At 33.5% G+C, this 72,089-nt stretch overlaps 3 protein-coding genes and 2 long non-coding RNA genes across 6 annotated transcripts; 3 read left to right on the top strand and 2 right to left on the bottom strand.

Moving 5' to 3' along the window:
* The first annotated feature begins 26,835 nt into the window (after positions 1 to 26,835).
* Positions 26,836 to 30,758, top strand: LOC133187346 (uncharacterized). The gene is made up of 7 exons (XM_061322700.1): positions 26,836 to 27,799; positions 27,964 to 28,068; positions 28,219 to 28,338; positions 29,014 to 29,115; positions 29,715 to 29,924; positions 30,010 to 30,157; positions 30,387 to 30,758. The coding sequence occupies exons 1-7, from the start codon at positions 26,863 to 26,865 to the stop codon at positions 30,541 to 30,543; spliced, it is 1,779 nt and encodes a 592-aa protein (XP_061178684.1). The 5' UTR covers positions 26,836 to 26,862; the 3' UTR covers positions 30,544 to 30,758.
* On the bottom strand, positions 30,686 to 31,739 carry LOC133187347 (uncharacterized). Its single transcript, XM_061322701.1, has one exon. The coding sequence runs from the start codon at positions 31,737 to 31,739 to the stop codon at positions 30,747 to 30,749; it is 993 nt and encodes a 330-aa protein (XP_061178685.1). The 3' UTR covers positions 30,686 to 30,746.
* A 4,150-nt stretch (positions 31,740 to 35,889) lies between these two features.
* On the bottom strand, positions 35,890 to 50,133 carry LOC133186918 (glycerol-3-phosphate dehydrogenase [NAD(+)], cytoplasmic-like). 2 transcript variants are annotated; one of them, XM_061322306.1, is made up of 9 exons: positions 50,060 to 50,133; positions 47,934 to 48,114; positions 47,299 to 47,439; positions 46,780 to 46,921; positions 46,390 to 46,502; positions 44,202 to 44,322; positions 42,863 to 42,972; positions 38,619 to 38,725; positions 35,890 to 37,160 (listed from the first exon to the last, which is right to left on the bottom strand). In XM_061322306.1, exons 1-9 carry the CDS (start codon positions 50,098 to 50,100, stop codon positions 37,064 to 37,066), a joined length of 1,053 nt encoding a protein of 350 aa, XP_061178290.1. In that variant the 5' UTR covers positions 50,101 to 50,133; the 3' UTR covers positions 35,890 to 37,063. The 2 variants fall into 2 exon arrangements, with proteins under 2 accessions (XP_061178290.1, XP_061178291.1); XM_061322307.1 differs by lacking the exons at positions 47,934 to 48,114; positions 50,060 to 50,133 and adding an exon at positions 47,788 to 47,845.
* A 10,496-nt stretch (positions 50,134 to 60,629) lies between these two features.
* LOC133187344 (uncharacterized) lies at positions 60,630 to 62,579 on the top strand. The gene is made up of 3 exons (XR_009721180.1): positions 60,630 to 60,830; positions 61,630 to 61,761; positions 62,533 to 62,579. It is a non-coding gene; the product is annotated as an uncharacterized LOC133187344 (long non-coding RNA).
* An 18-nt stretch (positions 62,580 to 62,597) lies between these two features.
* Positions 62,598 to 66,909, top strand: LOC133187343 (uncharacterized). Its single transcript, XR_009721179.1, has 3 exons — positions 62,598 to 62,661; positions 64,388 to 64,497; positions 66,668 to 66,909. It is a non-coding gene; the product is annotated as an uncharacterized LOC133187343 (long non-coding RNA).
* The last annotated feature ends 5,180 nt before the right edge of the window (positions 66,910 to 72,089 follow it).

Here is a 72,089-nt window from a genome sequence, read left to right as displayed (position 1 = left end):
ATTATTTTATTTAGAATTAATTTATCTTTAGGAAGTAGTGATTGTCAGCTGCATTCATTAGCATTTCGCGTTTTCTTGTATATCTATTACTTGCATATTAATAAACTCATTAAATAATATTTAAAAGTATTAAAACTTCATTTCTTTTATATTTTATTAATTTGTAAATCCTTGGATCCGCTCCTGCAGGTGCGCGAAAGCCTCATCACAACTGTAAACAAATAATTAATCAGGCCGAAAATGTTCATGATTCCGCTAAACTAAGAAAGTTTACACATAGTTTATCATCTCATAAACAACCATCAGCCCTGTCCAATGCAGAAATGCTCGAATTGAAGGGGAAAATTCAGGAATTGTTTTGCGTCAGCCATGTTTTGACGTGAACCTTATACGGCATTCTGTTATATTCTTAATATTATTGTATAGACGAAATTTGGTAAAGGACCTTTGTCCGCTCCATTTCTCCAGAACAGCTTAAGATATGAAAGTTATCTCTGTCAGATATCATAGATAATGACCTGTAGATGTCACCATGGACATTTTCTCCGTCGTCAATACTTCCGGTCGTCACAGAAAGTGGATTAAAAAGTCGATTTTTTCAATTTCTTCGTCTTTCTAACTTCTTTTTTCTGTAATATTCGTAGGGTATGTAAAGGCCCCTCTTTGAAGATTTTACGTATTACCAGTTTCTTGATAGGATTAAGAAGGAATTGAATATCTTTAAATATCTTAGAATTTCCGAAAACGTAGGACCAACGTTTCTTAAACACTACAAAATATTGATTTTTCCCCCGTATATATAGTTTGCGGCGAGTGCTCAGTGCTCATTCACGTAGGAAGTGGTGTAGAGTTAACACCTACCAGTTGATTGGGATAGGCCAGAAAAACCTCCCCGTTGCCATGGAAACGAGTTTATATTAAATAAAAACGGTTGTATATGATATGTGTGTGCATTTTATTCGCCCCTATTTTTTGTCAACTGTAGAAGACATTGCCATCTTTACCCCCCCCTTTTTTTCTCTCTTTCGCTTTTATGTATTGCATTCTTTATAAAATGACCTTGACCTTCATATCACAAGCAACTCTTCTTGACGTTTTCAAAATTATAAGCCTTAATTCTATCTACAAAATAATGCTAATTTACATGTTTATGTTCAAGACCCCCCCCCCCCTTCCTCGAAGCAACCAGGTAGAATACACAGATATAAAATTCACAACTTATAAGGAACTTCTTAAGAGTTTCATTAATAAAATTCGGTTCCCCTGATGTGATTTGATATTTTGCTACCATTCATTCTTCTTCTGTTTTGTCTATAGAATTTATAATTATTTTATTTGGAATTAATTTATCTTTAGGAAGTAGTGATTGTCAGCTGCATTCATTAGCATTTCGCGTTTTCTTCTATATCTATTACTTGCATATTAATAATTTCATTAAATAATATTTAAAAGTATTGAAACTTCATTTCTATTAAATTTTATTAATTTGTAAATCCTTGGATCCGCTCCTGCAGGTGCGCGAAAGCCTCATCACTACTGTAAACAAATTATTCATCACGCCGAAAATGTTCATGATTCCGCTAAACTAAGAAAGTTTACACATAGTTTTTCATCTCAAAAACAACCATCAGCCCTGTCCAATGCAGAAATGCTCGAATTGAAGGGGAAAATTCAGGAATTGTTTTGCGTCAGCCATGGTTTGACGTGAACCTTACACCGCATTCTGTTATTAAGGTCTTCCGTTTCAGACGGAAGACCTTATAGTGATTCTACTGTTTCTTTTTATTATTATTTTTTTTTCCCCTTTTCTTGTCGGAGCGTTTTCTCAGAGATGGCTGGACGGATTTTCTTGAAATTTTCAGGGATGATAGAGAATGAAAATACCCCTAGGCGTTTTTTTCATTTTTTCAAAATTCACTTCCGGTCGTCAGATATGTCCGATTTCCGTTTTTTTCAAAAATATTTTGTCCCAGTCATATCTCAGAAAAGGTAAGAGATTAAGACACCAAACCTATACGGTTAATAGATCTTGAGGAGTAGGCAAAACCATTTGGGTTAAGAGCGTCAGCCGTCACTTCCGGTCGTCACAGGAAGTGATCAAAGAAATCGAAATTTTCAACTTTTCTTTTTTGATTTTTTTCTTTCATTACATTGTTGCATCTTATTTGTAGATTCGAAATATGTTAGTCTTACCGGAACCAAAAACGTCAACTTCCGGCTATAAGTGAAAAACTGCATAATTTGAGTATTTTACTTTCCCATAAATATTTTTTATACATAATGTATTTGAACTGATTTTTGAATATGTTATCAAGACTGCAAATGTCTAGAGTAACGTCAAATATCTTTGTAAAATTCACTTCCGGTCGCGCGTTTAAATGTCCGCAAAATGAGAACTTGTCCGAGTGAGATCTCAGAAACGGTAAGAGATTTAGACACCAAACTGATAAGAGTATTAAACCTTGAGAAGTAGACAAAACAATTTGGCTTAAGAGCGTCAGTCGTCACTTCCGGTCGTCACAGGAAGTGATCAAAGAAATCGAAAATTTCAAATTTTCTCTTTTGAAATAAGACTTGCATCATATAATTGTATCTTTTTCACAGTTACGAGATGTCTTGGTTCCACCGGAAACAAAAAACGACAACTTTCGGTTTTAAGAGAAAAACTACATAATAGGGGTTTTGAATTTCCCCCAACATATCGCTTATAGATAGAGTTCTTTAAATGATTTTTATATATGTTATTGAGACTGCAGTTGTCTAGATTGACATGAAATATCTTAATAAAATTCACTTCCGGTCGCGTGTTTTCTTGTCCACAAAATGAAAAGTTATTTCAGCGAGATCTCGGAAACGGCATGAAAGTAAAACACCAAACTTGTAGGAGTAATAAAACTTGGTGAGAAGGCAAAACACATAGGGTTAAAAGCGTCAGCCGTCATTTCCGGTCATCACAGGAAGTGATCGAAGAAATCGAAAATTTCAACTTTTCTTTTTAAAATTAAAATTTTCATCACTTTATTGCTTCCCTTTCGCTGTTTTAAAATATGTTAAATTCCACCGGAAAAAAACTTTAAACTTCCGGTTTTAAAAGATAAACTACGTTATTTCGTGGTTTAGCTTTCTCATAAATATCACTTATAGATAAGTAATTGAAATGTTTTTTTTTTTTTTTTTTTTTTTTTTTTTTTTACATATGCTGTAGATACTGCAAAAGTCAAGAGAAAATTCAGAGATTTTTATTCAGTTCACTTCCGGTCGTGTGTTTTCTTGTCCTCAAAATTAGAATTTGTTCTCACAATTGTTCGGCAACAGTAAAAGACTGAACTCTAAAACTTTCAGGACTTATAGTCAGTCATCAGTTCATTTGCTTGGTGTAAAAATCGTGTGTCGTCATTACTTCCGGTCGTGAGAGGAAACGAAGCAAAAAAGTATATTTTAAGTTATTTGGTTTCTACATAAGTTTTAGGCTAATACCGACGTTGGAAAAGACATGTTCATGCAAACAGGAAGTCGTATAACGGAAGACCTTCTCATTACTAGTAATGAGTTTCTAGTATTCTTAATATTATTGTATAGACGAAATTTGGTAAAGGACTATGTCCGCTCCATTTCTCCAGAACAGCTTAAGATATGAAAGTTAACTTTGTCAGATATCATAGATAATGACTTGTAGATGTCACCATGAATATTCTTTCCGTCGTCAATACTTCCGGTCGTCACAGAAATTGGATTAAAAAATCGATTTTTTCTATTTCTTCGTCTTTCTAACTTCTTTTTTCTGTAATATTCGTAGGGTATGTAAAGGCCCCTCTTTGAAGATTTTACGTATTACCAGTTTCTTGATAGGATTAAGAAGGAATTGAATATCTTTAAATATCTTAGAATTTCCGAAAACGTAGGACCAACGTTTCTTAAACACTACAAAATATTGATTTTTCCCCCGTATATATAGTTTACGGCGACTGCTCAGTGCTCATTCACGTAGGAAGTGGTGTAGAGTTAACACCTACCAGTTGATTGGGATAGGCCAGAAAAACCTCCCCGTTGCCATGGAAACGAGTTTATATTAAATAAAAACGGTTGTATATGATATGTGTGTGCATTTTATTCGCCCCTATTTTTTGTCAACTGTAGAAGACATTGCCATCTTTACCCCCCCCTTTTTTTCTCTCTTTCGCTTTTATGTATTGCATTCTTTATAAAATGACCTTGACCTTCATATCACAAGCAACTCTTCTTGACGTTTTCAAAATTATAAGCCTTAATTCTATCTACAAAATAATGCTAATTTACATGTTTATGTTCAAGACCCCCCCCCCCTTCCTCGAAGCAACCAGGTAGAATACACAGATATAAAATTCACAACTTATAAGGAACTTCTTAAGAGTTTCATTAATAAAATTCGGTTCCCCTGATGTGATTTGATATTTTGCTACCATTCATTCTTCTTCTGTTTTGTCTATAGAATTTATAATTATTTTATTTGGAATTAATTTATCTTTAGGAAGTAGTGATTGTCAGCTGCATTCATTAGCATTTCGCGTTTTCTTCTATATCTATTACTTGCATATTAATAATTTCATTAAATAATATTTAAAAGTATTGAAACTTCATTTCTATTAAATTTTATTAATTTGTAAATCCTTGGATCCGCTCCTGCAGGTGCGCGAAAGCCTCATCACTACTGTAAACAAATTATTCATCACGCCGAAAATGTTCATGATTCCGCTAAACTAAGAAAGTTTACACATAGTTTTTCATCTCAAAAACAACCATCAGCCCTGTCCAATGCAGAAATGCTCGAATTGAAGGGGAAAATTCAGGAATTGTTTTGCGTCAGCCATGGTTTGACGTGAACCTTACACCGCATTCTGTTATTAAGGTCTTCCGTTTCAGACGGAAGACCTTATAGTGATTGTACGGTTTATTATTATTATTATTTTTTTCCCCTTTTCGTGTCCCCCTCGATTTCTCAGAGATGGCTGGACGGATTTTCTTGATATTTTCAGGGATAATAGAAAATGAAAATACCCCCAGGCGTTTTTTTCATTTTTTCAAAATTCACTTCCGGTCGTCAGATATGTCCGATTTCCGTCTTTTTCAAAAATATTTTGTCCCAGTTATATCTCAGAAACGGTAAGAGATTAAGACACCAAACTCTAATGGTTAAAAGATCTTGAGGAGTAGGCAAAACCATTTGGGTTAAGAGCGTCAGCCGTCACTTCCGGTCGTCACAGGAAGTGATAATAGAAATCGAAAATTTCAACTTTTCTTTTTTGAATCTTTTTTTGCATCACGTCATTGCATTTTATTTGTAGTTTCGAAATATGTCAGTCCCACCGGAAACAAAAACGACAACTTCCGGTTATAAGAGAAAAACTACATAATTTGGGTATTTTTCTTTCCCATAAATATTTTTTATAGATGACGTATTTGAACTGATTTTTACTTATGTTATTAAGACTGCAAATGTCTAGAGTAACCTCAAAAATCTTTGTAAAATTCACTTCCGGTCGCGCGTTTAGGTGTCCGTAAAATGAGAAATTGTCGGAGTGAGATCTCAGAAACGGTAAGAGATTTTGACACCAAACTTTTATGAGTAATAGACCTTGAGGAGTAAACAAAATCATTTGGGTTAAGAGCGTCAGTCGTTACTTCCGGTCGTCACAGGAAGTGATCAAAGAAATCGAAAATTTCAACTATTCTCTTTTGGAATAAGACTTGCATCATATAATTGTATCTTTTTCACAGTTTTGATATGTGTTGGCCCCACCCGAAACAAAAAACAACAACTTCCGGTTATAAAAGAAAAACTACATCATAGGGTTTTTGGATTTTCCCATACATATCGCTTATAGATAGAGTTCTTTAAATGATTTTTATATATGTTATTGAGACTGCAGATGTCTAAATTGACGTCAAACATCTTAGTATAATTCACTTCCGGTTGCGTATTTTCCTGCCCTCAAATTGAGATTTTATTCACCTAATTGCTCAGCACCAGTAAACGACTGAAGTCTAAAACTTTCAGGACTGATAGTCAGTCACCAGTTTTTCTACATCATGTGAAAATCGTACGTTGCCGTCAGTTTCCGTCGTGACAGAAAGCGGTGCAAAAAAAGTGAATTTTCCAAGTTTTGATTTCTTTTTACAGAAATGTTTGGCTAATGCAGATGTTAGATAGACTAAAACCATGCAAATCATTTTCACTGGAAGTGCCGGCCTAAAAACCGGACGTTGTTTCAAACATGAGTAGTTTTTCATGGAAACTTTTAGGCATGATCAGTTGTGAATAATTTAGGTGTAGAATGAACATTTTATTTGTTTGGAGTAATTTCAGTCTTGATGAAGTAAAAAAAAACATAGAAAGTAAATTTATTTCCGGGATTTTCTCATGACCTTGACCTTTGATCTTAACCTTTGACTTTGACCTTGAACTTTGATGACCTTGACCTTTGACCAAAAGGTCAGAATCAATAATTAATTTACTGCTCTTTCTCCCCTCCCCTTCCCCAAAAAAATCAAAAAAAAAAAAAAAAAAAAAAAAAAAAAATCAGAGTAATATCAGCCTAGAATATTTCTCTAGAACTCATACAACTCCTCGGATCGACATAAAATTTCGGGGTTTTGCAGAAGATACCTGAAAGAAAGTTTCCTGAAAATTTGACGGTGAATCTCTGAAGTATATAGAAAATATGAATGTTAACGGCAAACACTACATCTTTTTTCGTATCTGAAATTTAGGTGCCGATGAACATAAAAATTAATTAAAGCTTTTCTCGGTTATTTCTTCAACTGTTATGAATAGCACTCGATTCTTTTGATATGATATGATATTTTAACACCAAGTATTCTTGCTTTCTCTAGTATGTGGAATTTATTTCAATTTTATTTAGAATTAATATTAATCGAATGAATGTCGAAAACAGCGATTTTTTCCTAGCAAATAAATTTTCACGCTCTCATTGACACATTTTTCTTTCTAAAATGCATATCTGAAATTTTGCTTCATGCTACTTACATTTAATTCAGTCCACACAGAGATGCTTATTTTAATCTTACCTATTATTTCAGGATATTCAGTCACATCCGAACCCGATCCGACATTTTCATATATTTGTAAACAAAGTCTCGACACTGCAGTTCTAATGCATCATAGGCTCTGAATGATTAATTCAATGCATTCCAAATATAGACAAACTCAAATAATTTTTTAAACCGACAATCTGCATTTGCATTATACATCAATCGTGTTTCTCAATCTATTAAATTCTGATTACTACATTCCATAACAAACAAAAGAACACGTGCTCTTATTTCTATTTATTCCTAAACAATTAATTTACTACTTCCATTTTCATCGCAATGCGTGGTCTAGTGGTTAGCGCGCCTGTCTTACAAATCTAAGGTTTTGAGTTCGATCCCTGCTGGAAGAACATTTTTATTTTTTCATTTTCAGCTTTTTTTTTAAACCAGTTGACAAAAGAATCAAGAAAACGGAAGACCTGTTATTGCCTAGGCAATAAGTATCTAGTATTCTTAATATTATTGTATAGACGAAATTTTGTATAGGACTTTGTCCGCTCCATTTCTTTAGAACAGCTTAACATATGAAAGTTAACTCTGTCAGATATCATAGATAATGACTTGTAGATGTCACCATGAACATTTTTTCCGTCGTCAATACTTCCGGTCGTCACAGAAAGTGGATTAAAAAATCGATTTTTTCAATTTCTTCGTCTTTCTAACTTCTTTTTTCAGTAATATTCATAGGGTACGTAAAGTCCCCTCTTTGAAGCTTTTACGTATTACCAGTTTCTTGATAGGATTAAGAAGGAATTTAATATCTTTAAATACCTTAGAAATTCCGTAAACGTAGGACCAACGTTTCTTAAACACTACGAAATATTGACTTTTTCCCGGTATATATAATTTGCGGGGACTGCTCAGAGCTCATTCACGTAGGAGAAGGTGTAGAGGTAACACCTACCTGGTGATTGGGATAGGCCAGAAAAACCTTCCTGTTGCCATGGAAACGAGTTTATATTAAATAAAACTGGTTGTATATGATATATATCATGTGTGTGCATTTTATCTGCCCCATTGTCATCTTTACAGACCCCCCCCCCCTTCTCTTTTATTGTAATGAATGCAAATTTCGCTTTTATGTTTTGGATTCTAAATAAAATGACCTTGACCTTCATATCACAAGCAACTCTTCTTGAAGTTTTCAAAATGATAAGGCTTAATTCTTTGTACAAAATAAAGGGCATTTACATGTTTATGTTCAAGACCCCCCCCCCCCTCTCGAAGTAGCCAGGTGGAATAGGCAGATATAAAATATACAACTTATAAGGAACTTCTTAAGAGGTTCATTAATAAAATTCAGTTCCCCTGATGTGGTTTGATATTTTGCTACCATTCATTCTTCTTCTGTTTTGTCTATAGAATTTATAATTATTTTATTTAGAATTAATTTATCTTTAGAAAGTAGTGATTGTCAGCTGCATTCATTAGCCGTCTTCTTGTATATCTATTACTTGCATATTAATAATTTCATTAAATAATATTTAAAAGTATTAAAACTTCATTTCTATTAAATTTTATTAATTTGTAAATCCTTGGATCCGCTCCTGCAGGTGCGCGAAAGCCTCATCACTACTGTAAACAAATTATTCATCACGCCGAAAATGTTCATGATTCCGCTAAACTAAGAAAGTTTACACATAGTTTATCATCTCATAAACAACCATCAGCCCTGTCCAACGCAGAAATGCTCGAATTGAAGGGGAAAATTCAGGAATTGTTTTGCGTCAGCCATGTTTTGACGTGAACCTTATACGGCATTCTGTTATATTCTTAATATTATTGTATAGACGAAATTTTGTATAGGACTTTGTCCGCTCCATTTCTTTAGAACAGCTTAACATATGAAAGTTAACTCTGTCAGATATCATAGATAATGACTTGTAGATGTCACCATGAACATTTTTTCCGTCGTCAATACTTCCGGTCGTCACAGAAAGTGGATTAAAAAATCGATTTTTTCAATTTCTTCGTCTTTCTAACTTCTTTTTTCAGTAATATTCATAGGGTACGTAAAGTCCCCTCTTTGAAGCTTTTACGTATTACCAGTTTCTTGATAGGATTAAGAAGGAATTTAATATCTTTAAATACCTTAGAAATTCCGTAAACGTAGGACCAACGTTTCTTAAACACTACGAAATATTGACTTTTTCCCGGTATATATAATTTGCGGGGACTGCTCAGAGCTCATTCACGTAGGAGAAGGTGTAGAGGTAACACCTACCTGGTGATTGGGATAGGCCAGAAAAACCTTCCTGTTGCCATGGAAACGAGTTTATATTAAATAAAACTGGTTGTATATGATATATATCATGTGTGTGCATTTTATCTGCCCCATTGTCATCTTTACAGACCCCCCCCCCCTTCTCTTTTATTGTAATGAATGCAAATTTCGCTTTTATGTTTTGGATTCTAAATAAAATGACCTTGACCTTCATATCACAAGCAACTCTTCTTGAAGTTTTCAAAATGATAAGGCTTAATTCTTTGTACAAAATAAAGGGCATTTACATGTTTATGTTCAAGACCCCCCCCCCCTCTCGAAGTAGCCAGGTGGAATAGGCAGATATAAAATATACAACTTATAAGGAACTTCTTAAGAGGTTCATTAATAAAATTCAGTTCCCCTGATGTGGTTTGATATTTTGCTACCATTCATTCTTCTTCTGTTTTGTCTATAGAATTTATAATTATTTTATTTAGAATTAATTTATCTTTAGAAAGTAGTGATTGTCAGCTGCATTCATTAGCCGTCTTCTTGTATATCTATTACTTGCATATTAATAATTTCATTAAATAATATTTAAAAGTATTAAAACTTCATTTCTATTAAATTTTATTAATTTGTAAATCCTTGGATCCGCTCCTGCAGGTGCGCGAAAGCCTCATCACTACTGTAAACAAATTATTCATCACGCCGAAAATGTTCATGATTCCGCTAAACTAAGAAAGTTTACACATAGTTTATCATCTCATAAACAACCATCAGCCCTGTCCAACGCAGAAATGCTCGAATTGAAGGGGAAAATTCAGGAATTGTTTTGCGTCAGCCATGTTTTGACGTGAACCTTATACGGCATTCTGTTATATTCTTAATATTATTGTATAGACGAAATTTTGTATAGGACTTTGTCCGCTCCATTTCTTTAGAACAGCTTAACATATGAAAGTTAACTCTGTCAGATATCATAGATAATGACTTGTAGATGTCACCATGAACATTTTTTCCGTCGTCAATACTTCCGGTCGTCACAGAAAGTGGATTAAAAAATCGATTTTTTCAATTTCTTCGTCTTTCTAACTTCTTTTTTCAGTAATATTCATAGGGTACGTAAAGTCCCCTCTTTGAAGCTTTTACGTATTACCAGTTTCTTGATAGGATTAAGAAGGAATTTAATATCTTTAAATACCTTAGAAATTCCGTAAACGTAGGACCAACGTTTCTTAAACACTACGAAATATTGACTTTTTCCCGGTATATATAATTTGCGGGGACTGCTCAGAGCTCATTCACGTAGGAGAAGGTGTAGAGGTAACACCTACCTGGTGATTGGGATAGGCCAGAAAAACCTTCCTGTTGCCATGGAAACGAGTTTATATTAAATAAAACTGGTTGTATATGATATATATCATGTGTGTGCATTTTATCTGCCCCATTGTCATCTTTACAGACCCCCCCCCCTTCTCTTTTATTGTAATGAATGCAAATTTCGCTTTTATGTTTTGGATTCTAAATAAAATGACCTTGACCTTCATATCACAAGCAACTCTTCTTGAAGTTTTCAAAATGATAAGGCTTAATTCTTTGTACAAAATAAAGGGCATTTACATGTTTATGTTCAAGACCCCCCCCCCCCCCTCTCGAAGTAGCCAGGTGGAATAGGCAGATATAAAATATACAACTTATAAGGAACTTCTTAAGAGGTTCATTAATAAAATTCAGTTCCCCTGATGTGGTTTGATATTTTGCTACCATTCATTCTTCTTCTGTTTTGTCTATAGAATTTATAATTATTTTATTTAGAATTAATTTATCTTTAGAAAGTAGTGATTGTCAGCTGCATTCATTAGCCGTCTTCTTGTATATCTATTACTTGCATATTAATAATTTCATTAAATAATATTTAAAAGTATTAAAACTTCATTTCTATTAAATTTTATTAATTTGTAAATCCTTGGATCCGCTCCTGCAGGTGCGCGAAAGCCTCATCACTACTGTAAACAAATTATTCATCACGCCGAAAATGTTCATGATTCCGCTAAACTAAGAAAGTTTACACATAGTTTATCATCTCATAAACAACCATCAGCCCTGTCCAACGCAGAAATGCTCGAATTGAAGGGGAAAATTCAGGAATTGTTTTGCGTCAGCCATGTTTTGACGTGAACCTTATACGGCATTCTGTTATATTCTTAATATTATTGTATAGACGAAATTTTGTATAGGACTTTGTCCGCTCCATTTCTTTAGAACAGCTTAACATATGAAAGTTAACTCTGTCAGATATCATAGATAATGACTTGTAGATGTCACCATGAACATTTTTTCCGTCGTCAATACTTCCGGTCGTCACAGAAAGTGGATTAAAAAATCGATTTTTTCAATTTCTTCGTCTTTCTAACTTCTTTTTTCAGTAATATTCATAGGGTACGTAAAGTCCCCTCTTTGAAGCTTTTACGTATTACCAGTTTCTTGATAGGATTAAGAAGGAATTTAATATCTTTAAATACCTTAGAAATTCCGTAAACGTAGGACCAACGTTTCTTAAACACTACGAAATATTGACTTTTTCCCGGTATATATAATTTGCGGGGACTGCTCAGAGCTCATTCACGTAGGAGAAGGTGTAGAGGTAACACCTACCTGGTGATTGGGATAGGCCAGAAAAACCTTCCTGTTGCCATGGAAACGAGTTTATATTAAATAAAACTGGTTGTATATGATATATATCATGTGTGTGCATTTTATCTGCCCCATTGTCATCTTTACAGACCCCCCCCCCCTTCTCTTTTATTGTAATGAATGCAAATTTCGCTTTTATGTTTTGGATTCTAAATAAAATGACCTTGACCTTCATATCACAAGCAACTCTTCTTGAAGTTTTCAAAATGATAAGGCTTAATTCTTTGTACAAAATAAAGGGCATTTACATGTTTATGTTCAAGACCCCCCCCCCCCTCTCGAAGTAGCCAGGTGGAATAGGCAGATATAAAATATACAACTTATAAGGAACTTCTTAAGAGGTTCATTAATAAAATTCAGTTCCCCTGATGTGGTTTGATATTTTGCTACCATTCATTCTTCTTCTGTTTTGTCTATAGAATTTATAATTATTTTATTTAGAATTAATTTATCTTTAGAAAGTAACGATTGTCAGCTGCATTCATTAGCCGTCTTCTTGTATATCTATTACTTGCATATTAATAATTTCATTAAATAATATTTAAAAGTATTAAAACTTCATTTCTATTAAATTTTATTAATTTGTAAATCCTTGGATCCGCTCCTGCAGGTGCGCGAAAGCCTCATCACTACTGTAAACAAATTATTCATCACGCCGAAAATGTTCATGATTCCGCTAAACTAAGAAAGTTTACACATAGTTTATCATCTCATAAACAACCATCAGCCCTGTCCAACGCAGAAATGCTCGAATTGAAGGGGAAAATTCAGGAATTGTTTTGCGTCAGCCATGTTTTGACGTGAACCTTATACGGCATTCTGTTATTAAGGTCTTCCGTTTCAGACGGAAGACCTTATAGTGATTCTACTGTTTCTTTTTATTATTAAGGTCTTCCGTTTCAGACGGAAGACCTTATAGTGATTCTACTGTTTCTTTTTAGGTCTTCCGTTCACAACGGAAGACCTATAGTGATTGTATTGTTTCTTTTTAAGTCTTCCGTTCACAACGGAAGACTTATAGTGTTTGTATTGTTTCTTTTTATTATTATTAAGTCTTCCGTTCACAACGGAAGACTTATAGTGATTGTATTGTTTCTTTTTAAGTCTTCCGTTCACAACGGAAGACTTATAGTGATTGTATTGTTTCTTTTTATTATTAAGGTCTTCCGTTTCAGTCGGAAGACCTTATAGTGATTCTACTGTTTCTTCTTTATTATTATTTTTTTTTTCCCCTTTTCTTTTCCGGGCGATTTCTCAGAGATGGCTGGTTGGATTTTCTTGAAATTTTCAGGGATGATAGAAAATAAAAATACGCCCAGGCGTTTTTTTCATTTTTTCAAAATTCACTTCCGGTCGTCAGATATGTCCGATTCCCGTTTTTTTAAAAATATTTTGTCCCAGTCATATCTCTGAAACGGTAAGAGATTAAGACACCAAACTTATATGGTTAATAGATCTTGAGGAGTAGGCAAAACCATTTGGGTTAAGAGCGTCAGCCGTCACTTCCGGTTGTCACAGGAAGTGATCAAAGAAATCGAAATTTTCAACTTTTCTTTTTTGATTTTTTTCTTTCATCACATTGTTGCATCTTATTTGTAGATTCGAAATATGTTGGTCCCACCGGAAACAAAAATTTTAACTTCCGGCTATAAGCGAAAAACTGCATAATTTGAGTATCTTACTTTCCCATAAATATTTTTTATAGATAACATATTTGAACTGATTTTTGAATATGTTATCAAGACTGCAAATGTCTAGAGTAACGTCAAATTTCTTTGTAAAATTCACTTCTGGTCGCGCGTTTAAATGTCCGCAAAATGAGAACTTGTCCAAGTGAGATCTCAGAAACTGTAAGAAATTTAGACACCAAACTTATAGGAGTATTAGACCTTGAGGAGTAGACAAAACCATTTGGGTTAAGAGCGTCATTCGTCACTTCCGGTCGTCACAGGAAGTGATCAAAGAAATGAAAAATTTCAACTTTTCTCTTTTGGAATAAGACTTGCATCATATAATTGTATCTTTTTCACAGTTACGATATGTGTTGGTCCCACCGGAAACAAAAAACGACAACTTCCGGTTATAAGAGAAAAACTACATAATAGGGCTTTTGAATTTCCCCAACATATCGCTTATAGATGGAGTTCTTTAAAAGATTTTTATATATGTTATTAAGACTGCAGATGTCTAGAGTGACATGAAATATCTTAGTAAAATTCACTTCTGGTCACGTGTTTTCTTGTCCTCAAAATGAAAAGTTATTTCAGCGAGATCTCGGAAATGGCATGAAAGTAAGACACCAAACTTATAGGAGTAATAAAACTTGGTGAGAAGGCAAAACATATAGGGTTAAAAGCGTCAGCTGTCACTTCCGGTCATCACAGGAAGTGATCGAAGAAATCGAAAATTTCAACTTTTCTTTTTAAAATTAAAACTTTCATCACTTTATTGCTTCCCTTTCGCTGTTTTGAAATATGTTAGATTCCACCAGAAAAAAAAAAATTAAATTTCCGGTTTTAAGAGATAAACTACGTATTTCGTGGTTTAACTTTCTCAAAAATATCACTTATAGATAAGTATTTGAAATGTTTTTTACATATGCTGTAGATACTGCAAAAGTCAAGAGAAAATTCAGAGATTTTTATTCAGTTCACTTCCGGTCGTGTGTTTTCCTGTCCTCAAAATTAGAATTTGTTCTCACAATTGTTCGGCATCAGTAAAAGACTGAAGTCTAAAACTTTCAGGACTGATAGTCAGTCATCAGTTTATCTACATCATGTGAAAATCGTACGTTGCCATCACTTCCGGTCGTGACAGGAAGCGATGCAAAAAAGTGAATTTTTCAAGTTTTTTTTTTCTTTCTATAGAAATGTTTGGGTAATGCGGATGATAGATAGACCATGACATTGCAAATTATTTTCACCGGAAGTGCCGGCAGAAAAACTGGAAGTTGTCTCAAAAATCAGAAGGTTTCACAGAAACTTTTAGGGATGATCAGTTGTGAATAATTTACGTGTAGAATGAACATTTTATTTGTTTGGAGTAATTTCGGTCATGATGAAGTAAAAAAAAAAAACATAGAAAGTAAAAGTTATTTCCTTTTTTTACCTTTGACCTTGAACTTTGATGACCCTGACCTTTGACCAAAAGGTCAGAATCAATAACTAATTTACTCCTCTCTTCAAAAAAAAAAAAAAAAAAAAAAAAAAAAAAAAAATCAAACCAATAGCAACCTAGAATATTTCTCTACAACTTATACAACATCTCTGAACGACATAAAATTTCGGTTAAGTGCAGAAGAAACCTAAAATAAAGTTTCCTGAAAGTTTGACGATGAATCTCTACAGTATATAGAAATTATGAATGTTAACGGCAAACACTACATCTTTTTTTTGTATCTGAAATTTAGATGCCGATGAACATAAAATTAATTAAAGTTTTTCTCGGTTATTTCTTCAGTTGTTATGAATAGCAGTCGATTCTCTTGATATGATGTGATATTTTAACACCAACCATTCTTGCTTTCTTTAGTATGTGGAATTTATTTCAATTTTATTTAGAATTAATATTAATCGAATGAATGTCGAAAACAGCGATTTTTTCCTAGCAAATAAATTTTCACGCTCTCATTGACACATTTTTCTTCCTAAAATGTGTATCTGAAATTCTGATTCATGCTTCTTACATTTAATTCAATCCACACAGAGATGCTTATTTTAATCTTACCTATTATTTCAGGATATTCAGTCACATCTGAACCCGATCCGACATTTTCATATATTTGTAAACAAAGTCTCGACACTGCAGTTCTAATGCATCATAGGCTCTGAATGATTAACTCAATGCATTCCAAATATAGACAAACTCAAATATTTTTTTAAACCGAAAATCTGCATTATACCCCATATACACCAATTGTGTTTCTCAATTTATTCAATACTGATTACTACATTCCATAACAAACAAAAGAACACGTGTTTTTATTCCTATTTATTTCCTATTTATTCATAAACAATTAATTTACTACTTTCATTTTCATCGGAATACGTGGTCTAGTGGTTAGCGCGCCTGCCTTACAAACCAAAGGATTTGAGTTCGATCCCTGCTGGGAGAACAATTTTTTTTTTTTTTTTTTTTTTTTTTTTTTTGCATTTACAGCTCTTTTTTTCAAACCAGTTGACAAAAGAATCAAGAAAACGGAAGACCTGTTATTGCCTAGGCAATAAGTATCTAGTTATTATTATTTTTTTTTTCCCCTTTTCTTGTCGGAGCGTTTTCTCAGAGATGGCTGGACGGATTTTCTTGAAATTTTCAGGGATGATAGAGAATGAAAATACCCCTAGGCGTTTTTTTCATTTTTTCAAAATTCACTTCCGGTCGTCAGATATGTCCGATTTCCGTTTTTTTCAAAAATATTTTGTCCCAGTCATATCTCAGAAAAGGTAAGAGATTAAGACACCAAACCTATACGGTTAATAGATCTTGAGGAGTAGGCAAAACCATTTGGGTTAAGAGCGTCAGCCGTCACTTCCGGTCGTCACAGGAAGTGATCAAAGAAATCGAAATTTTCAACTTTTCTTTTTTGATTTTTTTCTTTCATTACATTGTTGCATCTTATTTGTAGATTCGAAATATGTTAGTCTTACCGGAACCAAAAACGTCAACTTCCGGCTATAAGTGAAAAACTGCATAATTTGAGTATTTTACTTTCCCATAAATATTTTTTATACATAATGTATTTGAACTGATTTTTGAATATGTTATCAAGACTGCAAATGTCTAGAGTAACGTCAAATATCTTTGTAAAATTCACTTCCGGTCGCGCGTTTAAATGTCCGCAAAATGAGAACTTGTCCGAGTGAGATCTCAGAAACGGTAAGAGATTTAGACACCAAACTGATAAGAGTATTAAACCTTGAGAAGTAGACAAAACAATTTGGCTTAAGAGCGTCAGTCGTCACTTCCGGTCGTCACAGGAAGTGATCAAAGAAATCGAAAATTTCAAATTTTCTCTTTTGAAATAAGACTTGCATCATATAATTGTATCTTTTTCACAGTTACGAGATGTCTTGGTTCCACCGGAAACAAAAAACGACAACTTTCGGTTTTAAGAGAAAAACTACATAATAGGGGTTTTGAATTTCCCCCAACATATCGCTTATAGATAGAGTTCTTTAAATGATTTTTATATATGTTATTGAGACTGCAGTTGTCTAGATTGACATGAAATATCTTAATAAAATTCACTTCCGGTCGCGTGTTTTCTTGTCCACAAAATGAAAAGTTATTTCAGCGAGATCTCGGAAACGGCATGAAAGTAAAACACCAAACTTGTAGGAGTAATAAAACTTGGTGAGAAGGCAAAACACATAGGGTTAAAAGCGTCAGCCGTCATTTCCGGTCATCACAGGAAGTGATCGAAGAAATCGAAAATTTCAACTTTTCTTTTTAAAATTAAAATTTTCATCACTTTATTGCTTCCCTTTCGCTGTTTTAAAATATGTTAAATTCCACCGGAAAAAAACTTTAAACTTCCGGTTTTAAAAGATAAACTACGTTATTTCGTGGTTTAGCTTTCTCATAAATATCACTTATAGATAAGTAATTGAAATGTTTTTTTTTTTTTTTTTTTTTTTTTTTTTTACATATGCTGTAGATACTGCAAAAGTCAAGAGAAAATTCAGAGATTTTTATTCAGTTCACTTCCGGTCGTGTGTTTTCTTGTCCTCAAAATTAGAATTTGTTCTCACAATTGTTCGGCAACAGTAAAAGACTGAACTCTAAAACTTTCAGGACTTATAGTCAGTCATCAGTTCATTTGCTTGGTGTAAAAATCGTGTGTCGTCATTACTTCCGGTCGTGAGAGGAAACGAAGCAAAAAAGTATATTTTAAGTTATTTGGTTTCTACATAAGTTTTAGGCTAATACCGACGTTGGAAAAGACATGTTCATGCAAACAGGAAGTCGTATAACGGAAGACCTTCTCATTACTAGTAATGAGTTTCTAGTTATTATTATTATTCTTTTTTTTTTAGACAAAATTTTGTGCACGCGATTTCTCGAAAACTATTCAATGAATTTCTTTGAAATTTTCAGGGATAAAAGGTCTTTATATGAATTTTATATAAAATTCCGTTTTTTGGTAAATTCGGTTCCAGTGCCAAGTTATGGACAATTTCCTGATTTTAAAATGAAATTTTGTCCTCGAAGGATCTAAGAAACGGCTAAAGATATGAACTGGAGACTTGTTAGAGATGATAGACCATAACTTCTACATGTTCGAAATTACCTTGGTTTTCGTCGTCAGTACTTCCGGTCGTCACCGGAAGTGTTCAAAGAAATCGAAAATTTCAACTTTTCTTTTTTTTAATCAAATCTTGCATCACATTATTGCAACTCTTTCACAGTTTCGAAATATGTTGGTCCCACCGGAAACAAAAACGACTACTTCCGGTTATAAGAGAAAAACTGCATAATTTGAGTATTTTACTTTCCCATAAATATCTTTTATAGGCAAAGTATTTGAAATGATTTTTAGATATGTTATTCAGATTGAAAATGTCTATAATAACGTCAAATATCTTTGCAAAATTCACTTCCGGTCGCGTGTTTTTCTGTCCTCAAAGTGAGAAAATATCTGAGTGAGATCTCAGAAACGGTAAGAGATTTAGACACCAAACTTTTATGAGTAATAGACCTTGAGGAGTAGACAAAACCATTTGGGTTAAGAGCGTCAGTCGTCACTTCCGGTCGTCACAGGAAGTGATCAAAGAAATCGAAAATTTCAACTTTTCTCTTTTGGAATAAGACTTGCATCATATAATTGTATCTTTTTCACAGTTTTGATATGTGTTGGTACCACCCGAAACAAAAAAAAAAAAAAACAACTTCCGTTTATAAGAGAAAAACTACACAATTTGAGTATTTTACTTTCCCATAAATATCTTTTATAGGTAAAGTATTTGAAATGATTTTTAGATATGTTATTCAGATTGGAAATGTCTATAATAACGTCAAATATCTTTGCAAAATTCACTTCCGGTCGCGTGTTTTTCTGTCCTCAAAGTGAGAAAATATCTGAGTGAGATCTCAGAAACGGTAAGAGATTAAGACAACAAACTTATATGAATAATAGACCTTGAAGAGTAGGCGAAATCATTTGGGTTAAATGTCAGCCGTCACTTCCGGTCGTCACAGGAAGTGATAAAAAAATCCAAAAATTAAACTTTTCTTGTTTAAATTAAAACTTGCATTACCTTATTGCATCTCTTTCGCTGTTTTGAAATATGTTAGACTCCTCCGGAAACAAAAACGTCAACTTCCGGTTTTAGGAGATAAAATACGATATTCAACTTTCTCATAAATATCGCTTATAGAAAAAGAATTGAAATGTTTTAATACATGTTGTAGATACTGCAATGTCTAGAGACACGTTAGAGATTTTTTTTTTTATAAAATTCACTTCCCGTCGCGTGTTTTCCTGTCCTCAAAATTAGAATTTTTTCTCACAATTGCTTGGCAACAATAAACGACTGAAATCTGAAACTTTCAGGACTTATAGTCTGTCATTAGTTTATTTGCATCGTATGAAAATCATGTGTCGCCGTTACTTCCGGTCGTGACAGGAAGTGATGCAAAAAAGTGAATGGTTAATGGTAAGCACGTTGGATTTTAATGCTGTTGACCAGGGCTAAATCTCCAGAGTGTCTGAATTTCTTTTATCACTCTTTCAGCTTGAATTTTCGTTTTTATTTTCAGAATCGGACGGAAGACCTCTCATTGCTCGCAATGAGTTTCTAGTTATTATTATTATTATTTTTCTTCCTGGGTACTTTTTTGTCCGTGAGTGATCTCGGAAACTATACATCCAATTGATGTGAAACCTTTTTAGGGTTACTAGGCATGTTATGTAGATTTGCGGAACGAAGGTCATTTTGCGCGCACGTGCATGCACGTGCGTGCGCGTGCATTGCATAAAATGACCAATATTCTTGATATAGCTGTAACTTTTATATTTTTTTTATGAAATGCTTTGATACTCAGAATATAAGGATATATTAAAAGTGTTAACAAGATGACATGGTCAGAATGCACATGCATGCACGTGCGCGCACGTGCAAAGCGTAAAATGACCAATATACTCGATATAGTCGTAGCTTTGATACTTTTTGATGAAATGCTTTGATACTCAAAATATTTATATATATTAAAGGTGTAGACAAGACGACATGGTCAGCCTGCACATGCATGCATATGCATGCACGTGCGCGCGCATGCAATGTGTTAAATGACCAATTCACTTCATATAGCCATAATTTTTATATTTTTTGATGAAAAGCTTTGATATTAAGAATATACAGAAATATTAAAAGTGTAGACAAGATGATGTGACCATCATGCACATGCATGCACATGCGCGCGCGTGCAATGTGTTAAATGACCAATACACTTAATATAGCTGTAACTTTTATATCTTTTTTATGAAAAGCTTTGATACTAAGAATAAACAGACATATTGTAAGTGTAGACAAAATGGCATGGTCATTATGAACATGCATGCAGGTGCGCGTGCGTGCAATGCTAAGATGACCAATATGCTTAATATAGCCGGAACTTATATATTTTTTGATGAAATGTTTTGATACTGAGAATATAAAGATGCATTTAAAATACAAACGGGATGACATGGTAATCCTGCACATGCATGCATGTGCGCGCGCGTGAAATGCAAAAATATACTTCATTGCCTTATTTAATGAAGCTTACAAGAAATAAGTCACCAAAAGGGAGTTGGGGAGCGTTTGGGGAACATCTGTACCGGTCCCCGTTACAATTATAACTAGTTTATAGAGTCTTTAAAATTCTTTTATCACATTCGATTGAGTGAAAACGGAAGGATAGACGGTTCTGCCTTTTAAATTTCTGATATGGTTCTTGAATATGTTTAAAAGCACTTAATTAACCCATTTTGACAAAGTGTAAAGGTCTTCTTTTTCAAATCTAGCCCAACGTATGCCATTATCTTGGACAGAATTCATAAAAAAAAGTTTTGTCGACAATTGAAAAATCCGGGCTTTCTATATTTAGGACCTACTACAACGATTGCTTTTTGGCCTTCATTTTCAACTATATTAATGTCACAAGTACTTGTGTTTGTGGGTATGGATGTTTCCCATTAAGGGTTCAAGTCACCACGTGTGTTAGAAGATAATTCTGACTCAACCTGTCGGATCATTAAACTTAAATTTGCTAAAAAGAAAAGATGCTGTGAACATTAGTAACATTCTTAATCATAAAAAAAGTCCAGTGCATTCCATCATTAATTAAGTTGAATAATGGAAAATGGAAACACATTTAGTCCTCTGCAATCTCCAAAATATTAATTTTCTATGAAATCATACAATTTGCACATAATAGTTACGTAAGACAGAAAGTTAAAAGATCTTAACAAAAAGCTCGTTGATGAAAACCGAGATTTAATTGATGTTAGGTAAGGAAAATATTACACGGAACCTCGTAAAGATCACAAAAAAATCCCAGAAGGATATTTATCAGAGCAATTTCAATGGATTCAATGACATTTCATTGATTAGATAATATGATATTGTGGTTAATTTGTTACCAGACAGTCTGCTTGGTAACCATCAAGGGACCGTTTGGTATAGTTGATGAATATTTAATACTTTTTCATGTGACGGCTCCGTAATATTTCTACTGTAGGTTGAAACTTTATTGAATTATGTCACCTCCCTTCTAACGTTCACCGTAAATACTATCTTTAAATGCCTTGAATCTGTTTCACTTAGCTGCTTTGAGTCCATTAGAAAACGGAAAATGTAAAATGATATTAGTTTCTTAAATAAAATGTTACTTTATTTTCGCCAAACAATATTCTTACATTCATTTGCAAAATACAAATTTTTTGTATAAGCCCAGGATTACACTTTACATAAAGTTCTCGACAATAAAATATGATTCACAGTGCCAGGAACACATGGTTAACTATCAGATATACAGTAAATCATGAAAAGGGGCATTTCTAGATAAATTTTAATAATATTTTTTTAACTCAACTTAAATGTAATTTATAGTTATCTTTAATATCATCATCAAAAAACAAAAAAGTGTATTGTATTGTCTAAGCCATCTTAAATTATTCAGAAAAGCGAATTTTAAAACGTAGCATCCCTTTACAATTTTCGCACTTTGATATAATAAACAATCAAAACAGCGACATAGAACGTATAAAAATTATCATCATATTATAGATGATAAAAAGAGAAGGCGTTATGAACGTAGATTTATAGAATTTTGACACTGTCCGCCGAGTGAGCTAATACAAATTGGCTTTATAAAGACCTGTCTTGTACACAGCCTACACTGTATGCCTCGGGGGATTTTGCAGAACTGATAGGTAACTGAATGGGGAAAATCTTTGTGATAATACTAGTACGTGTAATCTATATCTCAACGCATTCTTTAATATTTTCTTTTAATTTTCAGAAATTTACAAAACCCGTTATGCCAAAACTTTTGTGGATTTTAAGTTTGGTCGCAATGTACACAATGGTTGGTACAGAGTCTTACTGCATCTGTGACAAGGCCTACTTAAACTGTAGAGTGCGATGCTTTTCTGTGAACCAAATGTTCCTCGCTAAGTGTTCCAGAAGATGTAGTCATGCCTATTTGTACTGCTTTAAGGACTGTATGTGACATCTAATGATATCACGGAGAAAAATCGGAAGAAAATGACGATACACATTATAATTCTGCAATATTAAACTTATAACCTCAGAACATATCAACTTTTGTTGAAAGTTTGAAGTAAACGCAAATTTAATTAAACAATTTTTGGATTGTTTTTAATCTCGAGGAAACGTAATAAAACTTATGATGAGGTAATGTGTCTATAACCTACCATACTGCAAATCATATTTCATTAGCAAACATTTTCAGAGGGCAATAGCTTTCTTGGTAAGGGAGATTAAAAGTTACTTTATTATTAATCTTATAAGAATTCGCAAACATAAAGAAGTTTACTGCCATGAATTAAAAAATCAGATAAATTGTAAGCGATTTACAATTGTATTTACTTAAATAACACAAATAATCATGTTATCGATGTGTATCTGTGTTTTACTTTTACTTTTAATGTCTATGTTTAAATATGTATCATTAACTTTGAATTATTCTTTCGAGAAAATATTCTTCAGGTACTAAAAGATAAATTTCCACACGAATCGATGAGAAATTATATAAAAACTTAACGATTTACACCTATAACTGTCCTCATATAAAGAAATGTCCCTTAGTAATCATTAATGGGTAAGTAGGAAAGATACAACTTATTTTTAATTTTATTTTACTTTGAAAAAATGTCACTTTATTGGGACTATTTTTTATGTAAATGGTATTATTAAAAGGTAAGTATATTTGATTTTAAATATGATATCAATTAATTCTCCAATGTCTAAATAATTCGATCTTTTATCATTTCATAATCATCCTTAGGAAGGACAATCATTTTCTTTCTTGAGATAATAATTATAAGCGGAGGTCGAATGAGACATTTTCGTATTCAGTAAATAGTTGTCATAAGGGCAGTTTAGATCATGTTGGAATGCATTTAAACAATAAAATGATTTCTTTGGTACATGTAGATTGTACGGGAAATAATGTTGCAGCTTTTGCAGAAAAAATACATAACCCGCTTAAACTGATTACTAGTATGTAATTTTTCCTGCAATAGATGCAACTTTAATTTCCGTTCAAAGAAAAAAAGACATTGTATTGTTTATATCTATGTAATCATATAAAGTAGGGTTAAGTATGTTTCATATTGTTTTATTGATGTGGACGTCATTGTATGCTTCATTGATGGAATTACTCAAGAAATCTGTACCTCTAGATGGCTGGCGTAACGGCGTTATACGAGTATAATATTTGATTAAATACCGCGGTTTTCTTAAGAAATAAAGATAAGTTTTAGTGGATATAAATTTATGTACATGTACATATACTTATCGATTTTTTCCTTATAATGTTTGCATATCAAATACTCTTTGAAATGCTCTCTCTCTCTCTCGACACGTTAGGAAAAATGCTCTTTTTTTATTATATTTTAAAAAGAACATGGTTTCCATTTCGGTCTGAAACAACAAAAATTCAGGTTACTCTGAACATTGAATTATTCATTTGCGTTTTTGTCAAAGAAGGTATTTGGTACAGGAAATTAAATTACTAAATCGAGTAAATTTTGCTAACTTGATTTTCTTGAATGTAGATTAGGCAAATTAATGGTAATTCTGGAAATTAATTTTTAGAATTTTTACTTCGAACACCTAATGCTTATTAATGCGTACAACTGGATGCAATTATAAAGTTTATTGATTTTTCGGCATATGATAAAAATAGCAATATATACGGGGGGGGGGGGGGTATCCATTTCAAAATATTTCTTATCATTTAAAAAAAATACCTCAGTAACAATATTATATTTGTTTTTACTAACACTTTCAGGAGAATAATTCAAAAATTAATCGATGGACCTTTTACGACTTGATCTTGAAAAGGAAAATGTTAACATTGATTCCTACGCAAGAATTTTATATATCTTGTAATCAATACTAAAATGTTGAATAATTATTCATACTTCCTGAGAAAAAACGAAATTCATCATTGATTAATTATAACAAAAATTTGTCGATAGAATATATTTTTTCATTGTCTTTGTTGTATTACGTATTTGTCCTTCTCTTTCATTTAACACATTTATTTATTTTTCGCTAAAATAACATTAAAGCATAAGAATTTGTGAGACTGGATTTCATAAATACATATACATGTACGGGTATATAACGTAAATTATTCAACTAAAAATAACAAAGTTTGCTGAACATATTTTCAATGTAAAAAAAATCCCAGATTGTGTCAAAACTGAAATCCTATATGAATCATAGTTTTCTGATGTGGTCCCTGATTTTAAAAGTATGAGCTTGAAATAAAAGATACCACAGAGTCTAACACATCTGTTTTATATTTGGATATTTTACTTTAAGAAGCTTGAGAAGTTAATAATGGCAATCTAACAACAAAGCTTTATGATAAACGTGATGACTTCAAATTTTTAATCGTCAATTTCCCTTACTTATGCAGCAATGTACCCTTGTCACCTGCATACGGGGTGTACATCTCTCAGTTTATTCGATATGCAAGAGCATGTTCTACGTATGAACAATTTCTAAATCGAGATAAGTTGTTGAGAAACAAATTGATGAAACAAGAATATCAACAGTCTCGCTTAAAGTCATCATTTTGTAAGTTTTATGGTCAATACAATGATCTTGTCAGCAAATACAATTTATCATTAGGTCATATACTGACTGACGTTTTTCATACTAATTGTTAGGTCATTATTTACACACTGAATTGTCGACGGATTTTTCCGTTATTTCCCGATCATGACAAGGATCACACGGCGGATGTGACCGGTCGGCAGGGGATGCTCACTCCTCCATGGCACCTGATCCCATCTCTGATGTTTTTGGAGGTCCGTGTTTGCTCTGCTCCCGATTTGTATTGTTTTAATGGAATTTGAGCTTGAAAACTGTTCGTTATCTCCCTATTTCATGATAAATTTTGCAAGACAAATATAACTGTTTGAATGACAATGTAAATATCCCACTACTGCATACACGCACCTTGTAGGATAAAGAATTATTGTTTGAAAAAATCCTTCATTCCGTAATTTTAACATAACTTGATAATGTATTTAATATTTTTCTTCGCCAAATAATGGCATGTTTAAATGTGGAAAAAAGCTTCAAGCCCAAAGTTCCATGTGAAAATAGATACTAAGCAAATCACATATAACAAAGTTATCGCATGGATAAATTACTACAAGCAAGGAACATTTTAAACAAAACAAAAAATCGTGATCACTTTTATAATAAGATACATCGATATACATGTACATACTTTGAAAAAATAAATTGGCGTAAAACATGCATTCGGTTTTCCACGCAGTTATACACCTCGTTAATCTGGACGCATGTGGTTGCCGTGCAGATCGTCTGAATTACTTAAGCGCCCGGATATCTAAAACAGACTTGGCTTGGTTTTATTATTATATTAACCACAAACTTCGTCCGTAAGCGTTCGGATTAACGCGGCTCTACTCTAAATCATCGTGAAGGAAGTTTTTCTTTATACAAAACCTTCCGGGAGAAGTTTATAATTGCGGAAGTTTTTAAAACAATCTTACTGACTTTTTCGGAACACTCGAGAATTCTGGATGGATGCATTAGGTCGGTTTTGGATTTTACAGGCCTAAAATATCGATTGGATGGACCATTTCTAGGTAGGTAAGTTAACCACTTTTTTTTTTAAAATGTAACACTATTGTAAAGTTTTAACACGAAAAAAGGGATTATTGCTATATGATGGCAATTCTAATTAGCACAATACACATTTCGAATTTTTCTGCAATAAACAATATATAATTATTTATTGATATTATATGCGTCATCGTTCTGGGGCTGTTGATACAGATATTAATCAAAGCCGTAAAACTAATGATAACAAAAATGTATTTTGAAATAAAACTATCTGGTGAATAAAAATGAATGAATAATAAAAACACTAATTTGGATGTTAACATTAATTGGAAATCAATATATATATATATATTAGAATCTCTTTTTCCTTAAACAAAGAAATTTATGATCATAACATGTATTCATTACAGTGAGGTAGGTAAGCATTTTTAATGTCTGTCTCTTCATTATCATGTCTACAGAATTACTCTTGTTATTTTTATACTGCAGATTTCCTTTGAGGTTAATATTGATTGTCAGTTTTAGACATCCAGCATGGAGAACAATAACAATGCAGAATTCAGTGAATTGTGTCAGAAGATCGAAAAAGAGATCCGTGCCGTAAATTGTTCTGAACTTCTAGAAGACGCTGTGGAAACGCACATTGAATTCATATGGATCACCATTGATAGAATAAAAAGAAACAAAGAAATACTTTCACTTGTAGTTGATTCTTTGGTGGAAAACAATATAAAAGGACTCACAGAAAATGTATTGTCATTGTTAGTGGAAAACAAGGACGAGCTCGCAGGTTTGAAGGGCGCTGCTTCTCAGAATGTGAGGAGTTTTCTGTCTGTTGTCTGGATTGTCACGGACTCGTCTTCCTTGCTCTGTCATCAGTTAGTCTGTTCTGTCGCTATTCAAAAGACGTCACAATTATTAGATTTTCTAAAAGACACTACACAAAATGAATCTGTATTGTTTTTAGTTAAATTTATTTTGGGATGTTGGCATAATTGTCTAAGACACGTGTCCTCAGCCGCTCAATTTCATTTCAGAGAACTTAATATAAAAACGACAACACATAAGACAATAGCTAGGTTTGAAGACAGTCCAATGATTCTGGCGAAGGGAATCATTGTATTGTCATATCTACTCACAGAAAATGATGAGGAAGAGGAGGGTCTTCTGGAAACAAATATACTGGGGTTTATTGTTCAAATTCTCAGCCAAGCAGTGAAGGCCGGAGATAGGGTGTCCCGTAGACACGGAATGAATGTCCAAGAGGTTCTCCAGGGTATAAATAACCTCTCTGTAAACGACAAAAATAAAGAAGAACTCGTAGCAAGAGGTGCTTTGCCTATTCTAGTCCAAATCCTAAAAGACAAAGTAAATCCTAGGGAAGTCATACAAACTCTCATGATTATTTGGAGAATTTCTTTCTTGAATCAAAATTTTTCCAGAATCATATCAGAACCAGATTTAATTAGTGGTAAGTAATGAGGTCTACATTTATGAGGTCTTTTGGCTAAAATTAAGTTCTATTTGATCTATAATCTTAATGTAATCACGTAAAGTTTCTGCTTGTATAAGAACCAAAATTTGTATTCAAAAATGGAATTTACAGAATGATCAAGTAGTTTTTTTCTGTTACAGTTGTAGAACGTCTTCAATTTGACGAAAATGAAAAGATACGACATTCTGCCACTGGTGCATTGTGGGAAATAAAACAAAGCAATCTTAGCATTTATCCTATAAATGGTATTGTTATTAAATCACTGATTCAGAACAAACATTTCTAGTCATTCTGAATTTGACATTTTGCTTTTATTATCTGTAAGAAGTACATTACATATATATGTGTAAATATGATTTGACTAAATACAGTACAACGTTTGTTAAACACCGTAGATGATCCTCGACCTCACGTGATGATCAGCTACCAATGGGATTCACAACCTGTGATGCTAAAGGTCAAGGACTCTCTAAAACAAGCCGGATACAAAGTGTGGATGGATGTGGAAAACATTAGTCAGTACTTCTTTAGTCGGTTTATATCTATATATTACTTTAATATATCAAAAGAAAATATATGTGGCTAGAAAATAAAGAAAATCATCAAAAGTCATTACTACCACATTTCAAATACCAGTTACAAAACTTTCCGGTATTTGACTTTAAAATTAATATATACACTTGATATAATCTTTATGAATCTTTATTTCAACAAAGTGCAAATCTGAAATTGTTTTATGTCTCCCTTGAAATTGTTTATGCATGCACGTAGTATCGTTTCTGAAAGTGCGTTTGTGTGTAGGGGGAACCAAAGAAAAATTAAGCTAAATTGTCTAAACTACAACATCCTATTTCGTGGGAGTGGGGTGCAACTAGTACTGTTTTCCCACAATCAAACTTTATTAAATTACCAGATTACTATGATTTAACTACCACAATGAAAAGTGGGGGGGGGGGGACCTACCTTTTAATGAAGATTCTCAACAGAAAAATTTATGATTGGAAAAGATTTGGGAGGGCCGGGGCAACACCCCTAATAATACGTGCCTGTCGTGCCAGTACCTTCAAAGCTATCCGCTTTACCTCAGTAGAAGTTATTTTGTGCCACAAATACGAAAAGAGTCATATATGTTTAAACATACAACAGAATACTTTATTAAGTCTGATAAATATTGATTTACCGCAGTGTAGGCGGATCTACGGTGGAGGCGATGTCCCTGGCCATTGAGAACGCTGCTGTTGTGCTCATATGTATGTCACAGAAATACAAAGAAAGTCCCAGCTGTAGATCAGGTAATTCTTTATATCAAGGAAATACAAAGAAAGTCCCAAGTGTAAATCAGGTAATTCTGTATGTCACAAAAATACAAAGAAATTCCCAGGTGTAGATCAGGTAATTCTTTATGTCACAAAAATACAAAGAAAGTCCCAGCTGTAGATCGGATAATTCTGTATGTCACAGAAATACAAAGAAAGTCCCAGCTGTAGATCGGATAATTCTGTATGTCACAAAAATACAAAGAAATTCCCAGGTGTAGATCAGGTAATTCTTTATGTCACAAAAATACAAAGAAAGTCCCAGCTGTAGATCGGATAATTCTTTATGTCACAAAAATACAAAGAAAGTCCCAGCTGTAGATCGGATAATTCTGTATGTCATAGAAATACAAAGAAAGTCCCAGCTGTAGATCAGGTGACATGAAAAAGGAAAATGATTTCTTAGTTTTGACTGGTTTATAATGTGTGTTAGATTTGTATAGATTTGATAACTGATACGTATTGCTAATGGATTAAAGAAGGTCGTACATGTAATAACTGGAGAATGGCAAATATAAAGGGTATTTAGTGGAAAATATGAGTGTATGCTGTTAACTCCATTTCCCACATTTCAGAGGCGGAGTATGCCTACAAACTCCGGAAGTGCGTGGTGCCCCTCCGACTGGAGCCTCGGTACGTCCCTGATGGATGGCTAGGATTAATCATAGGGACTAAACTCTACTTCGACTTCACTTCAGAAAAAAGATTTGATTTCATGGTGGGAAACCTCATTAAAGAACTTGGCTCAAGGGGTAGAATATTCGACATGCCCGATATCACTGATGGTATGTTTCTGCTCAAGGAAAAAAAAATTCGTAAATTTATTCAACACGTTTCGTCAAATTCCATTTACATTCTGATTTTGATAAGGCAAAGAAAAGCTTGGGCGACAGGACACGGTACACGATAAAAAGTCGGTGCGTGATGTACAAAACAGGGAGAATGTTTACTGGCAATGGACCGAAGCTCGGATAAAGGAATGGATTGATAGCTGTAACTTATCAAGCCCAATAGAAAGGTACGGGAAGCATTAGTGTCTTCAATACCAGTGAACGACGGTACACTGAAGGAAAACAGTTAATATATGCATCATTCTTCCTCAGTTTACTGTCTTTCAGATCAGATGTTTAAGGTTACCAAACTTCTTATGCGGATTATATAAGGAAGGGTACATTTGTACATTGTATTAATAATTAAAGGAATATAATTGTTTCCTTCCAGTGACCTAGTACTGATTATTTTTGTAGACTCTATGACCTTGACCCCGAGCTTCTGTCTGAACTTCGCCTTCTACAGTCTACTTCACCAGACTCGCTGTACAGTGTCCTGAGATCGGATCTTCTCTTGAGTGGAGTGGATGTCATCAAGTTCTCTAAAGAACTCAGGAAACTCGCAGATCACTAACATACACAAACAAGATGAAACTATACTAATATATTTTTTAAAAAATGTTTAATGTCAGTAATGTTTTCTAATAACTCAAAATCTAGAGCTGAAAATGTCATATCTTAAAAATTTTACATTACAATTTAAGTACGTACAGAAAACAATGTGTTGCTTAAACTTTTAAATTGTTTATAAAAACAATATTTACAGATTTTAATAAATTAAAACTTTGGAAGGTCTTTAAATTCAAAGAATCCTTTATCTTCCATTTGTTTTAAGACCCAAGGACCGTATTTCACAACAGGGGTCGATTTTTTTCCTTCTTGAGATTGGTTTACAATATTGACGTTAATATCGGCATCAAATCGAGGCTCTAGGAAAAACGGTACAGCGAATCTATCAACACCAATGTCAAGGACTCTGTGCTGTGTTGCTACAAAACGACCTCCAACCATTCTATTAAAAAGGTCGCCTACATTCATAACAAGGCCATTGGCAATTGGACGGACAGGCAGCCATTTTCTTTCTGGGGTCATTACCTCTAGTCCATGAAAATGGAAAGTTGTCAAAAGGGTCAAGAAACACGAGTCTGTATGTACTGGGGTGGTGACGACTTTACCGTCCTCTAAGATGGCGTTTTCAGGGGGTTTTCCGTTCCACGGTGGATAATGCAGCAATCGAAAAGTTGTACATGGTTTGTCCTTAAACAAATATTCAAATACATTTTCTTTAAATCCTAATCCAAAAGATGCAAGCTTAAGAATATCCATGGCAACCTGATGTAAAATCCTATACATGTCTATCATCGTTGCCTTAAAGTCAAAGTCTCCATTTTCTGGCGGCCATATTGACTTTTCGTAAAACCAGTTTCCGCTAATGACGTCAGTGTCGTCTGGCGACACGTCTGCAGCAATCTCAAACCCCTCCTTCCTGCTCGGTGAATTCTCCACCACTGGGAAGTATCCACGATACACATTGCTATTCTCTCTGTTAAAAGACCTTTTCAAAAGAGCCTTTTTAATTTCCCAGGGTTGGTTGAAAAACCATTGGCAGCAGTGTTTTAATTTCTCCACCTCAAAATTACGAATATTAACAATCCCTAAGAATCCAACGCTTTCCAGAGCACTAACAACTTCTTGTCCTCCTTCAGTGGGGTTCTTTAAGGCGTCATCGAGGTTTAATATTGGAAGGTTAAAATACTCCTCCTTCGACATGTTCAACAGATTTCTAGATATTCACTACTATCTATTACTGATATCTCTGATCATATTGTTGAGATAAGTGTGGCCTCAGCAAATGTTAATGTTTATTTTATATAGGTTGTCCTTTGTGGCAACGCACTTTGAAAAAATTACGCACTTTGAAAAAATTTTTCAAAGTGCGTTAAGTTTGGGACAAAATCAACGCACTTTGAAAAAATTTTTCAAAGTGCGTTAAATTTGGGACAAAATCAACGCACTTTGAAATTTTTTTTCAAAGTGCGTTAAGAGTGTACATCAACATTTTTACCATGGAGACACTTAACGCACTTTGAAAAAATTCGTATCAAACAAAATTTCTGGACTTAGATTTTAGTAATAGACAGCAATAATTTGTTATATTTCTTCCGAAAAACTGATGAATTGATCTACCCTCATCGAGAACGAGAAGACAGGTAGAAAGTCCCTCAGCCCAACTCTCTATCTTTCCTACACAAATAGATGTACATGTATTTACATAACTGGTATGAAATTGATATTATTTCTCTCAATAAATTCTGTTAATAAATTTGAGTTAATTTAAAATAGATGAAAAAATTGAGATGAGTATTCCTGAAAAAAAAAAAATTACGTACCCTATTATATGAAAGAAGAGAGCTGCATAACCTTTATTCAAAATGTTACCACAATGATTCCTCAGAAAAAGGCACTTACGTGGTTATTAAAACATGCTATTGAACTTGTCTAGCGTTTTTATGATATAAAATTACAGATTTAGAAGTAATCTGACTGCATAACTTTTTTGAGAAAAAGTTATTAGTGAACGAGGTAAAAATTTCAGTGGAGTGAGTCATGTGGCTAAAGTTTATTTTCTTACTATCAAACAAATGAGTCAGCCAATGTTTCATATATGTTCACAATAGATAGATAGATGAATATGATAGAAAGATAGATGAGAGAGAGAGAATTTTCATGGTATGGAAAAATCATAGTTGCTCCCTTTTCACTAAGAAAAATGCGATGCTTTAAGTCACTTATCGACATCTATGTCTACCGAACTTATTAGAGACTGGATAAAATTTAAAAAAGAAAAGAAAAACAGGAAACGAAACTGTGCTATTTAACAATCATTCCTCCATTATTTCTAAATGACCCATTTCCCTTTTAAAACAGTTACGAGAACTTTGGAAACAAGATAACTCCTAAAAATCTTTTTAAAAACGTCTATATCTCAGATCCTGACGTCATCATCAAAAAGTCATTCAACCAGGTTCAAATAATTATTTATCATATCTAAAATTTGCAAGAATATTGACCAAGCCGTGAACTTTTTTTTTTCAAAGTGCGTTAATATGGTCGATATTAACGCACTTTGAAAAGAATTTTTTTTTTTCAAAGTGCGTTAACGTGGTCCCAAAATTAACGCACTTTGAAAATTTTTTTCAAAGTGCGTAATTTTTCAAAGTGCGTTGTAACAGTCCTTAAAACATTGCATTTAAGTGCAGGTATTTACTATTAAGTAATTAGGGGATACCAAAGAGAGAAATCCGTAAGCCAGGTCCACAACTTTTCCTTGAGGCGGCAGGGTTGTCTGCCCACCCCACCCCGGCCTGGATCCGCCCTTGCAGATCCATAAATACATGTTGTTAGAAAAACAAGAAGTGTGCTCCTAAGAATGACCCAGTTGTAAGAGGAAACGGATATGACTATGTACAGCTATTTAAACAAAACTTCAGCAGTGAACTTCCATAATAAATCTCACCATCTCTCTTGGATGTTTACCTTCAACTGAAGACCTTGTCGACCGCGGAATTTCACAAGACGACAAACCTAAACATAACCAATTGTATCAATTTGGAGGTTTTCGATCTAGTTTTGGTCTAAAGTAGATTAAAAAAATCAAATGTTATATTTACCTTGAGGGCTGGATGTAGGTGAATATTACTTTTTCCGAATTCTATAACTTTGAATTTCAGCCAAGCATTAAATCAAGTAATAAAACCAGGCGCGGATCCAGGAATTGAAGTTGGGGGGGGGGGCGCAAGAAGTAGGCATTGGGTCTGGGGGCCGCCTTGCGGCCCCAGCCCCCGGAAGCTCCTGGATTCTAGAGATTTTGAAGGGTAAAAATGAGGTCTACCGAGAAGACATTTTTACTTTTTCTCGACAAAACTATGATTTACGCTTTGACAATTTTAGGGCGCCGGGTGCGCCCCCCCCCCCTTAAATCCGCCATTGAAAACTACACGTCTTTTGCTTTTCTTAATATTATTTCCTATTCCCATGATACCTTTGTTTCCCTGCTGTGGCTCCATCCTATCCCTGAGAACAATGATTTACCAAACATTTTATATATACTCTAAGGAATGCTTGCAGATTTAAAATGACTATGGCCCTTTGGGTCTTCTAAAGGTAAATTTAGCAAATTTTGTGATTAAAACTTTTATATCTAATACAACTATTAGACCTTAATTCTACAGTTTTCACTTCACTTTTGTCATTTTTTGGATTAGAAGTTAGTGAGTAGATTTTTGAATTACCACACCCTGATTTTCACTATTTCTTAAGTGTCTCTCCTTGAAAGTGCAGTCCTTTGTTTGAACAAACTTAAATCCCCATAATCCAAGGATGTTCCTGACAACTTTAATTAAAATGACCATGTGGTACTGAACTTGAAAATGTGATAAATTAAAACAACAAGCAGTGAAAGATGGACAATGGACAAACTTTGATCTGAAGAGCTAATCCAGTTGTAGACTCAGATGAGCTAAGAAATCAATGTTAAAGTAAAAGAAAGGCTTTATCCTGAATATTATCAGACAAGTATAGTTAATTGATATGTCACTATATATAATAGAATCTGGAGATAAACAATTTAAACAGGATAAAATTTTCACAATGTTTATGTAAATTTTTTATTAATATGAAAAAAAAAATTGCTATACTTTAACAAATGAATTTTAAAACAATCCATTATCATACATAAATATTCAATAAACTTGGATTTTTCATATAATTACCATATGTATAGGAGCACATATGGCAAAAAATTCAAATGTATAAAATATCAACATGATTCTATTGGATAGAGTAAACATAAAGCTACAATATTTGATAAAATACAGCATACATAAAAAACCTAGTCAAACATCAGCACCTTTAATACTCAGTAAAACTCTAACAAGCAGTAATAACATAGTCCAACACAATCTGGTTACTTTTCTTATGTGTGTACTCTGACACACTGAATGCTTTACATTTTAATTCCACCTATTATAGACCCACGTCAGATCTGACACTTTATCTTCATAAACTTAGAATCCCTTAGACATGAAAGAAAAAAAAAAAAGATAACTGCAACTCAATGTGTTTAAAAAATAATTATTGACAATATAGATCTACATTTAGCAAAAATAAACAGCAAACAAAATAAGAATCTACAAAAATTTAAGTATAATGTAAAATTATAATAATTTAACACATTGATCACAGTTAAAGAAAAATAAGATTGGAACAAACTCTTATAGCAAGCAACACATCAGACATTAAACAGAAGTTAAAGGGTGAAGAGAAAAATAAAACATATACATCTCTAGATACTTACCAAGGATCTCTTTTTTCCATAAGATGATTAAATGTTTACATTGCCTACTCCAGATATGATGATATACATGTATAATCATATTCTATAGTATGGTGTAATGAAAATCCAGTCAGGAATGCAGACTGGTACTTTTAAAAACTTTCAAGTTTAGGTTTGTATGTTTTCTTTGCTCATTAATAATTTTTTTTTTAAAAATCAAGCAAACCAAGGACTCATATTTTCTCACTGTTATTTAGAAAAATTGTATCAAGAAAATCTACATGAATATTGGACCATCACTTCCTAATTTTGAAAATAATGGAAAAGAGCTAGGTTCACTTTATGCATAAAATGGCCCTGTAGATATACCAATTTATTGTCTAACACTTTATGTTCCATTTCAAACATCAAGCTAAAGTAAAGACTTGGTGCTTTCATTTCCTATTAAATATTTTCTTCTTAAAGCCAAGGTCTTGGAAAACAGGCTTCATGGAATTGCAATGTTCTTGAATTTTAAAGAAAACAAGTATACTTGAGTACTTTCACAGAAGAGAAATAATACAAGCACACCCTCTGATCAAAACATGTTTTGTAATCCTCAGAAATAGTTTTATCATTTAATAGTCGCATATTTTAGATCAGAGGTTGTGCTCTATATTAAATATCGAAAAATAGCTTTCAAAATTAACTGTTTTTGTAGAATTTTTCAGGATATGAGGAAAATGACGCATTTCATGATGCATTGACTAGCCAGAAAATTACATCATTTTTGATAGATACTCAGTCACCAAAGGTCTAAATGATATTTAATGCACTGTTAACTAAAACCAAGCAGTTTTAGTTTTTCTGAAATTCACAGGGCCAAAAAAGGCCCCAAGTGAACATTGTTCTTAAGGAAGGATAAAAAATATCAAAGTGGAGCATTCAACTTTAAAGAGAAATACCACAATCTACAAATAATCTCAGGTTTATCCTTATATACATATATTTAACAGATAATTCATTGCCAGTCTTCAAACATATAACTCAGAAAAACCTAGTTATGTACTACAAGTAGCTTCATGATCAGAAAAATTATGACTGAATTATGGAGAGTTTAATTTATACAGTCTCACACACACACACATAAGAGAATCAATGCTTGCAAAGATAAACTGAATTATCAACAAACATGTTCTATATTCTTATAAATTTTGTTCATTAACTAAGACGAGATCAAAAGCAAATTTCAACTAAACAGAAACTATCTAGTGACATTTTGTTAATAAAAACACCCCAAAACAGATACATTTAGTATTCAAAAAGAACAATACTAAAAGATTCTTCAAAATGTTCCAACAACAGAATACTACACTAACTAAAGAATCATCCAACATATTTACATGTCAGAGGAGTGCACCATTTTATGCTGTAGTAAAATAAAACAAACTTAATCATTTTACATTAAATAGTTCCTTAGTAATCAGGTTATGTTTTGTTTTTTTCGGAATTTCCTGATGTCTCTAAGTAGCCATTTGTTGACATGCCTTTGGGTTATACTAACAGATCTCTAGATGGATGGACAGTTTTACAGATGTTCTGGGTGATTCCTGTTGTCTTCATGTAGCCATTTGTTGACATCCCTTTGAGTTATAATAATAGATCTCTAGATGGATGGACAGTTTTACAGATGTTCTGGGTGATTCCTGTTGTCTTCATGTAGCCATTTGTTGACATGCCTTTGAGTTATACTAACAGATCTCTAGATGGATGGACAGTTTTACAGATGTTCTGGGTGATTTCTAAGACATGATATAAACTCTTTAGGATCCATTTCTCTGATGCAGATCTTATGAATAGCTGTAAACAGTGGAAATCTGAAAAAAAGATAACCATCTCATAAATGGCTGGTTACAATAGAAAACATTTAAGATATTAGATACTAGTAGATGATATGAATGGTTTTGAATAGAGATGACCAAAGATAAGGCTGATTACAAAACCCCAAAAGACACTCAAAGTTATAGAGTGACTGTATAAATGTTTATACACAGAGATCTTATGAATCACTCTTACACAGCTATAACCTAAAACAAAAACTGTCAAATTTTTTATGACCAGTGTAAAAAGTAGAAACCTTAGAAATAAAGATCTTATGAATGGCCCTACACAGTGGACACCAACAGATGAGTTTAGTGAATCCTATAAATGGTAGAAATCTTTATTCTACATATCTAAATCAATGATCATTAATATGGAAATGCAACTGTTAAAGATCATAAGATGCTGTCAAGTGGAGAGATCTTACAAATATCTAAAAACAGTTGAAATCTTACAAAGACCTATAAACAGTTGAAATCTTACAAATAACTATAAACAGTTGAAATCTTACAAATAGCTATAAACAGTTAAAATCTTACAAATACCTATAAACAGTTGAAATCTTACAAATACCTATAAACAGTTGAAGTCTTACATATACCTATAAACAGTTGAAATCAACAAGATACAATTTTTTGAATAGCTTCAAACAGTAGAAATCCTAAAGATACATGTCTTATAAATATCTTTATGAATCACCATACACTATAAAATCCAAATTGATGAAGACCATACAAAATCTGTAATCAGTGGAAACCTTAAAGATCTTATGAATGGCCATAAACAGTGGGAAGATGCAAGATACCTATCTTAAGAATGACTGCCAACAATGGAAGCCTAATTTTATTACCATAAACCCTGGGAAATCAAAACTTAAAGATTCTATGAATGGTATAAACAGAGGAAAATTAAAATACAAATAGGAAGATCATCTGCATGTCTGTTTACTGTGAAAAAATACTGTAAACATGAACATTTCCATATGGGGGGAATTTCAACCATGAATGAGTTATACATTTATATGATCAATCTCTATTTCACTGCTTTAACAAAAAAAAAAAATTACACCACTTAAGATCTTAATCTTTTTGATTGCCTGAAAACTTTAAATGCATTCTAAGAAATGCATTTTTAAAAAAAAATTATTTACTCATTTTGTAATGAAAAGGAGATATACAGCATTCATAAAGGTTAGGTGCATAGGTATATAGTCAATACAATGAAGGATAAATAACTACGCATATATTTTCTTAACTCATGAATACATTTGTAAATCAAGAAACGATTGTTTTTGTAATCTGTCAGTTGCAACTTCTTATTTTCCTGTTATAACAAAACAGAGCAAACGGTACTGCAAGATCAAAAACATAAAATTTAGGATAAAAGGTGAATAAAATTTAAAATTTAACTGTTAAATATTATAATTAAACAGTTGTTGTTGTCTTTGAACCTACTTGTCTGTCATATTCTTCTTTTCCAACATTGTGTAGATTTCCCTGGCTATCAGCGGCCCCTGAAAACTCTGACCCTTCATAATCTCCTTTTCTAACTGCTTAATGGTCTGAAAGAAATACCACACCAATGTCACTCAAATAAGAATTGCAGAGTTGTTTTATTGTCTAAAAGAGAGAGATTGCCAAAGTCACTTAAATAAGAATTGCAGAGCACTAAAATTCTCTCATTATTAAGATCCTTAAAATTCAATCTTTTCCTTGAAATGAGCATTATCTAACTGCCAAAGTTAATCTCTGTAAGCAGACCATTATAACTGTGGATAAATTATGTTGTGGATACATTAGGTTGTGGATACATTAGGTTGTAAAACTGTGGATACATTATATTGTGGATACATTATGTTGTATAACTGTCTATACATTAGGTTGTGGATACATTAGGTTGTACAACTGTGGATGCATTAGGTTGTATAACTATGGATACATTAGGTTGTACAACTGTGGATGCATTAGGTTGCGGATACATTAGGTTGTACAACTGTGGATACATTAGGTTGTACAACTGTGGATGCATTAGGTTGCGGATACATTAGGTTGTACAACTGTGGATACATTAGGTTATATAACTGTGGATACATTAGGTTGTATAACTTGGATACATTATGTTGTGGATACATTAAGTTATACAACTGTGGATACATTATGTTGTACAACTGTGGATTAGGTTGTGGATACATTAGGTTGTACAACTGTGGATACATTAGGATGTACAACTGTGGATACATTATGTTGTGGATACATTAAGTTGTGGATACATTAGGTTGTACAACTGTGGATACATTATGTTGTATAACTGTGGATACATTAGGTTGTGGATACATTATGTTGTTTAACTGTGGATACATTAGGTTGTACAACTGTGGATACATTAGGTTGTATAACTGTGGATACATTAGGTTGTGGAAACATTAGGTTGTACAACTGTGGATACATTAGGTTGTACAACTGTGGATACATTATGTTGTGGATACATTAGGTTGTATAACTGTGGAAACATTAGGTTGTACAGCTGTGGATACATTATGTTGTGGATACATTAGGTTGTATAACTATGGAAACATTAGGTTGTACAGCTCTGGATACATTAGGTTGTATAACTGTGGATACATTAGGTTGTATAACTGTGGATACATTAGGTTGTATAACTTTGGAAACATTACATATGTACGTTGTACAGCTGTGGATACATTAGGTTGTATAACTGTGGATACATTAGGTTGTATAACTGTGGAAACATTATGTTGTACAACTGTGGATACATTAGGTTGTATAACTGTGGATACATTATGTTGTATAACTGTGGATACATAAGGTTGTATAACTGTGGAAACATTAGGTTGTATAACTGTGGCCCCGAGGAAGACTGGTGCTTTGCACTAATCCGGATTAATGATAATTATTATTATTACCCATCAATTCACCCAGAAGCATAAATGATAGGTGGAAAGCAATATGCCCCACAAATACATATACATCTGTACAGAAATGGATGTTCTGCCTCTTATTTTTGAGACTAGAATTACTCAATCAAGAGCTCTTTTTCTTTCAGTGGGCATTTAAATTTATCACAATTATGTACATTTTACAAATTAAAGCTCTGATAATGTTTTGAAGGTGTTTGGAAGGTGCCTGTTCTACAGTTATTGACTGTTATGAAGTCGATGAAATACAGACCTCAATATTATTATACAAATCATGGTAATTCTACCACTGTTATTGCAAAGATCAAAGAGATGCCGCAGCCATTATTCTCCCATAAATCACACATGTCATCAACAAATTATTGATAATTTTAAATCGTTTTCCTCTAATTTTGACTGCCTTCACTAGGAAAAGGATAGAGGTATCTTTTGATTGTGATGCAAATTGGTGGGAAAAAAATTTACTTTTGTTTTGGATTACATTGTACTTTTTCTGAAGCTTGAGATACAAATGAATGAGGTTTAGCATTCTATTGTGACATCATGAGACACTTTTGATGACGTCCAAATGTAGCTTCTGCATTTCTCTACAGAGAAGTTTCAATTTTACTGCAGCAGAATAGAAAGAATTCCCTTGTCGTCGGAATTGTTGGAGAATATACCCCTCAGTCTCAAGATTTTGTTGGCAAATAAAAACCTCTCCCTTCAAGCTCGGTTTTTATTTGCCATCGGGGTGTATTCTCCAACAATTCCTCCGACGCGGGAATTATTTCTTAATTATATGTACACATGAGGTCTTTTAATATTAGGGCAAATTTAACCGGTTAACTGATTGATCAGTTGGAATTATGGTAATCAGTTAGAAAATCTGTAATAAGTTAATCAGAAAAATAAATTATGTGTAAATTTCCTTAAATTTCAATTTATAATGTAAAAAAAAAATTGAATGTTGATAGGTTATAAAGTTTCACACATTTATTTCAACTGATATGGAGGTAATTACATGTAATTGAGGCTCTTTGAAATGAGGTCACTGGGGTAATTGGTCAGTTTGTGAAGTGTTAATTGCTGTTTAAACAACATGTTGCTGTCCAGTCTTTCCTGTATTTCTTTAATGATATAAGTTTAATGATCATTGATTACTGTAAACTGATTACAGTGTAAAACATTGTTAATTATGTGATAGCTCAGACTCCTTGTCTGTTTATTGTGACAATGTAGAATGACCCTGTGTGACATCGGTTTATTCCCAGAACGTCTACTCGCTAAATCAACAATATAATTTTCACACTCAATTAAGGGGTCCTCCAAAGGGAACAGGTAGAGTTTACCTGTATGGATTAACTACCTGCATTTATATGACTGTTTAAATATAAACAAATCTTTTTGTGATATTTCCTATGAAATGAATTAAATATTTTAATTAAGATATTGAATATTTCTTTAGTACTATTTCATTTATTTTTTACTGAAGTTTTCAAGGCATTTACTCTAAATATTATTTACTACCTTCATTTAAATGGGAAAAACTATATTTCATGATGCTAAATAATTTTTAATTCAGTCTATTTATTTTATATTCAGTGTTTCAAAGCATCAACTATTAGTATTATAACAATGTTAATGTATTTAAATAGACAAAAAATCTTTCATGTCATTTTTTTTAAATATACCCTATTTAATTTTTTTTTCAATATATCCTTTATCAATTGAGTTAATTTTTGCTTAATAATTTTTTTATTTCAAATTTTTAACTAAAGTTTCAAAGCATTTACTCTAGAAACATGTAATATAACAATATATCATTTTCAAAATCATTAAGTCTGCGTGATAAAAAGCAAATCTTAAGATAATCAATTTATCTTTTGAAAAAAATTTACCAAGAAGCGTGATATAAAATGATTTTAAAACAAATCACTTCACTATGAATTTTGAATCTAATTTCAACCAACAACATAAATTATTAATAATTGGTAATGAGGCTGATTAAATCAGTTCACTTTGAAAGTTAGATGAAAAAGGAAATCCCTGTCAAGGATGTTCTGAATGTTTATAATGTTTGTATTAAAATGTATTTTGAAATAAAAAAAAATATTTATTATATGAAAAATACTTGTTCAGTGTCTTAAAGTATAGTTATTATTTAATAAAATAAACTGTGCTTTAATAAATAATTTTTATTACAAAAATAAATGTATTTAATTTAGACTGTCAAATCAAGGTAACACAGGTAAACGGTACCTGTGCCCCTTAGAGGGCCTCTTAATTGTGATAAACAGTGTGATAATTATATTATTGATTAAGCGAGTAGACGTTCGGGGAATAAACCGTGACATCTTGTCTGAAAAATTATCAATGTCTTTGATCTCTCAGGGATGTTTCACGATTAACTTTTTAAAAAAATTTTTGCCATTTGAAACTGAAATAAAATTTATAAATTATAATGATCAAGCATGAACAGATTAATACCTGTGTTTTTTTTTTTTGTTTTTTTTTACTTTTTTCATTTATTTGAATAGAGTTTACTTGAAAAAAGTCAGGAAAAGTGTACATACATGTACATGTATTTTGATATGATTAACCGAATAATCACATTTTGTGTTCAACCGATTAGCAGTGTTTATTAGCAATAAGCAGATACACGTGCATTGATTTATACCTTGTCCGAGTGTTTCTTAGCAATAAGCAGATACCAGTATATTAGTCTATACCTTGTCTGAATGTTTCTTAGCAATAAGCAGATACCAGTATATTAATCTATACCTTGTCTGATTTGATGACAGATTCTCCTAGTAGTCTGTTCCTCCCTCCGTGACAAGTTGTCACTAAATCTGCAATACCACAACTCTCAAAGAAGGTGGTCACTTTCATCTCTGTCAAAAATACCACAAAAAACTAATCTGGGTGTAATGTTTATTTGGAACTAATTGAACATGACAATCAAGTTTCAAAATACATCTTCACAGTCACCATTTACATTTCCGTTGTTATGCTCATTATTATAAGTCTAAATTACAAGAAGTTGTAGCATGTCCTCATTCATAAGTTTAGCAGGTGACATCATTTGCAAAAAAGAAACTAGACTACCTAAATTACCTAGGATAGATTAAATATTATCTAAGCTATATTAGACATTATCTAGCTAGGCTACACTAAATATTATCTAGGCTACACTACATAAATTATACAGGCTACAATACACTAGACATTACCTAAGATACACTAGACATTACCTGGGACACTTTTGACATTACCTATGATACACTAGACATTACCTGGGACACACTTGACATTACCTGGGACACTAGACATTACCTGGGACACACTTGACATTATCTGGGACACACTTGACATTACCTGGGACACTAGACATTACCTGGGACACACTTGACATTATCTGGGACACATTAGACATTACCTGGGACACACTTGACATTACCAGGGACACTAGACATTACCTGGGACACACTTGACATTATCTGGGACACACTTGGCATTACCTGGGACACTAGACATTATTTGGGACACACTTGACATTATCTGGGACACACTAGACATTACCTGGGACACACTAGACATTACCTGAGACACACTAGACATTACCTGGGATACACTAGACATTACCTGGGATACACTAGACATGACCTGAGATACACTAGACATTACCTGGGACACACTTGACATTACCTGGGACACTAGACATTACCTGGGACACACTTGACATTATTTGGGACACACTAGACATTACCTTGGACACACTAGACATTACCTGGAAAACACTTGACATTACCTGGGACACACTAGACATTATCAGGCACACACTAGACATTACCTGGGACACACTAGACATTACCTGGGACACACTAGACATTATTTGGGACACACTAGACATTACCAGGGACACACTAGACATTACCTGGGACACTAGACATTACCTGGGACACACTTGACATTATTTGGGACACACTAGACATTACCTTGGACACACTAGACATTACCTGGAACACACTTGACATTACCTGGGACACACTAGACATTACCAGGGACACACTAGACATTACCAGGGACACACTAGACATTACCTGGGATACACTAGACTTACCTGGGATGAACATTTCCGTAGCTTTAATCATCTCCATCAGACCCAGTCTAATTACAGCTGCCTTAGTGTTATCTCCGTATCCAAGACCATCAACAATACCTGCTCCTATACCAACAATGTTCTGTAAATATATCAACAGTACCAGCTTCTATACCAAAGTTTTGTAAATATATCAACAATATCCACTTCTACACCAAAAATAGTTCTGTGAATATATCAATGAATGTGTCAAATAAATAGCAGTATGGCATTAGTGTTATACCCTCAGCAATACCCTTTCATATATCAACAATGTTCTGTAAATACCATGGTGTCAAACAAAAGTATTAGTGTTAACCCAACATTCAAGGCCATCAACAATTGCTGGTCCTTCCAAAGATGATTTTTTTTTCAATCTTTTGGCACTATTGCTGTATTACCATGATTACTTAACTAATATGTGAGAAATGAAAGAAAAAGAGAGCAAGCTCCCAAATTGTTAAAAAGTGTTACACATTACGGATGGCAATGCTATGATGCTATGCATTAAATCTACCTCCTTCAACCCCCCTCCCCCCCCCCCCCCACCCTTCTTCCCTTTTACAGAATGATGTTTATCACCAGAATTAGATCTGTTTGTATCATCCATAGGTGCACTGAATAAATATTATCAAATGAGAAAACAACTTCATCTCAGCATTTATAATCATGATGCACATGCTAACTGTTTCATACAAGATGCACAGACTGGTATATTTTGGCCAAACTTCTAGGTTCAAAAGGAGCATAACTTGAAAAAATAACTGAATCAGAATTTCCTGTGAATATGCACATCAACACATTATTGTTCTTAAATACAAAGTTTCAAGAAATTCTGTTGAGTGATTTAAGAGAAGTTGCACTGACAAACTGTTGCAGTAGTATATCTAAGTCTGGATAAGACTTTTAACTTCAAACATTTCCCAGATACAAATTTAATCAAAATTTCCTTTTAATATGCACATCTACACATTATGAAATTCTGTTGAGCCATTTTAGAGGAGTTGTGATGACAATAACAGGACAGAAGGAACAAACTGACTGAGTGACAGACGGATCAAATACATTATACCCTCCACAGCTCATTGTGTGGGGTATACTTAGAACACATGCCATGATTTTTCATGTTCCTACCAATCTAATTTTACTTCTTTGCATATCCCAGGATGAATCTAGGTCTAAAGAGTTATACCTGTTTTCTACAGTCATGTTTTTAACATTTGTACACTTTATAATGGAAAATACAGGAGCCTCATTATTCTTGATGCTAATAATCTGGACGTTTCAACTTCCACACAAAATTTGTTTCAGTATTCCAAATGCTTCCAAAATCCAGATTAACAAGGCTTAACTGTAATAAGAAACCCCTCTTTTTAAAAGAGTATGCTTATGTAGTTATGTAGGCAAAACTGGCAAAAAATGTGTGTGACCAGTAAAAATGCTATCGATGTTGGCCCACATGACCGGTCCCTTTTTTTGGTTAAAGTTTTTTGTTTTTCCATTTATCATCAGCGCACTTCCCAGCTTAATTATCGTACATGTACCTTATATGCGATTGCGCAATACTTTTTCTTTACATGAGATCGAGGCTATAAATGAAAGTGAAATTAGCATGTTCTCGTGACCTATTAAATTTAAAACTGAGGAAGAATTAGGTAGAAAACATAAAGAAACAGATAAAGACAAGCTAAACATGAAAAATTTCGACAGAAAGAAATCAAAACACAGTTGGGAAAAGCGGTAAATGTAGTACTTCCGACTGTCCCGGATTTCATTTTTTCATCAATCGTGTTGATATCTTTATTATCGATGCACAGAATTTCTACAATTTTTTAGACTCATTTTCTATGTTAGCATAATTCCAAAATGCATAAATGTTTCAAAAAAATTATGTTTACTATGCTGAACCTGCATTGTCACCTGCCAAATCTAGTATTGTTATAAATGCAAAAAACGAAAATGGAAGAGGACTTGGAAATGGAGACTGAATGTTATATTATTATTAAGTAAATATATGTGTAATGAAGTAAATAAATGTTGTTTTTTTTTTAATTTTGCGACTTACTATTTCGGACCCGCAAAAATCACTTTGGACCAGCTTATTTTGTCTTCTAGCCAGTCCGAATGACTGGCTATCTGAAAAAGTTTTCCACCGCTATCTGAGTTATACCTTTAGAGCTCCACAAGCCTCCACGGTCTGTCTGTCCTGAACGACAGCTATCCTGAAGTATGGTGTCTCAAACAAGTCCTTCAGTAGCTGCCCCATCTCTTCGTCCTCACACCCTGTTATCATAATGTTTACATCCAAGTGATTGCCAGAGGCTTTCAACTCATACATTGTACAACAAAGTGGTGGACAAATACATTTAATATCAACTTGACATGAACTTAGATTTTTTCTATTTAACAATATCATGTTCCTGGAATAGAAATAGCTTCTCCATTGGAGTTCTTGAAAAATAAAGAAGACTTCAGAGACATTACAAACCATAAAGGCATATGATATGTGTCTGTATGTACCCTTTAGAATAGCATGGATCACTGTGTGTTAACATCTTACCAATAGTGGATTCACAAAATTGTTCTTGTGCCACTTCTGTTGCTAGATTTGCCCCACTTAATGCTGCACAGGGAATTCCCAATGCCTCCCCAATCACTTTAGACATTGGAATCACAACCCCATCATCATGAATGGAAAATCCCTGTAATCCAAATTAAAAAAATTACTATAATCAATATAATGCTTCAGAGAAATTAGAAAACACTAAAACATTAGTATAATAATGTTAAATGTATGTGGGAGACTACCATTTCATTAAGTCTGATTTTTCTACTGAAATAATATTTTCACATTTGTCTGTACCTACTTTTTTAAGAGAAATGGCCACTGAATCAAATGTGATTTATCTTATGATTGAAAGTACTTTACATTTCTTAGGTGACCGTGTGTGTGTGTGTGTATGATTCCCCCCTCCCCCTTTCTTGGTGGTGATGGGGGGGGGGGTGTCAAGATTGCTCACGGAATATCAAAGTTCTGCAAAATAAAGTACATTTGTTATCCCCATTGTTATTCACTGACCTTAATTAGGGAGACAGCGACTGCCTTGGGTTTGATTTTATCTTTCAGAGTGCTGCAGATCTTATGGACGTACTGATGTGGAAGAACGAAGACCAGGATATCTGCTCCTGTTGTGGCCTCCAGTAAATCAGGAATGGCCACCTGACAAACAAAATATATCAAAATATCAGGCAACAAACAACCAAAAGAATTATGTCCTACAAAACAATCAACAATTCAGTGTATCTAACAATACTGCAAGACAAATCAGAGTTTAAAAAAAAACATGATGAAAGACTCTGGCTACTCAGTAAAGCTCAATTACAATATTCCAACTATGCTGTTATGTTCATGACAAGTGTCATGATATTTCTGTAGTAAAGACTTGAAATTGTTATGCTTACATGTTTAAAATAAAAGATCATTGAACAAAGCATTTTAACTTTTAGACATCCTGGTTAAATTTGACATTCTCATATTTGATGTTCATCTCTATCTGTGTTAATTTACCACATTTTCTGGGAGTACCTGGTAAATACTTGACATTCTTATGTTTTGTGTTCATTATCTGTGCTAACTTACTACATTTTCTGGGAGTTTGATGCCAGGTAAATACTTGACATTATGTTTTGTATTCATTATCTGTGCTAACTTACTACATTTTCTGGGATTTTGATGCCCGGTAAATACTTGACATTCTCGTGTTCTGTGTTTACAATCTCTGTCAACTTTCTACCATCTATCATCTCCTCATACATGTACATCTTAATTTCTGAGTTGAATCTCTTTCCTCTCTCCACAACATTTTTACCCAGGATTTTAGCAATAGCAGATCCCCTGAAAAATAGAAAAAATATTTTCAAAGTAATTAATCAAAGAATTATTCCTGCATGTTTGAAATTCATTAAAAAATAGTGACATTTTAGCTGTTTAGTGTCTGTGACTCCTTGCTCATAGTTCCTCCCCTTTCATCAATAATCTTGACAAGCTATATAAAGTAAATTATTAAAGTTTAAGTTTAGAATTTTAAATATCATTGCCCCTTGAACTACCACATTTGCTGTTGACAAGATTTAATCAATGATTCATTAGTTTATGATTAATTAATTTTTTCTCCATATTTTTGTCATGTTTTGACTTCAGTAGAATTTGTGTTTAATGTTATTCAAAAAATAGTTTAATATATTGAGTTCTTAAAGCAGTCAGAGGTTCTCTTTTCACTCTTTCTTTGCTTTAGATGTGTGCATTTCTTTTCTTAAGTGTATTATTTATCAGAGGATGGGTTTACCTCAGTAAGTGATTATAATAGAATCAGAATATTGAAGTTAAAACAGATCATCATTTAATGTGAACCTAATTTCAGGTCTCCAAGATTAAAGTTGAGAGATAAATGGAAAGGTGACAAGTGCAAGTGTCATGCTTACCACAATAAAGTTTTGCACTTCTTTCCATTATCTTTCAGTTTTTCTTGAAGAATCAATTATTTTATTTCAATATTTATTGATGTACAAGGAATTCACATCAACTTAAATAATTAAAAATACTAAACATTTTGAATATGAAAACATAGGAGACGAAAGAAGGGGAGAAAATGAAATTGTACTGATTCAAATCTCAGTAAGATAAAGCATCACTGCCATAAATAAATTGTGTAGAATGTTTATCTTCAATGGATGGTATCCAATGGTAAAATACTCAACATATGAAAACATACACTTAGTACAAACATGAATCACGTGACAATCAATTTACACATGTAAACATGACCCTAATTCAGTTAAATTTGCGTCCAAAGAATTATGACTTTGATATACAATGAGTGATGCAGCCCTAGTATTGTAAATATATACGCATAAGAGTAAATGACTTATTATATGTAAACACACATGTCTGAAACATTGTAAACTTATCTTTGCATATAATGGACTTATGACTAGGAAATTCACATGCAATGAAATAAATCAAAATACCTGACTTATATTCTTCCATTAACCTTTGAACATAATATATTCGGAAATACATAAATATTAAAACAAAGCAACACTTACTCAGTGCTGGAGCTGATTAAAGTGCGACTGACAGTTGCGGAACATGCACAATAAATGTAATGTACTGAAAATGTTTATAAATGTAAAATAAAAAGTAGTGATGTACACAATCCGTTATTCCGGAAACATTTGAGCAGTGGCAGTACAAAAATTAAAATTCTTTAAGAATTCTATGTAACTTTTCAAAGACTGCTTAGTGCTGCATCTCAAAATTTCACCAACAGATCCCTACAATACTTGATAAATCAGTAAATCTTTTTTTTTACACAATAGGAGAATAGTCAATCCCTTTTCTCTTTAGAAAAGTGGGCAGGTTGTCATTTATTTTCTTAAGAAAAGTAGACAAGCTTTTGCTTTCATCTGAAGGTGAAAGCCTGTTCATGCACTTCTCTAAAGAGAATAACTTATCCCTTTTCTCATGTTGCTAAATAAGCATTTTTTTTCCACATCCAATAAAATGTTTGAGAGATTGGTCCAGCCATAGAGACGACCATCAAAACATGTCACTGAAACAGTAATTTGTGGCAAAGTTAGGTTTAATGCTATACACAGTAACGAGTGTAAATAACAAAACGGCAGAGTGCACTGATCAAAATACAAGCCGGCTACACATTTATTAGTACACTGATCATCTCAGTCTATCGAAAAAACGAAGTAATTACAATCTGATACTTAATCTAGTTATCTGGAAGATCTACTCTTCTACAGTCTACAGAATTGCCAACACATCTTACCAATTTCCTGAACCAACAATACTGACAGTTTTCTTTTCCATATCGGACGTCCGTTTCGAGGTCGAAATCTGTCTGCTTCACATCAGAGTTAATTTGGCGCTTTAAGTCTTTTCGGTATATAGGCCTACACGTTTTAATATTGAAATCAACGGAAAAAATCCAAGAAGTTACGGTGCTAGGACTTTCAGGAATCCCGGGATTTCAGGAGAATCCCGCTACAGGAAGAAGAATCCCCGACAAAAAGGTAGAATCCCCCTAAAAATGAATTAGTTGGGATACATAAAGGGTTTAGGTGGTGATTATTTGAATGATATTGTTATCCGTACATTTTTATAGCCAATTTTACCTGAGAATCGACAAAAATCGGACGCCATTACTAGTTGTCGTGGTATACCGTATACCACGCCCGATCTAAAATCGCGATCGCTGACAACTACTAGTTCCAAGTTGTACGTGAAAAATATTAATGCTTATAAAAAGTGAATGATAGTATATAGGAATTTTATAATAAGAATTAACATGATTATAAATACATAAAAGGAAATAAAAAAAATGAATAAAAATTAAATCTAATTAAAAATAATATAAATCAACATATTCAGGACTTAATTGACTCCTTTTGTTTACAGTAGTTTTGTACCCCTTCAAATGGGAGTTTTTGGCTTGTTTTTGCATGTTTGAAAAGAAAATAAATACTCATTGATATTAGAAAGCAGTTAGTATTATCCAAGAATGAAATTATTTGAACACAGGTCTATTAAAAATAGAAAGTTCCATAAAAATTAATAATATTTGCATGTTGCATATGTGACCACATGTTGAGGGAGTATTGTGATAATACTATTCACACATCAGCCAGGTTTGTTGGTAGTTACTGGGACAGGCAGCCACCCCCCTGTATGTATACATGCAATATATATACACAGCTGTTGACATCTGGTCCAGTGACACCTGGTCTAGTTGGTAATAACCACCTTTTGTTTAACTCTTTCCCACTCACAAGCGCCTCTCGACGCCTAGCCAGGATTTCCGCACAAGCGTCTCTCGCTATCATTATTCATAGTCAAAATATTTCTGTCAAAGAGAGCAATAAACATAAAAGTAAATTATTAAATAACTTCATGAAAAATGACAGAAAAAATAATTTATAATTTTATTAACATCATTAGATAAAATTATATTCCTAACCTAACCTAACACAACACCAAACAGTATTCACTGGTCTGCACCCGTCTGGCGGGGGAGGAATATTGCCTGATACTAATTAAGCCTACTCTAAGTTCTAACCTAACACAACACCAAACAGTATTCACTGGTCTGCACCCGTCTGGCGGGGGAGGAATATTGCCTGATACTAATTAAGCCTACTCTAAGTTCTAACCTAACACAACACCAAACAGTATTCACTGATCTGCACCCGTCTGGCCGGGGAGGAATACTTCCTGATACTAACCCTATTCTAAACAAAAATCATAAATAAACATTGTAAAAACAAAACATAGATTTGATTGTTCTGTAAGACTGACTGAGTATGGGGAGATGAAGATCTACTGTATTTTAGATTTTTTGATAGTTGTAGTCCTGTCCACTTTTTTACGTTTTTGTTGACCAATTTTTTTACCTAAGGTGCGTGATCTGACTATAGCTGTAGTACCGTCTGTTGATGTGAGTGTCATTTTGTCTGGTGGAATGTAAAGTCGGAATCTATTGTACAGCCTATCTCTTTCGTCAGTTGTTTAGTCACCCATACTGATTTTGAAACACCGAAATGATCATGTGTTTCTACTAGTTTCAATTGTCCTACCCCCACAAGTGATTTTCTAAGGTCTTTAAACTGTGACTCTATAAGTGTTGTAAGTATATTTACCAAATCAAGGAGTGGTTTTGATTTCCAATCAATTGCTTGTTTTAAGACATGATTTAATGACTCAGAATTATTATAGTAGTAGCAGTTTTTTGAAATATTTTAGAAATTTGCCTGAAAGCTCCTTTGATATGTCTTCTTTTTGCTCTGAAATGTGTTCGAAGCAAATACTGTCGTCAGAATTTATCAATCCCTCATCACTGAAAATTACCGGGTAGGTCTAATATTTTTTGTCTGTCTGCCTTGTCTACACTATCATCAACAAGTTTTTGTTTTGTATTTTGATAAAGATGTCTCTTACACAATATATGGTTTGATTCGGGAAAGCATTCAGTAATTGCTTTTACTAAAGCCTTTTCTTCATCTGACCCAAAGATTAATTTAGACTTATCTGTATCTGAAAGTTTAGTTCTCAAATGATAAAAGAAATTACTGTATGACTCAAAGTCGCTATTGTCGTGAATGAATAAAGGTCCAAGAAAGATGGGGGGGCTCTTTTGTTCTTTCTTTTGTTACTCTGATTTGTTTGTAGTATATGTAGCAGTGACATGCATGTCACAAAGATTAGAAGTTTTGTCAACACCTAATATTGTCTGTCCACTGCAACATAAAGTTTTAATGTCAGTAATTTGATCTTCAGTGTCTTCAGTGGCTCTGCTCCTGTTCCAACTCCATCTCCCACCTCTCCTATCTATTTCAAGGGAGAGCACCATATTCTTTCCAATTTCTACCCCTGTGTTTTAACTTTCCAGGGTCTTACGTTTCAGAGTTCGGAACATTTGTATGACAGTACCTAAAAGCTGTCGAGCACTCTGACCCCTATTTGGCAAACCAAATTCACAACGCTCCGACAGCAAAAATAAGTAAAAAAATTTCAAAACTTGTCAATACCAGTTCCCATTGGCATTCAATCAAAAACAGTGCTCCCTCAGTAAGTTCCCCTACAACCCTACCAGCACCCGCCCCTACCCAATCTCCTTCAGCAACTCCCTCAATCATTTCCCCTACAGTTCTTCCACCACCCGTCCTTATCCAATCTCCTACACCAACTCTCTCAGTTACTTCCCCTACAACTCTTCCTGCACGTGTACCTACACAATCTCCTTTAGCAACTCCCTCAGATTCTTCCCTTACAATTCTTCCTGCACCCTCGTAAGCGACATATCGTTAAAAAAGGAGCATCGAGGATCTGATTTTAATCAGATTGCACGTGTACCTACACAATCTCCTTTAGCAACTCCCTCAGATTCTTCCCCTTCAATTCTTCCTGCACCCATCCCTACCCAATCTCCATCAGCACAATCTCCTCCAGCAACTCCCTCACTTACTTCCCCTACAACTCTACCTGCACCCATACCCGGCCCGACAATATCTCCTTCAGCAACTTCCGCAGTCACTTCTCCAGAACGAATTGCAATTATTGGTCAAAATCATGTGTCAGAATTAGGGAATAGTGTAACAAACGGTTGTGTGAATTTCACGTTGCCCAGTAATTATTCAGTCCAGATTTTTAGTGAGAAAGATACAACAACAGAATCAATTATTTTTAGTCAATCCTTTGGAAGCGCAGTTGAATTTTGTCCAACAAAAGTGTTTTTACAAGTAGGAGAGAATGACATAAAAAAAATTTCTGTATCAGAAATAGTGTTAGGAATACAAAAAATTATCGAAAAATTGTTAAGAAATGAGTCAGTTCAAAAAATATATATTGGGAGTCTATTTAGGCAAATGATTTGTGGCACCATGGATCCAGGAAAGTACAATTCGATAGTTTTTTACATAAATAATGCCCTTTGGAGAAAATATGCTAATTCTCAAACTGTGATATTTTGGAGATGTAGGGGCTTAATGAATTCAAATAAAAACATTTGGCTTGATGATGGGATTACTTTGAACAGAGAGGCAATGGAAATTTTTATTCGACAAATTCAGTTGGCATTGAAATGTAAAAAAATATAATTTTTTTTATTTATTTCAAGTCAATAAGGTTCCAGGTTACATGGACAAACATATAATACTTATGTTTGGAGACAGAAAGTTTTTCATTTCACTTTCATCCAGTCTAGAATGAGACTTTTCTCCCCAGTTAAATTCAACAAAATCTTGTGTTAATTTTGTGTGTATGTGTGTGTGTTGGTTTTCCTTTTTTGAATTAAAAGAAAAAAATATAGAATGGTTTACAGTCTGATTTAGAATTGCTAAATATTTGAAAAACTTGATAAATTTTTAATTTACTATTTCTTAAAAACATTCTTCTGGTTTCATTTAAAATTCAATAAATTAAATTTTTTTTATTATTATTATTATTGTGTGTGTGTGTGTGTGTGTGTGCGTGTGTGGGAAGGCCATATTGGGGACCTTCGACAGATACGCAAGTCGTAAATTGGGGACATAAAAAACATTGGGGACTTGAATCAAGTCCCCAATCTTTTTTATCGTTTAAAACGAAAAATTGACATGTCTTAATCCTAAAAAAGTAAAAAAAAATAACGTGTCCCAGTTTCGGGGTTTCATCGAACACATGATTACACAGATATCGTGCGGATTGAAGTTGCCATCTTCACTTACACACCTCTGACGTTACACACATCTAGAATGCGCATGCGCGTGTGTAAAGAGAGCGGAAGTCTAATTGTTTTGAAGCGGGATATAATAAACATGTCGAAAAAAAGACGCAGAGGAAAGCCTGGGCAGAGAATCCTAGATTCTTTTGATGAGGATGGATTCTATGTTAAAGAAACGCTGGGAAACGGTATGTTTTATTACTTGTTCGATGAAATATGGTGTATAGAAACTTACATCAAAGTGTAAGGGGGGGGGGGGGGTCAGTGACGATTGCTGCATATCGGGTACTCTGTTGAAATGAAAAGACAGTTCGTATTTATGTGATAATTTTTTTTCTTGGAATAGTACACAATGTATGCTATTCAGTTCACAATGATTTAAAATTCATCAAATGAAAGGTATAATCGAATGTGTTGTGTGTGTCATTTCAACCTGAAATGAACTTCACTTATTTTTGTAAGATTCAACTTAACTAAATTTGGTCCGTGTTAATTGGAGATTTTGGAAACGTAGTTCACATATATGCTTTTTAGCCAATAGTGAGATCAGATTGTAACACCCCCCCCCCTTTCTTCTTGAAATCTGTAACCTCTTACTTGGTTTTTTTTAGCCAAACGTGAGATCGGATTGTAACCATCACCCCCCCCCCCCCCATCCCCCTTCTTCTTTAGCTCAGCAACCTATTTCTTTTTTTTTTTGTTTTTGTTTTTTTATTTTTTAGCTAAAAGTGAGATCTGATTGTAAAAACCCCCCCTTCTTCTTGAGAGCTGCAATCTATTACTTCCTCTTATTTTGTGTTGTGCTTAGAATTTAATATGATTATCAATTTAACTTAAATTTATCTTATGCCTATAATATATAGACATCATTTCATTTGTTTTCAATTGAATATTAATGGTTTCATAACTCATTAAATTTAGCTTAAAGCCTTAAGGAGGATATTCGTGGAGCCAGCTTAAATATATTCTGATCTGCTCTAATGCCCTGTTCACATGGAAAGTTTTATTTGCAGCAAAATAATGCGAATTAAACTAATACAATTAAACTAATGCAAATTAAACTGCATTCAAATGACAGCTAATTCAAACTAAACTAATGCGAATTAAAATTTAATTTCTACAAGTAAGGCTATTCAGTCAGACTATTATGACATTATTTTCAAATCACGTCACCTTATGCAAAGAAGATCCATTTGACAGAATGTAATAGGCTAATACCTGTACACATTTAATTCACATAATTTTCCTTTGTTTTTCATTAAAAAATAGCACAAGTATCTATAATAACTGACCACCCACATGTGCATTTACCTTACATTTGCCATTACACTGTGATGCATCAAGTCGCCCACGTGGCTTCTGCTCTAGAGTCATGGAGTAAGGAGTTGATCCTTACGTCGCGGGTTTGAATCCAACTGTGAGACATGGAGACCGGTCCTTCGGATGAGACCTTATAAACCGAGGTCCCGTACGTGACACAGTAGTAAGTACCGTAAGTACCGAGTGTATGACAAAATTTGCAGCTCTCCACCAGCAAGTGGTGGTGTCTCCATATGTTTGTTTGTTTGTATGTTGTTTAACATCCCTCTCAAGAATTTTTCACTCATATTTAGACGCCGCCACTTGCCGTTGGGGAGCTGCAAATTTTGTCCTATACTCGGCACTTACGGCCATTGAGCAGTGAGGGATCTTTTTCGTGCCAGCACCTACTGCGACACGGGACCTCGGGCTATACAGTCTCATCCGAAGGACCGGTCTCCACGTCCCACAGTGGGATTCAAACCCACAACGTAAGGATCAACTCCTTACTTCGTGACTCTAGAGCAGACGCTCTAACCACTGCACCATGCGGCGTCTCCATATGAGTGAAAAATTCTCAAGAGGAACGTTAAACAACATACAAACAAACAAACACATGCATCAAAATTTAATTCGAATTAGATTAGCTTGAAGTGTTCACGCAGAGCTAATGCGAAGTAATTTAATGTGCAGTAAATTAACTTACGTTTAATTTGAATTAAACTCTCCATGTGAACAGGGCATATAATGATGCCCTGTTCACAAGGAGAGTTTGATTTGAATTAAACACAAGTTACTGTGAATTAAATTTGAAGCGTATTCACATGGAGAATTTAGTGTGAATTAGTTTAATTCAAATTAATTTACTGCGCATTAAATTACATTGCATTAGCTCCATGTGAACACTAAGCGAAGCTAATTCGAATTAAATTTTGACGCATGCGTAGGCCAGAATTAAGTCACGGGCCACATATCGGTGGTTAGATTTATGTATCTGTGCTATTCTTGGTTGAAAAAAAAAAGGAAAGTAATGTAAATCACTAAAATGTATACAGTCACTATGATTATATATGTTATGTCAAATGATCTGCTCTGCATACATGACATGATTTACAAATGATGTCATAATAGCCTTACTGAAAAGCTATCGTAGCCTAGAAAAAAAAAATTAATTCGCATCAGCTTACTTCGCTTTTGCTGTTATCCGAATGCATTCTTATTCGCATTATTTTAATTCACATTATTTCACTTCGCATTAATTTACTGCGAATTAAACTCTCTGTGTGAACAGGGCATTAGACATATAGCAAAAGGGATTTACTTAATACAATAATGACCTACCTCAATGTTACTCAAAATGCACTTATTATCTAGTGTTAAAGAGCAAAATAATTGAATATTAAGTTATTGTTTTCATAATTGTTTACATATATAAAAGAAACTCAGGGTGAAGCATCCATTGATTAAAAAAGCTACCACATTACTGATATGACAGTTCAATTCATTAAGTGACAATTATGTTTTCCACATTTTTTCTTAATTATTATCATTTTACAGCATTCCTTAAAAAATCACATTGAATGGTCTCTCTATAAGGTCATGTGTTAGGAATAAAAATTTTCATTCAAAAAGATAATATGGATGAAAACATCTTGTACAAAATTTATTAATGATAAAGTAAACATTTATCACATTTTCACTGTCAAACCAGCCTTATTTGTCATTTTCTCCAAATTGTGAGCCTTATATATCTCTACTGACATCCAGTACAAAAAGATGAAAAATGAAATTCTCAAGAATAAATTTATATTTATCCCAATTTTTATGTGAACACATTAATTTCAATCTTTAAAAATCTTATAAAAAAAAAAAAAAACAAAAACAAAAAAACAAAAAAACAAACAGAATATAAATATAAATAGCAATTTAAATTGTTATGAAGGACATATCAAATCAGGTCATTATACCCCAAATCAGGACATTATACATGTACTCCTGTCATTTTTATTATGTCCAATAAAAATTTTATATATTTTATTTTACATTTCGCCATGATTCTTACAGAGAATAATAATTTTATTATTATTTCCAATAAAAATGATATTGTTTGTGCACCTAAAAACTATTTATTACAATCAGTCAGGACATTGTACTATAAGGGCATTATACACATCCGATGTAAACAGCTTAATCAGGTAAGGCATAATTTTGGGCAAGAAAAATTCGCATCCTTGTTTGATTCCTTGAAATGAATGTGTAATTATGTTCTGCAGACTTGAAGTCTTTCTAAAGACACACTACATCTGCGCAATTTCTTGTCGAATGTTTTTTATCTGTTATTACGACAGATAAGACTTTCCGAATTGCCTAGGTTTCTTATTTCAGCTGTTTAGCATGTTTGGTGTGTTTGTTTATATACGAACAATTTTTAAATTAAGTTCTGCAAAGTTCATTATAATTGCATATCATATGATATGATTCTTTTTAAAGCAGGCCGGGTGCAATGTATTTAATTTTTGTATCCTAATCTTTTCAATCAGACATTTGACATGTATTGTGGCAGATGTAGTTTATTTACGTTTTCTTAAATCTTTTCATTTCGATCCCGATGTAAATTATTTATCTTATATGTGGAAACGCCCACTTTTGTCCAGTAAGTTCTTTGACAGTTCCTTTTGTTCTCATTTCCATATAAAGCTTTGCAGCTAGCTATCAGATCATCGGGGAGGGAGACAGCTGACTTTGCTAGCTACACTCTTCATATTCTGGAATCATTTTCTTGTCTGTTTATATTGCTTTTATAGTGTAACATGACTGTCTAGGGGTCAGTCCTGTACATAATCCGAGTTCGGAAGGATGAAAGAAAACAAGAATTTCAGTGTTTAAAGACTGAAGAATTAGATTCTATATTCTGTTAAAATAACAATCATGTAAATCAAACGTAAAACATATGAAACAATATCACCTACGATCTAAGAGTGTGATAATTACCATTATTGTAGATAGAAATTTAGCCTCGATCCTCGAAATATGTCTAATCAATAATCAATAATAATATCGACTGCTGCTGATTATACACAAATGCATGTATACAGGGTTCGACACTAAATTTTTAAGGCTTTAGTCCAGCCGGACTAGTGCTTCATTACTTTTATTAGTCCGCACACAATTTTATTAGTCCGTCAAAAAAAAACATCAATGTTTTTTAACATTAATTTAACGTGAAATGCGTATTATTTTTTGAAATAAACAAAGTATTTATGTGAAATATATTATTCCACAGATTCATTGAAATCTCGCAATCAGCAAGGAAGATGTTCATATTCCCGATCTCGTTTTTTTCCCTTTACATTACATCCAAAACGTCCAACATCTTTCTTAAAAGTGTCATATTAAATCATGATCGCTAAAATCTTATACTTCACATCTTTCAGTCGAAAAAATTAATCGCTGAATTGACCCAGCATTGCGTAACTACCCGCCAAAACCTGTCGAGAATCGGACATCGGTAATTTATTCATATTGTTTTTCAGAAATTTCTATTGGTTCGTTCGGACTAATTAGCCCCATATTTTATTAGTCCGAATGAAAATGTATTAGTCTGAGACTAACGATCTAATGTTAGTGTCGAACCCTGGTATAATATGACAACAATAAATCCCGACCGGGTACTATAGACCTGGGCGTGCCTAATCCGGACGGGTTATAAACAAAGGGGAATAACTCCATATAACAAGTTAAGACAAATAGGGGAAATATGAATGAAATATGTCACATACAGATAAATAAATATATACACACATAATAAATACACTTCAAACCATCACAATAGATTAATATTTGGGTTAAGTTAGGCAATATTTTGGTTGGGGAAATTAGGTGTCCACATTGTTCATTAATTGTAACAGTTTTCTGTTTTCTGTAGGACTGGTAATAAATTTGTAAGGTCGGTATACCAAATTGAATATTGAACTAACAGAACAATACATAGAATCACGAGTACCTCGCAGTTATCTTACTTACTACTGCTCTTTTGTGGGGGAGTCGAGGAAGCTCTAAATCTCGCAAGATTTCTGGGGCATAACATTGTTTACAGCAGTGACAATCAAATGATTTGAACAATAAGCAGTGATGAGTATGCAGAAAGTACAATGTATTGCCAAGGATTGAACTCGAAATAGTAGCTATTTTGTCAAATAAGGAAAGTTTAAAGTATTTTATGAACTATAAAAAGTAACGATTTTCAATGAGAATTTCATGAGAAGAGTCCACTTAGTGAAAAGTATCGCTAAAAATGTAACATTTGAGGATTAGCTCCTCTCTCAGATTTATTAGGCTGGTTCAGCATATGTTTAGCAAGATATTTCACCAGGATTTCTTTCTTATAAATTCCACAATGATCGATCTTGCATTGTATTCAATAGCACATTTGCCCCAATCCAACAGGCGTTTCCTACCTCCACCGCAAAAGAGTTCTGCTAAGTTAAGTATATGCAAAATCAAGTATTGACTTTTTCATCAAGGTGTGTGCAATAATCATTGAGGATTTGTTAAAGAATATTTTTGTTTGTTCCCTTTAAATCCTACAAACTGAGACCCTTTTCAATGTAAATTGTAAGTAAACAGTTATGATAACAATAATCATTGCGAGTACAGGGAGTGGCGCAAAGCCCCGCTCATCACTGGGAGCTCTTAATACAACGCGTGGGTGAAGAGAAAATTTGGACATTACACATTGATCCAAACAATTTTTTTTTTCCACAGTAACTTCTGGACCCACAATGCATTGCTTGTTAAATTACCTTCTCACAAGAATAACAATAAAAGTTCAACAAATAATAAACTCGCCTTTATTTAATGGATATATTGCAGATAAATAGTCAATAAAACATTCTTCATTAAAATAAGCACTGTTCTTTCTTCAGTTTAATGGTAACGAAACTTACATACCACATCATGTGCCGTCAGAGTCTAGACGCACCAAATGTCACGTGCGGTTTATAGAGACAGGCCTAAATACAATGATAAACAGTACACTGAAAAGGTATCTGCGCTTGCCCTAACGGTTGCACGATTAACATTTTATGATTGAATAATTCTCAGGTTTTTGATTGTCTGATAGCCAACATTTTAGAAATCAAAAAATGTTATACTGTAGACGTATTACATTTGGATGTGTATTTTTTTTAGTGCCTTTGGCTGAAAGAATCTTCTGTTAATTCAAGTACAATGCTAAATGTCTTGCAGCACATAATTATTCACGATTAAGAACATTAAGAAATGTGCTAAATCAAATCTAAGCTAACTTGCTCAAAAGTTAATTTCCCTCAAATATCGTACATGTACACCCTAAATAGAATACATTTACAGTATTCACCTGCATGTTATCTTCCAGATGAATATTATTGAATTCATGTACAATTATTGACTTTTGATGAGGTCTACTCATTACTATACAGACCTGGTCAGGTATTAGTTGACTGAGACCGAAAGCTATTCAAAAGTCAAGAGCCGTTTTATCAAAAGATCTGGAATTTACTACATTTTTGACACTTTAGTTCTTGTCTCCAACAAATATAAACACTCATGATATAATGCATAGTGTAACTTAACACATTATAATTGTAATTGATCAGCTTAACAAATGTTTAAAAGTGGAAAAAAAATATTAAACAACAGATACTCAACTATTTACTAAGAAATTAGCTTAGTGTCTCTGCATCTAGCATGTTAACATTTAAAACGACACATGTTTTAAAAACATGCACTTTGATTGGTCAAAAATGTTAGCAAATCTATGAAGAAATAAATTCAGAATTAAATTTATGAAATTGTTTTTTTAGAATGTTTGAGGCAAACAGAAGATGCATGGAATCCCCCCTGAACATGGAGACAGTACAGTTACATGCATTATCAAAGCTAGATTATTAGGTGCTACATTTAAACTCAACCATTAATATTTGCTTATTTTTAAGGTAATGAAATATTTCAAACCGAATTTGTTGTATCATTCAACATTTAATGTCCTGTATTGCTTTTTTTGGTGTAGTATGTATGTATGTTGTTCTACGTCCCGTTCGAGAATTTTTCACTCATATAGAGATGTCACCATAAACTGGTGAAGGGCTTCAAATTTTGACCTTTACTCGGCACTCAGGGCCATTGAACAGTGAGGGATCTTTATCGTGCCAACGCCTGCCGTGACACAGGGCCTCGGTTTTTAAGGTCTCATCCGAAGAACCCGCAACTTTCACTTCAAAGTGCCGAGCGCATGGCGAAGAAACAGTTGCTACCCATTTTTTATCAACTTAGGTCAGTCGCGGCTGAGATTTGAACTCACAACCTCCTGATCACAGAGTGAGCGCTCTACCAACTGAGCTACCGTGAACGGTCTTTTGGTGTAGTAGATATAAGCTTCTAAAGCATATTGTTTTCAAAGAAATGAAAAGAAATTAAAAAATGAAAAGTAATTTATGCTAATTTTAATAGCCTACACTTTAAAAAGATTTCTGTATTTCCCCCTCTGAACTGGAGAGATTAGACATGTCAGTTGATATACTCTATATTATACAATTCGGTGGTTAACGATGCAACATAAGAATTCAAGTGCATAGTGTTGCCAAAGTACCTGCAGAAGTTGTAGTAAAACCTTCAGGGGTAAAAATATCATTTTCATCCTCTTATTTTCATACTTGATTGCCAAAGCTTAATTATGACTTTTATGAAGTTTTTCTTTTCCAATTTAGGTATACAGAGATCCCTTGAAGAAATAAAGAACAGCTTTTAATTAGAGAATTCTCTTTTAATACAGTTACAAAGTTGTCAAACCATGATGAGTAAAAAAGATGCAAGGAAATTTGTTTACAGCCTTCCAGGTAATAATAAAATAATTCAATCTTCCAAAAGAGATTTTATCTCACTCAAGCAGAAGACTCAAGTGAGCTTTTCTGATCAAAAAGTGTCTGATGTCTGCCTATCTAGCTGTCCGTCAACCTTCTGTTCATCTGTCTGTCACGTTGCTGCAGAATTGTAGCTCTCTGAAAAAAAATATATTGTCAGACCGGAGAGCTACAGTGCCACCCATTAAAAAAATGTGTATATTTACTGCGCCAAAAAAAAAGTAAGCAGAATCTCGATTTATTTCTCTGTTATCAACTGCAATCTAAAAATACTATTAACCCTGTGTCTCTAACATATTTTTGCACTTTTTCCACAACAAAACATTCTTTACAACCATTGTTAATCATATCAATAGCCCTCCTGGACCTTGAAATTGAAACCTCGAAAATTTTGTCTATTTATTCTGCCATCTTGTTTGGCAAGGTAATTCTGTCCAACGCGCTTCTTGCAGATGTCAACTACAAGAGTAGTTGATAGAGGTCTAAAGAAAATTTTGAAATCCAGGTTTTGTGCAGTTGAGGTAAAAATTTAGAGAAATTAATTCAGAACTGAGCGCAACTTTTTGTGTGCAATAAATATACACTTTTTTTCTATGGGTGGCACTGTAGCTCTCTGGTCGTCTATCCCAATTTTTTCAAACCAGCAAGTTACAGATCAGCAGCTTTCTGTCATGTTGTCTGTAAACTTAATTTTTACATTTTCAACTTCTTCTTCAGAACCACTGGGCCAATTTCAACCAAACTTACCTCAAAGCATTCTTGGGTGAAAGGAATTTAAGATTGTTTAGAGGAAGTGGCATGCCCCCTTTCAAGGGGAGATAATAAGGAACTCATAAAAAGAAAATTTGAATTTTAAAAATTTTCTGCTCAATAACCACTTGACCAGAAACAATAAAATTTATGTGAAAGCTTCTATTAAAGTTTGTTCAAATCATGACTCCCAGGGGTAGGATGGGATCATAAGAAGGGATCAGAGAATAACATAGGAATATGTAGGAATTATCCTCAAAAATCTTCCTCCTGAAAACAGCAAAGCCATTATTAGTCATTTTTTATACAGAGGCATCCTCAGGTAGTGAAGATTCAAATTTGTTTAAATCATAACCTCCGGGACTAGCATGGGGCCACAACAGGGGATCAGGGTAATGCATTGGAATATATAGAAAATATTTTTTTTTAAAATCTTCTTCTCAAGAACAACAAAGCCATAATTTCATATGTTTTTTAGAAACTTTAAAGGTATTGTAGACACAAATTTGCTAAAATCATGCCTGGGGAGAGGGGGGTGGTTAAGATGGGACCACAATAGGCAGTAAAAGTTTTATAATGGAATACATATGGAAAATGTCTTTAAAAATCTTCTTCTTAAGAAGAGGAAAATTTATATGAAGTCATATTTATATGGAAGCATTCTCAGGTAGAGTAGATTGAAGGTTACATGTATTCAAATCATGACCCCTATGGTAGGGTGGGGCTATAATATGTGATCAGTTTTACACAAGAATAAATAGGAGAAGAAAGAATCTGCTGACGGAAAACAGAAGGGCTATAGTTAATCAGGTGAGCATTATGGCCCATGGGCCTCTTGTTTGTTCGATATTTACATTAAGAATGGTTGTGTAGAAATCATCAAGATTCACCTATTATGTGTCATATTTTTTAAATTAAAAGTTAACAGTAAATTTTGTTTGTTTATCAACAGATTCAGCAAATAATGCTAGAGAATTAGTTAATGCAAGACCTAATGATGGAAATGTACCAGGTTCCATGGCTAGGAGAATGTCAGAAAGCCTCATCATTAGTGTGTTACAGGTAAAATTTTTTTTAGGAATTTAAGAAATAAATAACAGCTAGTGTAAAAAATTCACTAGGAAATGAATTTGGTTGGTTCACGATCACATCTCTTGAGAAGCCTGAAAGTCTCATTGATGAAAGTGTTACCATGCTGGTTTCCCAGGTGCCTATAACACTGATATCCTACATGTAGGTCCCAGTCAAGCATCTGCTCTGCTCAAAGTTCCAGGAGTGAAAAATGTTGGTTAGGAATAAAGTGGCATCAGGTATTGCTTCTGTCATAGAATCTTCTTTTTAAGAATTAATTAACCCCTTAGTCAGTATTAGGAGTATATAGTTTTTGCCCTGCTTATCGATCTTGTTTGTCTGCAAAAATTTAACCTTGCCCATAACTTTTTTAGTAGATGGAACTATGGCATTCATATTTCACAGGTCACTTGTGACAATACCTTTCTTTGGGTATCACTTAATTTGACCTCTTGACCTTGGAATTTGACCCACTTACACAAAAAATTACCAAATTTTAACCTTTGCAATAACATTTGAACGGTTGTGCTAGGGCTTTCATCCTTCACTTGTATATTCATTGTGGTAAGACCTTTTAATGGGCATAAATATTTTTGACCTTTTGACCTTGACCTTAGAGTTTGACCCACTTTTTAACCTGGGCTATAATTTTCAACGGTTAGCACAAGGGCTTTCATATTTCACAGGTGTATTCCTTGTGACAACACCTTCCTTTGGATACCAACAGTTTGACCTTTTCACCTTGACCTTAGAGTTTGACTAATTTCATTTTCATGTATTTGAGAAACTTCAACCCTCGCCCTACGGGGGCATCAGTGTTTCACAAACACATCTTGTTTCACATAAATTGTAGCTTTAACAAAGACAAAGACACACTGTTTATAATTTTTTAAGATGACATTTTATTTACAAGTTATGCTGGGGGGTTCTTTTAAAATATTCTGTTTACATGAGGTCATATGAACAAAAGAAGGTAGTACACAGTGTTTAGACTGGCAGAAGAAGTGATATGGTATCATTATTTTCTTATACATATACAGTAAAACAGGCTTTAGCTTATAATGAATTCAAGCTAATAGCAAAGTGATTTTTATTCTCTGTTTTTTTTTAAAACATATTACAACTCAATGTATACATGAATAATGATTTACCTTAAGTTTTTAACAAAGCAAAATTGTCTGTCCCTAGCACTTTGATATAGGCTTGTTTTTCTGACTAACTGTACAAGTATTTATTCCACCAGTTCAAATTTTAATATGCCTTTTATGCTTTTGATAACTGTGATTTAATGTAGAATTATATCCACAGCATTTTTTTAATCTTTGCAAAAACTATTAGAATTATTATTAGTCCCCCACCTGTGAAACCAGAGGTGACAATAGGTTTCACCGTGTTTGTGCGTCTCTCTGTACATCTCTCTGTCTGTCCATATGTATGTCTATCAGTCTGTTCCACTTGGTTTACCACACTTTTTTTCTAAATGCTTGCAGATATTGAGATGTTTTTTGGTATGTGAGTCTAACTTGATGAATTATAGATTAAGTTTGCATTATGATTTTTTGACAGAATTATGGCATTTTCAATTTTAAATGGAAACCAGATTACACTTGCTGGTAGGGGACTAGCATTGCAATGGCAAAACTCTCAGAATGCTTGTTCTGGTTGAAATGTTTGTGTTTTTAGTCCCCTACCAGTGAAACCGGAGGGGACTATAGGTTTCCTTTGAGTCTGTCTGTCCCTCTGTCTGTCTGTCCCTCTGTCTGTCTGTCTGTCCCACTTGGTTTTCCGCACTTTTTTCCTAAACGCTTGCAGATATTGAGCTGATTTTTGGTATTGAGTGTATCTTGATGAGTTACAGATCAAGTTTGCATTTCGTTCCGCTTCATTGATTTTTGACGGAATTACTACCTCTTCAATTTCTAAGGGTTTTCCGCAATTTTCTTCTAAACGCTTGCAGATATTGAGCTGATTTTTGGTATGTGACTTTACCTTGATGAGTTATAGATTAAGTATGCATTTCGTTCCGCTTCATTGATTTTTGACGAAATTATGGCATTTTCAATTTTTTACGGGAACCAGATTACACTTGCCGGTAGGGGACTAGTATTGCTAATGCAATACTCTCAGAATGCTTGTTACAATTAAGTTGCATTTTTTTCAGAGGCAGTAAAGGAAATCGATGGTGATGTTTCTTGTGTTGGTGATGAGAATCAGAGTGAGGAGGAAATGGATGACAGTCAAGACAATCACTGATTGCAGTGAACTTGTCGACATGACATCATTTTGGTAAAAATGACATATTTCATGTGCTGTGAGAGACAGAACGAAGATTTTTTTTACAGTGAAAAATGTATTTTATTATTAAACAGAATATTATTTACAGATTTCAGACAGGCACGTAATACAAATGTAAAACCTTTGTTTAGTGCGATAATTCAATAATTATACAGAAAATGTATTTAATAAATTCTTCCTTGTTTTTATGTACAAGGTTCCGGACCCATGTTTATCATAGAGGTGCCTAATTAAATTGTTTTTTCGCAAGGGCATACACTTAATAGATCTTAACAGTTTTTCGAATGTAAATAAAGGATATTTTCCTTAACTTGAAAAGTGCTGCAGCTTTCCCGAAATCGAGAGCATTATTTAATAAATGCATAAAACACTTTGTAAAGGTCACACATATTTCAACTGGAGCTACATAACATGAATTTTTCCTTATAAAATGCAAATTCTAAAGCAGCAGAACTTTTCAGAAAGTACAAGGTATATAGAAATAATTTATAACTTAGATTTTTTAGTGGAACTAGGATATGCCCTTGCGATATTGAAATTTGTGTATGACCTACATGTAGTACACATTATATGCAATTATCACGTGACTTCCAAATAAGGTTACCAAACTAGATTCAATATAGAATGGGGTATAGGCCTACAATATTATTTTTATTAATTTTTAAGTCATCTGGGAATATAATAGCTTTACAAAAATAAATCAGCATTAAAAAGTTATCTATTTGTACATGCCTATTTTCCATTGATTTCTTCACAGTAACAGTGCTGCGTGGTCTACATGCATGAAAAATGTGTAGTTCTCAATACTGGATATTGAGTATGAACAGAAGAGCTTCAGTATAAGTGACAAAAAGAGTGGTTATATATTCAAGGGTAGAGCAAGGTATATTCTGAAATAATTTATTTGCGTTGGTGGAACTTTACCAATATGAGAGTCATCGCATTTCACACAGATGTCTTCTGAATGGAGATGGAAGAGTGAGATTAAATTACAAATAGAACAAAATATTGATCTAAAACTGAATGTAAATTTAAGTAGCCAAGCACACAAGTTCACAGATCATTCAAATAATGAATGTACCTATTTAATACATATATATTAGTGAACAATCATTCTCCAACCAAATTGTATTTCAGATGCCGAAAAGTTCTTCACTTTTCACAATTAAAATACTTAGCCAGTCATGATAAGCCACTTTCAGAGCTATTTGCTTTATTTTTATACAGACAAAAGTATAAACAGAAGAAAAATTATATTCTGAAAATTTGATTTTAAGGAAAAGGAAGCCACTTTCTGATCACAGATCCACAACAGAAATGGAAGATTCTACATGCAAGTGACAGAAGATACAAAAAATCCCATGGACATCATGTGAAATGATTTTAATCAAAAAACATTTCAGAAAAGATTACAAAAATGTAATAAGAACTTAGATAAGTGTTAAAGACCAAGTATATTATCTAGTTTTAAAAAAAAAAAAAAACCAGAGAAAATCTTGATTTACACACTAATTTCAATTGATATATTTTTGAGAAAAATGATAAACACTGTGTTTTGGAGCCACAATTAGCAGTATTGGGGGTTAAATTGTTTGCAGCAGTTTTATCATTATGAAACCTGCATGGACCATGATACTTGCATGACTGAAGAGTGCAGAAGAAACTGCATGATGTGTGTAGCAAATGATTTTGAAGTACATGTATTAAATATTCTGTGCAGAAGGAAATTTTTTCCTTTTTTTTTTTCATGAACATGTTTTCAAGTATCGCATGACCTTTCTGAAAGTGAAAGTGAAAAAAATGTGCATGTCCCAATTAAGTTTGATCAAGTCTCCAAATAAAGTTATATGCAGAAATTCTTTTTTTTATTTATCCACTATGGTATTGTTTATGAAATCTACAGTGAAATGTACTTTTAAGTGAGTTGAATATAAAGAGTTGGGTTCACTTTATGCATAAGATAGCCTTAAGATAGTCCTTATATCAGTTAATTGTCCATCACCCTCTGTCCCATTTCTAACATCCAAATAAAGCTGAGAGTGCCTTTCATTCCTTTAACAAAGTTTCTTTAAGAGTCCAGAGATTGGAAATTAAACAAGCTTTGTAAAATTGCAAAGTTCTTGAACTTTTGCAGAAAACAGGCTTATTTGAAAGAAAACTAAATACAAGCTTACTCCTCAACCCAAATATAAAACATGTTTTTCAGAAACAGATCCTTAATTATTTAATATCCTCTGCATGGATTAGAGATTGCACTCTATATGAAATATTTTTGAAAAATGCTAAAACTTTTGTCCGTTGTTGAAGGAATTTTCAGGATATGGGGAAAATCTTTCCTTTATATTGATGTTTGAAATAGGACCCTGGGACTTTGTCAGTTAATTGGTATGTATGAAGGGCCATTTTATGGATAAAGTGAACCCAGCTCTTTACATCATTTTTAATAGATACAGTCACCAAAGGTCCAAAAGATAATTCAATGCACATGATACCAAAACTGAGTAGTTTTGATTTCTCACAATTCAAAGGGCCATAAAAACCCTAAGTTAACCTTGCTTTTTTATAATGTTTATGTCTACAAACTTTTACCATATGTATCAGGTCCTTAGTTTCTAAAAATACCATTATCTTGTGTAAGTCCCCAGAGTTTTACCATCGTGTATAAGGTCCTCGGTTTCTATAAATACCCTTATCTTGTCTAAGCCCCCAAACTTTTACCATGTGTATAACGTCCTCAGTTTCTATACATACCCTTATCTTGTGTAAGTCCCCAAACTTTTACCATGTGTATCAGTTCCTCAGTTTCTATTAATACCCTTATCTTGCGTAAGTCCCCAAAGTTTTATGATTGTGTATAAGGTCCTCGGTTTCTATAAATACCCTTATCTTGTATAAGCCCCCAAACTTTTATCATGTGTATAAGGTCATCAGTTTCTATACATACCCTTATCTTGTGTAAGACCCCAAACTTTTACCATGTGTATAAGGTCCTCAGTTTCTTTAAATACGCTTTATCTTGTGTAAGTCCCCAAACTTTTACCATGTGTATAAAGTCCTCAGTTTCTGTACTTTCATTATGTGTAAGTCCCCAAACTTTTACCACGTGTATAAAGTCCTCAGTTTCTATAAGTACCCTTATCTTGTGTAAGTCTTTTATCATGTGTATAAGGTCCTCAGTGTCTATAAATACCCCTATCTTGTGTAAGTCCCAAAACTTTGCAGGTGTATAAAGTCCTCAGTTTCTATAAATACCCTTGTCTTGTGTAAGCCCCCAAGCTTTTACCATGTGTATAAGGTCCTCAGTTTCTATACATACCCTTATCTTGTGTAAGCCCCCAAACTTTTATCATGTGTATAAGGTCCTCAGTTTCTATACACACCCTTATCTTGTGTAAGTCCCCAAACTTTTACCATGTGTATCAGGTCCTCAGTTTCTATACTTTCATCATGTGTAAGTCCCCAAACTTTTACCATGTGTATAAGGTCCTCAGTTTCTATAAATACCCTTATTTTGTGTAATTCCCTAAACTTTTATCATGTGTATAAGGTCCTCAGTGTCTATAAATACCCTTATCTTGTGTAAATCCCAAAACTTTGCATGTGTATAAAGTCCTCAGTTTCTATAAATACCCTTGTCTTGCGTAAGTCCCTAAACTTTTACAATATGTGTAAGGTCCTTAGTTTCTATTCTTTCATTATGTGTAAGTCCCCAAACTTTTATTATGTGTATAAGGTGATCAGTTTCTATACATTTATTATGCATAATTTTAACTATGTGTATAAAGTGCTCAGTTTCTATAAATACCTGTATCTTGTGTAAGTACCCAGTTTCTATAAATACCCTTATGTTATTTAAGTCCCTTAACTTTTATCATGTGTATAAGGTCCTCAATTTCTATAAATACCATTATCTTGTGTAAGTCCTCAGTTTCTATAAATACCCATATCTTGTGTAAGTCCCCCAAACTTTTACCATGCTTATAAGGTCCTCAGTTTCTATAAATACCCTTATCTTGTGTAAGTCCCAAAACTTTTACCTTATGTATAAGGTCCTCAGTTTCTATTCATACCCTTATCTTGTGTAAGTCCCAAAACTTTTACCATGTGTATAAGGTTCTCAGTTTCTATACATACCCTTATCTTGTGTAAGTCACCAAATTTTTACCAAGTGTATAAGGTCCTCAGTTTCTATAAATACCCTTATCTTGTGTAAGTCCCCAAACTTTTACTGTGTGTATAAGGTCCTCACTTTCTTTAAATACCCTTTATTTTGTGTACGTCCCCAAACTTTTACTGTGTGTATAAGGTCCTCAGTTTCTTTAAATACCCTTTATCTAGTGTAAGTCCTCAAACTTTTACTGTGTGTATAAGGTCCTCAGTTCCTTTTATAACCCTTATCTTGTGTAAGTCCCAAAACTTTTACCATGTGTATAAGGTCCTCAGTATCTTTAAATACCCTTTATCTTGTGTAAGTCCCCAATCTTTTATCATGTGTATAAGGTCCTCAGTTTCTATAAATACCCTTATCTTGTGTAAGTCCCCAAACTTTTACTGTGTGTATAAGGTCCTCAGTTTCTTTAAATACCCTTTATCTAGTGTAAGTTCTCAAACTTTTACTGTGTGTATAAGGTCCTCAGTTCCTTTTATAACCCTTATCTTGTGTAAGTCCCCAAACTTTTACCATGTGTATAAGGTCCTCAGTATCTTTAAATACCCTTTATCTTGTGTAAGTCCCCAATCTTTTATCATGTGTATAAGGTCCTCAGTTTCTATAAATACCCTTATCTTGTGTAAGTCCCCAAACTTTTACTGTGTGTATAAGGTCCTCAGTTTCTTTAAATACCCTTTATCTTGTGTAAGTCCCCAAACTTTTTACCATGTGTATAAGGTCCTCAGTTTCTATAAATACCCTTATCTTGTGTAAGTTCCCAAACTTTTACTGTGTGTATAAGGTCCTCAGTTTCTATAAATACCATTATCTTGTGTAAGTCCCCAAACTTTTACCATGTGTAAGAGGTCCTCAGTTTCTATATATACCTTATCTTGTGTAAGTCCCCAAACTTCTACCTTGTGTATAAGGTCCTCAGTTTCTATAAATACCCTTATCTTGTGTAAGTTCCCAAACTTTAACCGTGTGTATAACGTCCTTAAGGTCCTCAGCCTGATACATCGAAAGAAGACGGTTGTTCATGATCAAAATACATTGTGATTTATTTTAAAAGAAATCACCAAGACTAATTGTCCATGTGTTACTAAATTCAAACGCAAACAGGTCTGAAATGCCTTAA

Source organism: Saccostrea echinata, unplaced genomic scaffold (genome assembly GCF_033153115.1).
Source record: "Saccostrea echinata isolate AGI-Se365-2 ecotype Australia unplaced genomic scaffold, CSIRO_AGI_Sech_v1 ptg000014l, whole genome shotgun sequence".
In the NCBI taxonomy this organism is placed as follows: Eukaryota; Metazoa; Mollusca; class Bivalvia; order Ostreida; family Ostreidae; genus Saccostrea; species Saccostrea echinata.
Note: the sequence above shows the minus strand (reverse complement) of the source record. Positions and strands in the feature narration are given on the sequence as shown.

Excerpts from the sequence above, each read along its gene's own strand:
- LOC133186918 (XM_061322306.1), bottom strand. The coding sequence starts at position 50,100 with ATGGAAAAGAAAACTGTCAGTATTGTTGGTTCAGGAAATTG. Across the intron at positions 48,115-50,059 it reads ATTGTTGGTTCAGGAAATTG|GGGATCTGCTATTGCTAAAA; the intron begins GTAAGATGTGTT and ends TCTATTTTTCAG. Across the intron at positions 46,922-47,298 it reads TCGCTGTCTCCCTAATTAAG|GGATTTTCCATTCATGATGA; the intron begins GTCAGTGAATAA and ends TTTGGATTACAG.
- LOC133187347 (XM_061322701.1), bottom strand. The coding sequence starts at position 31,739 with ATGTCGAAGGAGGAGTATTTTAACCTTCCAATATTAAACCTCGATGAC.
- LOC133187346 (XM_061322700.1), top strand. The coding sequence starts at position 26,863 with ATGGAGAACAATAACAATGCAGAATTCAGTGAATTGTGTCAGAAGATC. Across the intron at positions 27,800-27,963 it reads AGAACCAGATTTAATTAGTG|TTGTAGAACGTCTTCAATTT; the intron begins GTAAGTAATGAG and ends TTTCTGTTACAG. Across the intron at positions 28,339-29,013 it reads GATGGATGTGGAAAACATTA|GCGGATCTACGGTGGAGGCG; the intron begins GTCAGTACTTCT and ends ACCGCAGTGTAG.